Below are 68555 nucleotides of genomic sequence, written 5' to 3'. Positions count from 1 at the left end.
GACTGGCCCCTGCCCTCCCAGCTCCCACCCCAAAGGGGAGCAGCCTTCCCCGGGGAGGCCTGAGAGCCCCTCGCCTCTGCCTCGTGCTGCCTGGTGGGCGGCCGGGCTCAGGAACCCGGCCCTGCGCTTCCCGCCTGCCCTCACGATGTCCGCGGCCACCCTCGGGCCAGCCTGGCACAGGAGGTCCCACAGAGGCTAATCGCCCGCCCCTGCTATCCTGAGGATGGGAGGGCACAGTCGTGCCTCGTGGTGACAGGACATGCTCCCCACCTCATGCTTGGCGCGTCTGCAGGTGGCTGTCGGGTGACCGGAACTCCCAGCTCAGGAGAGGCGCCCATTGAGGGGCACCCTCCCACCCTGCCCACTCCTTACTTTGACCCGGGCCCCGGAGGGCAGCTGTGCGTCCTGACAGAGCCCCTCTTCCTCTGTAAAACGGGCAGGGACACCCCTCGTGAGACGGTCCTGAGAAATACGTGAGGTTGCGGGATCAGGACCCAGGACACACAGAAGTGCTGACTCAGTGGCCAGTCACTTCCTCCTGTCTCTCTGGCTAGAGGATGGCCCTGCGCCCCTCACAGTAACGGGGTGTCTCAGGATCACTTGAGCCATGCTCCTCTCTCTGGAGCAGGCCCAGCACCAGGTCCTCGAAGTGTGAGTCACGGAGCCCAAGGATCTCCCTGGGGCCCCTGGAGCTGGGGAAGGAGGGGGGCTGTTCCTGGAGGGTGGGGTCTGGCTGTTATTTGAAAAGACATTTTTGGTGCCCCAAAATGTTGAAGTCTTTTCTCTATAACCTCTCATGTGTTAGACTGGAAAACACAGGCCCCATCACACAGGACGAGATGCAGACAGGTGGGCCAGGTCAAGGCCTGGGGCAGGTGGCTACTAACACCAGGGGCCGAGCCCAACTGCCCCTCCCGAGGCAGGGGGTAGGGGTACTGGCCTCCCGGGCAGCGTTCGAACTCAGGGCTCGGCTGTCAACACCCGAGGGGCAGAGCATCAGTCCCCAGCTCCCACCTTCCTGGGTCCCGGGGGCCCTGGGTGGGCACCACGCCGGGACAAGGGGAGAGCTCAGAGCCCCAGCAAGTGGATTCAGCCTGGACCCTGTGAGCTCAGTGACGTCACCAAGCCCAGGGGGGTCCGGACACAACCAGGGCACCCAGGGGCCCTTCCACTAGCGAGAGAGAGGGAGAGGCCTTGCGTCCAGGAGGTCAAGTCAGTCGAGCAAAGGCTTGGAACACACAAACTGGCACCTGGCACCAGGTGTGCCGAGGGACACGGGCCCTGCCGGCACGTTACTACCCAGGGAGCTGGGACGCGCTGTATCTTGATTTGTGGACATTTATCAAAGCTCGTCACGACTGAGGTCTGTGCATTTGACTGTATGTAAAACACACGTCAACGGCTCAAAGTCCTCGAGGGGGACAGACCCAGATGGAGGGAAGGGATGGACTGGGGCCCGCAGACAGCCCTGTGCCTTCTGACAAGACAACCCAGGGAGACAGGACAGCACGGGGAGGTGGGTGGGGCCCCTTGTCGGAGCAGGGGCCCGGGAGCCACGATTCTCTGCCCAGAAGCCAGGGCCAGACGTGCCGATCTGCGCGCACACGATGACCAGAATCGGTCCCGCCCAGGCCACGCTCCAGCTCGGAGGCCTCCCCAGGACCTGCACGCCGGGCAGTCCAGGCGAGCACACTCCTGGCCCCTTTTGGTCTTCAGCCCCAGCTGCGGGAGGGCCTGGCGGCAAGGCGGGCAGAATCGTCCCGTGTTACAGGAGCGTTTGTCCGCCTGCAGAGACATCTCCCTGCAGCCCACTGCCTGGCCTCCCTCCTCCGGTGCCCGGGCCCACCACCTGCCGGGCCCTCACGGAGGAGGGCTGGGGAGCACCCAGACGACAGGGTGTGAGCTGCCCGGCGGCGTGGGAAGGCTGGCTGGGAGCCACGACTCCTTGCTTGGGAAGCTGGGAGCAAGCACCGGCAGCTCCCCTGACGCAGGCGGGGGCTGAGCGCTGCCTCCGCCGGGCTCTAGCTGCGGCTGCCACGCCAGCCCCACCCCATGAGCCTCCTCAGGCCTGGGGGCGGGGAAAGGCCTTGCGCGTGCGCAATGCAGTCTTCCCGGGAGTCCGGAGCCCGCACCCTGGGCCTGGCCTCCAGGTGAGGCCGGGCAGCCTCGCCTGGCTCTGGAAGAGGAGGCTCCCGGGGCGGGGCGGGGCGGGGCTGCAGCTCCCCGGGCGAGGCCAGGCCTGGGGGACGGGTGGGTCCGCTAGCTGCAGCATTCAGCAAACGACAAAGGCACACCTCTCTTACCTGGAACAGGTGAGACCTCCTCAGCCCACCTCCCTGGGCCAAGCCCACTTCCCGCCCTCCCTCGCCTCTCCGTAATATGGCCCGACTGGCCCCTGCCCTCTGGTAACAGGAACCAGCCGGCTTCTCCCACTGCAGGGGGCAGGCCAGCACCGTCCCACCGGCGAAGGAACAGAGGGGCCCAGGCAGGGCCCCGCCCCAGGGGCTGATGGGAGCTTGACAGTGCCTGTGATGCTGCAAGGACGTGCCAACACGGACCAACTCCCTAATCATTAAAAACAAAACCAAACCAACTTCTCAGGAAGGAGTTTGAAAACGGTAAGCTCAGCAGAACGGGGTCTCCCTCCCCAGCAAGCTCAGGAGTGGAGGGAGGGACCCGCCTGTCCTCCCGGCCCGCTGCTCCCCCCGCGGCAGCCCTGCCGCCGCCAGTTCTGCCAGCTCCCGCTCTGGCCGGCGCAGGCACACACGTTTATCCCAGCTCTGGGATGGACTGGGCTGTCCTGGCTGGGACTGCTGCAGAGCTGCGGCAGGACAGCGGGTGATGGTGGCACTCAGCTCCCCGAGTCCACTGCCCTGTGGACTGCAGAACTACCCCCAGCCGCCGTCTGAGCAGGGACACAGCTCCAGGGGGAGGGGCAGGGTGGGCTCCCGTCCAGCATCCCCTCCACGGCCGGCCCTGAGCTGGCTGGTTGTCCACGGGCCCACAAGCCTGGAGGAGGGGGTGAGGGGCGGAGGGACAGGCTGGGGGGTCCACACAGAAAGGAGAGCCCCCCGGGGGTTGGCCAGAGGTGGGGTGCAGGCTGGCAGGGCTCCACACTGGCTGTAGGTCTGGGGCTGTGCGGGGCAGGGGAGGACACCCCCCAGGGGAGGCTGGAGTTGGCAGGCTGAAGCCCAAGGTGGACGAGAAGGTCGCTCTGTTGGAAGGCACCCTCCCCATGGCTTCCGGCCAGCGATTTGCAGAGAAGCACCTGTCCCTGCCAGGGCCACCCTCCCAGGGCCTGTGCCCGCACGCTGGCCACATCACAGGCACCTCACCCAGGACACCATGTATCGGGAGGGAGCACACAGAGCTGCCAGGAGCTGAGGCCGCGCCCTGTCTCCCCACCTCCTGCCTGCCCGCCTCCCTGGCCGAGGTGGGCTTGGCTGGACGGAAAGGGCTCCCACAGCCCAGGGAGGGTGTCTCGTCTGAGCCTCCGGCTGGGCCTGGCCGCCGCCCTGTCCACTCGCCCTTGGCCGTGGCCATGCCCTGTTCTTGATGGGCCAGTCTGCAGCCCTGTCCGGGCCGTCTGAGCCAGGCCCTGGGGGGCTCCACTCTGGCCACTCCCTCAGGGAGACACCAGGCTCTGGGCCCAGGAGGAAAGAGGGGGTCTGCGTGTGGGCCTGTCCTCCCGTGTCCTGGAGGGAACGTGCCGAGGACACGTAAGCAGGCCCAGACGGCAGCACGAGAGAGAAGGTGGCGTTGGGCTGGGTCTCGCTGGCCCTGCCCACTGTCCCCAGCCACAGGCCATGCGGGTCACCAAGACCCCCAAGGACCTGCCTCCCGACCTCCCCTCTGAAGCCCCTCTAAGTGATACCCAGGACCCGGGCCCTGACACCAGAAGACCCCAGGCTGAGGACCATGGTGGGGGGAGGGGGAGGGGGAGGGGGAGGAGGGCGCGGGGAGGGGAGGTGGCTGGGGAAGGAGACACCCCCTCCGCCAAGCCAGGGACAGGGCTCCTGGTCCAGCACGGAGTTCTCCCAGAAGGGCCCAGGGGAGATCCGAAGGGGAGGGAGAACCTGCTGGTGGTGGCTGGTGCCGCCCTCCATCCCCCTCCCCTGCCCCACGCAGCCCCCTTTCCTGAAGGACGAGTCCTCACAGCCACGTGTCCGGCCCGGCTGCAAAGCCTGGGGCACCACCTGGTGGTCAGGTCTGGGATGGCAGGCCGCTGGGTCCCAGGACTCAGGAGGGGGCCAGGGCTTCCCCAGTGCCCCACCCACCCCACCCATGCACTCTGGGTTGGGCGGGGCTCCTGGCCCCCACACTGCTGGACTCCACTGCCTGCCTCTCCCACCTGCTCCAGCCATTCCTCACTGGTTTTGGCAAGCTGGCCTCCCTCTGGGTGTGAGCACGGATGGGGGGTCTGGGGGAGGGTCTGTGATCACCTCCATGGCACCAACGAAGGACTGGGCTGAGGGATACTGAGTGACTTTCTCAAGGACACACAAGTGGTAAACGATGGTGCTGGGACAGGACGGCACCTGCGGGACACCCAGAGCTTCTCGGGGTGCGGAGCCCCAGGAGTCTGCAGCCTCAGTCCCAGGACAGGCCCTCCCTGGGGGGAGAGTGGAAAGAACATTAAACTGGGAGTTAGAATTTAAGCCCAGCTCTACCCTAACTCGCTGTGAGGCTCTGAGCAACGTGCCTTCCCTCTCTGGGCCTTGTCTGACCCCAGAGGACGTCACACCCGGACAATCTCCAAGGGCTGGAGGCCGGGCCTCAGGTTCCTGGCTCCCACAGACAGGGGCTGGGCCTCAGGCCGCAGGTGAGTGACCGTGACACCCTCCCTCCCTGCCTGCCTCCACAGGGGAGTAGGTGAGCCAGACCCCTGTCCTCCTCTGTCCTGTGAGCCCCGCTGCTTCCGGGGCCTGCTGCCCTCAGCTGCCACCAGCAGGAGTGAAGGGGGCCCATGGCAGCTGGTAATGACCTGACCTCGGATTAGCAGCGTTCAAACTGCATTCACACTCATGACCCCGGAGGTAGGCAGGACCGCGGTATTGGCCATGTGAGCAAAGTCCAAGACCCAGGATGGTTAGGTGAGGTGCCTGAGGTCCCCCAGCGGGCAGGGGCAGCCTTCAAGTCAGTGCAGTTCGTTTCCACCAGGTATCTGCCACACTTTCGTCCCCCACCCCAGCTCCCTGGCTCCTGTCACTGCAGCTGCAGGGCCTGGGAGAGCCGCCCCTGTGGCCAGGGCCCCTCTGCCTCTGAGGTTCGCTGGACCATGACGCCCAGTCCTCGCTCCAGCCGGCCTTCTGGGCCTCCCACTGTCCCCAGGGGCTGGAGCATCTCCCAGAGGCTGGTGGCCAGGGACCCGACAGGACACTCTAGGTGGGAGCCTGATGCCTGGGCCCGGTCCAGCCGTGGGCAGAGCAGCCTCAGGGGCCCCTCTCCAGGCCGCCTGACCTCTCCCGCAGCACCACGCGCTGGCCCTACGGCCCCTCCCTGGCCCAGAGCAGCTGCGCCAGACTCTCTGCAGAGACCACGGCCAGTACCCGCTTGGTCAGCCCCATGGCTTCTCCGGCCAGTACCACCCAAAGCTGGGTCAGCTCCTGCTCCAGGATGCCCAGGCCACGGCCCTCTAACCCGACGAGTAAGAGGGCCACTTTCCTATTTGAGAAAGTCCCCATCGCTGCTGCCCTCCTGGCTATATATCATTACAACAACCATCCATCACATTATTATCAGTGGTGATATTACTGCTAAGCCCCCAGAGTAATTCTGACTACCCTCACCCAGGACCGGTGACATACTTGCGGGTCCCGTGCAAAATGCAAACGGGAAGCCCCTTGTTTAAAAATTAAGAATTTCAGGATGGCAAGGGCAGAGCCTTAAGCCACGTGAGAATCCTTCCAAGCGGGGTCTCTGGCGGCCACAGCTCACGCTGCCCCCCACTCATTCTGAGCCCCTACGGGTCCCATCTTCCAGCCCCCCCCTCACCCCCACCATTCTCAGCAGGGGGTTCCGAGGACTCACGAAAGGTGGGGTGTCTCCAGTCACATGACGACACCCTTGGTCGTTGCCATTGGTTGGCTGCGGCCGTGTTTTCACAGCCAATGAGGGGAAAGAGAGGGAGGCGTGGGCGTGGCCTGGCGCGGAGGGGCGCTGGAGGGCAGGGCGGAGACCAGCGCACCTGGGCTGCTAGGACCTGTGCCCGCCCGGTATAAGTTACCGTTGTCTTGTCCTCTCTTTCGTTTCCTCTCTCACCACAGTAGACTGTCCCCAACGATCCTATCTTATCTTTTATGACTCAGTGCAGATGTGAGAAGGCCTTTCCTGTGCTTTGGAAATTATGTACGAGTAAAAGGCAATATAATGTGGCTTAAGAGGTAGACACGGGAGACATCTCACCCACCTTAAAATTGGGAACAGAGAACATACAACTCAGTTGAATAAATCTGCAATGTTTGTGACCTAAATTAACGCGTTCAACAGCACTCTTTCGAGTACAATGTTTTACATATAAAGATCAGTAAAGGTGAGTCGGGGGAGGAGAAGGGAGAAATGAGAGGGGTGTGTGTGTGTCCGAGAGAGAGGAATTCTATTCAAATGCTTTGTGCAACAGTTTATTACTTTTACTTATCTTGTTAAATGTACATACCAGGGTGTACAAAAAAGTATTTTTTTTTCTGGTTTAAAGAATGATAAAACATAAACTCCATGTTACCTACCCAAGTTAAGGAATAGATCACCGTGGTTTCCCTGAGGCCTCGCCTTAGCTGAGCTGCAATTTTTCCTTTCTCCTCTCGCCAGCTCTGCCTCCAGGACAGAGCTGTGTGGTGCCGCTGTGTGTGTCCATCCTTACAGGGCAGCATGCTGACTGCCTGGTGTTGACCCGGAGGTAAATGGATGGACACACACTGTGTGTAGCTCATGTCATTTGCTTCTTTCGATCAAACTCTTTTTGAGATACCTCCGTGTTAATGACTAAAGCAGTTGTTACTCGTTTTTGAAACTTTATTTCTTTTTCCTTTTCTATCCATTCTACTGCTGGTGCATATTGCATTGTTTCCAGTTTGTGGCTATTGTAACGGTCACGATGCTGCTATGAAATCTTTCCCCCAAGGCACACGTACAAAAGTTTCTTGTCTAGACTATAGCCTAGGCGTGGAATTGCTGGGTCAAAGCGTATCATTCCTGGGATGGTCAGTTTTCTGTGTCAACTTGGCTGGGATAAGGGAGGCCCAGATGGCTGGTGAAACATGGCTTCTGGGTGTGTCTGTGAGGTTGTTTCCAGAAGAGGTTAGCACTGGAATCTGTAAAGGTGGTCCTCATCAGGGAGGGTGGGCGTCACCTAACCCCCTGAGGGTCTGAATGGAACGGAGAGGCGGAGGCAGGGCGAGTTTGCTTGAGTTGGGACCTCCATCTTCTGCCCTTAGAGAGGGATGACCCTGCTTCTTGGGCCTTCGGATCACACCAGGATGGACACTGTTGACTCCCCGGGTCCCAGTTCCTGGGCCTCAGGTCTGTACTGGAAGTACCTCTGGCTTCCCTGGGCCTCCAGCCTGCAGACTGCAGACTGTGGGATTGACCGGTCTCCACAGCCCCTCAGAGTAAATCTCTTTCTATTCATCCACATGTAACCTATTGGTTCTGTTTCTCCAGAGAACCCTCACTGATGTAATTCCCACACTCCACCTGCTCAGGTAATGGCTTTCTCCCATTCACACCCCTATTAGCCGTTGGCGAGAGTCCACAGTCTCACCAGAATTTGGGCGGACTGTTAATTTTCACTAGTCTGATAAAGTGACCCATTATACAATTATGGTTTAGAGGTTAGGGTTACAAATGAGGCTGAACATTTGTCCATATATTTCTGAGCCAATATTTGTATTACCTGTTCTTGGAAAGGTCTGTTTGCGTCTTTTCCTCATTTTTCTCTTGAGATGTTTATTTTCTCATTGATTTGAAGGGGTCTCTAGAGACACGAATCACGGACAGTGACTGACCTGATCAGGCAGCAGATCCCTCGCCCATTCTGTGGCTTATACTGTCCCGTTCTTTATTGACTTTTGGTAAAACATGTTGAATTTTAATACAGTCAAATGAATCTGTTTTCTTTTATGGCTTTGCTTTTGACATCTTAGGAAATCCTTCCCTACCTCAAAGTAATACAGATGTTTTCCTATTCTAGCATGTTCTAAGATTTATAGCTTTGCCACTTCTATATACATTTTTAATACACCTGGAATTCATTTTCATGTATAGAATAAGGTAAGAATTCAATTTCACTTGCATAACCCATTGTCCCAGAACAACTTATGAAATAGTTCATCCCCTCCTGTTGGTTTATGGTGCCCACTGTGTCATAAGTCAAGTTTCCAAATAGGCCTGGGTTTATTCTTCCTGGTCCCGCGTGTGTTTCCTGATGCATCCAAAGTATGCTGTTTTAGTTATCAATACTGTAGTGATACTGAGCCTTGATATCTGATAGGGCAAATTTCCTCCTCTCTTTTTTATTCTTCTTCAGGAATTCCCTGACATTTTTTTTTGGACTCTTTGTTCACCCACATACATTTTAGAGTCACTTTGTCAATTTATGTGAAAAGCCCTGTTGGAATTTTTTTGGAAAATGTATTGAATCTATAGATGAATTTGGAGCAAACTGATATCTTTGTAGTATTATCTTCCTATCCAGGGATGCAGTCTGTCCATTTACTTATGCCATTTAAAATTTCTTTCAAGGGACTTCCCTGGTGGTCCAGCGGTTAAGAATCCACGTGCCAGTGCAGGCGACATGGGTTCGAGCCCTGGTCCGGGAAGACCCCACATGCAGCAGAGCAACTAAGCCTGTGCACCATAACAACTGAGCCTGTGCCCTAGAGCCCGCGAGCCACAACTACTGAGCCCACGTGCTGCAACTACTGAAGCCCGGGCGCCTAGAGCCCCTGCTCCGCAACAAGAGAAGCCACCACAATGAGAAGCCCGCGCACCGCAACGAACAGCGGCCCCCGCTCACCGCAACCAGAGAAAGCCTGCGCGCAGCAACAAAGACCCAACGCAGCCAAAAATAAATAAATAAAAAATAAATTTATTAAAAAAAAATCCTATGGTTTAAAAATTTTTTTTCTTTAATAAGGTTTTATAATTTCTCCATTATCCATCTTTTATTAGCTCTATTCCTAGGTATTTTACTTGTTGCTATTCTAAATGATATCTTTTTAAAGTTACATTTTCCAGTTGAGTCGAGCTGTTTACGGAAATACAAATGTATTCGGTTATTTTATCCAGAACGCTTGTTGAATTCTTTTATTAATTTGTACATTTTGTAGATTATTCTGCATTTTGTATAGACAATCCTATCATCTGCAAGTAATGCTAGCTTTGTTTCTTTCTTTCCAATTCCTACATAGTTACTTGTTTTTCTTGCACTGGCGAGGAGCCCCAGTACACTATTAGCTATACATGATGACTGTAGGCATTTTGTCTTGCTTCTGATTTTAAAGAGAATGATTTCAACATTTCAACATCAATTACGATGTTTGCTGCAGGTCTTTGTAAATGGCCTTTATGGATGTCTACTTCTTTTCCTAGTTTGTAAGAGTTTTGTTTTTGTTTTTTTTAAATCACTAATGTAATAACAAATGTATTAACACGTGCAAGGATTGTTCTAAATGCTTTACATAGAGACATTATTTTAATCCTCACAACACACCTATGAGGAAAGTGCTATTATTATTATTATTATCTTCATCTCTATAAATAAGGAAACTGAAACCCAGCGAGATTAAAGAAGCTCCTGGAGGCTACAGAGCTCCTTAAGCATTCAAGACCAGGCAGCCTGGCTCCAGAGTCTGTTTGTAACACTCTCAAACTTCTCATTGGATGTTGAATTTTATTAAATCCTTCACGTACATCTATTGAAATGATTGTGTGGTTTTCTCCTTTATTTTATCTATGTGGCGAATTACATGAATCATTTTCCTAATATGACCCCAATATTGCAGCTCTGGCACAAACCTACCTTGGTTGTGACGTACGAACATTACCCTCCTGCTGGATTCAGCTCTCCAACATTTGTTAACGATTCTGCGTCTACGTTAATAAGTTAGACTGGTCTATAATTTTCCACCTTTGTACTGTCCCTGTGGTTCTATCATCAGGTTAGACTAATCTTATTTAATAAGGTGGAGAGTCCCCCTTCTTTTTCGAGTCTCTGGGGAAGTTGGTTAAGATTATAAATGTTGGGCTTCCCTGCTGGCGCAGTGGTTGAGAGTCCGCCTGCCGATGCAGGGGACATGGGTTCGTGCCCCGGTCCGGGAAGATCCCACGTGCCGTGGAGCGGCTGGGCCCGTGAGGCATGGCCGCTGAGTCTGCGCGTCCAGAGCCTGTACTCCACAGCAGGAGAGGCCACGGTGGTGAGAGGCCCGCGTACCGCAAAAAAAAAAAGAAAGAAAAAGAAAAGAAAATATTATAAATGTTCCTGATGCATTTGCAAGAACTTTTCACCTACCAGACTTTGGGCTGTTTTCTTTGTGGGAAAATGCTTAGCGACCAACTGAATGTCTTCAATGATATAGGACTATTCGGGTTTTCTGTCTCTTCTTGAGTCTGTTTCAGTAAATGATTTTTTTTTTTTCTAGGAATTCACACATTCCGTTGAAATGTTCAAATGTCTTAACATCAAGTATTTAATAGTACCTTTTGTCTCTGCCGAATCTGTAATGTGTCCTGTTTTTCATTCTTAATGTTTATTTTTGCCATTTCTTTTTTTCCCTTGATTAATCATAACAGAAGTTTTTCAGTATTATTAGCCGTTTCAAAAAGACAACCTTTGAATTATATGACCCTTTCTACAAATGTGTAATAATTTACACACTACTATAATTTCTGCCTTTCATTGTTGTCTTCTAAGTTCTTTAAAGTTATTCTACTTTGTTTCATTTTGAAGAAGTTATTTGCTTTATTCTTTAAAAGTTATTTCATTTATTAAAACGTTATTTGCTAAATGCCATGACAACCTCTAGATCTCAGTAGCTTAATATGGTTCAGGTTAATTTTCATATCACAGCCCAAGGCGGGCTGGTCTGGAGGACTTGTTCTCCCTGGAAGCATTCAGGAGTGAGGGGTCCTTTGGTCAGTGGCTCCACCGACCTCTAGAGCTACAGGGTCCTACAAGAATGCGTGGCATCAAGCTGGGCATTGAAGGAAGGGAGAGAAGGGATGCCTGCACAGCCAGTCCTAAGGGGGCAGCCCGGGAAGTAGTTCCCACCACTTGGCCCTTGTTCCCTGGGCCATAACTCAGTCTCATGACCTACCTAGCTGGGAGGCTGGGAAACTGTCTCTCACAGATCCTTCTCTTATTGGTTTAGAGCTTTTTTTTTTCTTTTTCAGAGTGAGTGTATAAGCTATAAATTTTCTTCTGCATTTGCTTTTCACTGGATCCTACGGGTTTTGTGTGTAGTTTTCATTTTTTCATTTTATTTATCATTCAGTTCTAAATGTTTTCCTCTTTTCCATTTTTTTTATTTGTTTGAATCATTAATTGTTTAAAGATACATTTTGTTAATTATTCTTGTATATCTGTCCATTTCTGCTTTAGATGTTTGGTGGCTATATTTTTATCTATATTTGGGGGCTCTATTTTTAGGTCCACGCCAGTTCAGAATTGTTATACTTTCCTGGTGATGTAAACATTTTAACCTTTTGCAGTGACTCCGTTTATGTCTAGTAATGGCATTCGCTTTAATATTATTTATGTGCTATATATAATGTAGTTGTATCGGGGGTTTGTTTGTTTTTGTTTTACTTTTTGGCTAGTATTTACTTGAAATATCCTTTTCATTCTTCCTTTCCACCTTTCTGGGTCCTGTGTTTAAGTGTGTCTTAGCAAACAGGATACAGCTAGTTCTTTAAAATCTAGTCTGGTGATTTTTTTAACTGGAGAATCTAACTCGCATTTATTGTGATTACTGATATATTTTCTATTTATTTGTATTTGTCCCAGGAGTTCTGTTTCTCTTCCCCCCTCCTCTCCCCTCCCCCTCCTCTCCCCTCCCCCTCCTCTCCCCTCCCCCTCCTCTCCCCTCCCCCTCCCCTCCCTCCTCTCCCCTCCCCTCCTCTCCCCTCCCCTCCTCTCCCCACCCCTCCTCTCCCCTCCCCTCCCCTCCCCACCCCTCCCCCCTCCTTTGCCCCCCTCCTCCCCCTCCTCTTTTTCCCCTCCTCCTTACTTGCCCTCTTTTTGATTGACTGCAGTTATTTTTCTCATTCCATATTTTGTTTGGAAGCTATACACTCAGAACCTATTCGTTTAGGCTTAACTCCAGTTATTGTTAATGGGTGCAAAAGTTTAAGAATAATAATATTCTAGCATATTTCACCTCTGATCACTCTTCTCCTAAACTGCACCTAATGTTTGTCCAATGTTTTATTCTATCCTAGTAGATATTATTACTATTATTTGCAGCCAGCATTTTTTTGTTTACCCAAATATTTTCAAATATCTTTGCTGACCATTTTTTCTTGCATCTCAGAACTTATCTCTAGAAATCATTTTTCTTCTGTCTGAGGTATAAAGTGGAAATTATGCAGAGTTTATTGGTGGTAAACTCCGTTTCTGTTTTGCGGAAAAAGTCCCTATTTTGCCCTCATAACAATACGTGCAGTGACATGAAATTACTGCGTCATCAAGAGAGTTATACATGTGAAAGCTTTTGATACATATTACTTCCCGGGAGCCCAGGAGGCTCAGGGGCCAGGCCTGGAAGGTGAAGGAGGACCAGAGCTTCTGGTGGAGGTGGTGAGTCGCACAGCATCCCGTCCTGTCTGTGACACGGGGCCCATCGGTGACACGGGGCAGTGGGACTGTGGAGGGGCAAGCTGGGGCCCACAGAGCCTGCGCAGCAGTGTTATTTCCCAGCCCAGACTCCACCCAAGGAAGCCTCTGGCTTTGAGCAGGATTTGGCCAGACAGAGGCATGCAGGAGACACGAGCTCGGGCCGGGGCGGGGCGGGGCGGGGGTGGGGGGTGGGGGGCTGTCTCTCCACCACGCAGACCCTCTGAATGTTCCCAGCTTTCCCACCCTTGGAACTGACTGCACAGCCCCGGGATGCAGAATAGCCCGGTTCTGACCCAGCTCTTCCCTCCAGCCAGAAGCCCACCCCTGGCTGGAGCCTGGCACAGAGGCTCTGCACTGGGAATCTTCCCCCCAGCGTGCAGACCCCAAATTCACTTGCAAATGGTTTGCCAGTGTTAGCCAATGCTTTAATAAAGAAACAACATACAGAGAGCAGCTGTCCCAGCACACACACACACACCTGGCTCCCGCCCAGGTCCTCAGGCCCCCGTGCTCTCCCCTCACTGTGGTCACTCAGGCACAGCCCATCCTGACCTCCCCCCAAGGGATCTGGCCTCCATCCTGCAGACACATCCAGTTCCCTCTGCTCCCCCAGGCAGGAGGCTCGCTGCCATCCTGTTCAGTGACTCAGCTTGGGGCTGGGAGGCTGAATGCTCGCTTCTTCTTTGTCTTCCCCAAAGCCTCCGTGCCCTCCGGGAGGAGCTTCCCCAGGAGCCCACTCACTCCCCTCTCCCCGGGGCTCTGGGCACGGCCAGCATCCTGCATCCTCTGGGACTGCCTCCCCAGGCCAGTGCGGTGTGAGGAGTGAACCTTCGAGGATCTGCCTTCATTCCAAGGCTGTGGGGACGGGCTGGGGCACTCCAGGGTGTGTTGGGGCTCAGAGCTAGATTCTGCAAGACACAGAGGACCAGGATCCCGGCTTGTCGTCCTGAAGGTCAACGTGACACCGCAGGGGGTCAGGCCTCGGGGCTCTGCCACGGGCGTGTGGGTTCAGATCCACAGCCACCACATGCTCCCCAACTTTGGGCAAAGTTCTTCCCTGGCCCCGTGGGGAACCGTAACCTCCCCCAAACGATAGGCGTGCACACGAGCTGGGCACTTTGCAACATTCCTTTCCCGGGTTGAGAGGGCCATTGCTGAACAAAGGTCAATCCCGATTAATTAAAAATGTTTAGGAGTTACTTTTTTTTTTTTTTAACTATTCAAAATATAAGATACTATTGGCGACTAACACAATATTGTACATCAACTATATTCCAATATAAAATAAAAATTAAAAACATAAAAGAAATGTACTCTAACAACAAAAATAAAAAAAGGCTAGTTTTCTTATTAACACACATTATTTACTTTACTGGGGAATACCCATGAGAGAACCAGGGTGGCCTTGGGGCACTAGGTGTCCCTCTCTGGGCGTATTTATGAAGGTGCAACTGAGAAGAAGCCTCTTTCTCTCTCATTCAAAATGGGTCGCGAGGCCATTGTGGGAAGCTTAGGTGGGTGGCACGGAGCCCCTCAGGCCAAGAGCTGCTCACCAGTGATCTCATCCACTGCGATGGGCAAACCAAGGCCCCAGGAGGGCCGAAGGTGGAGGTTAAATAACAGAGCTCATGGAGAGCCAGGCGGAGAACCGCGCTGTCCTGACTCCAGTCCACCCCTCTAGAAGGGGACGGGCCCCTTGAGGACTCCCTGAAGGCAGACGGGAGCTGCGTCTCTGGTTCTCCTCGCCCCGCCCCCACCCGGCCAGCTCGCCCCCCTGTCGGGTAGCGTCTCACCCATGACGATGAGGGTGGCGGTGCTGATGGCCTGGCCCAGTGTGTTCTCGGCCACCGCCTTGTACTTGCCACCGTCCTCGGCCGAGACGCTGGGGATGACCAGGGAGCACACGCCCAGCAGGTCGGTGCTGTACACGGCGGGGTCGCCTGCCAGGCTCTGGTCGTTCTTGAACCAGGTGACGCGGGGCCGCGGCCAGCCCTGCACGGCGCAGGTCATGCAGCACTCAGAACCCAGGGGCAGCAGGTGGGTCCGCAGGCCCACCAGGAAGCGGGGCTTCTGTCTCAGGTCGGGCTCCTGGTAGCTGGGAGCCTTCGCCGTGACCCTGTCTGCGGTGGAAACTGGCAGGCGAGGAGGGTCAGAAAGAGAGAAGGGCTGCGGCGAGTCCCAAGCCCCTGGTGAACTCGGGCGCTGCCTGGACCTTCCTGCCTTGTCTCACCTGCAAACTTGGCCCCAAGGCTGCTCTACTCACTTTTTATCCTTTTCTTAAGATAATTTTTGGACTTCTTTTTTCTGCACTACAAGCTAACACACGCTCCGTGTGGACAAATTGGAACATACAAGAAATCCAAAGGAGAAGGAATAAAAACCAAGCACAGCCAATTACCTACCGATGACCGCAGCTAGCATTTTGGTGTGGAACCTTTCAGACATTTTTCTACTTTAGAAACTCGTGAAAGTGAGAGAACGAGCATCTGATTTCACGGTCTGCTTTTTCTGGCAACTGCTTTGAAGGTTCGCATCTATTTGACTGTAAAAGACTCTGTTTTCGGAGAACCACTGGTCTCTGTCTACCTTTCGCCTGCCACTGACTCGAGAGGCCACCCAAGACCCTCAGACAGCTCCGCTCCTCGCGTTCTCCCCGCGGAAGAAGCGGGACCCACCCTGAATCGCAGACGCGGAGGACCCGGGTGCCGGTGGGCGGGGCGGGAGGTGGGAAGAGCGATGGACCGGCGGCTGTCCCCGCCCTCCCAGCCTCCGGTCCCCGCCGCTGTCCGCGCGGAGCTCACCTGGCGGCTGCCGCGGGACGACCCAGGGCTGGCGCGTGTCCGAGGGCTCGCTGGCGCCCAGCTCGTTCTTGGCCACCACGCGGAAGTGGTACTCGTGGCCCGGGAGGACGCCCACCAGGGTGAAGCGGCAGGTGTGCAGGCGCTCGGCCGCGGGGCGCCAGGGCGCGTGCGGGGAGGAGCGCGTCAGCACCGTGTAGTGCAGCGGGGCGGCCCTCCCGTCGGCCTCGTCCGGGGACGGCACCCACTCGACGATCACTGAGCCCAGCGTGCCCTCCCGCAGGAGGATGGGCCCCGGGGCCCGTGGGCGCGCTGCGGGGACAGAGGGGTCAGGCTGGAGCCGGAAGTGCCCACCTGGCCCTGCCCAGGGCCCTGAGTCTTTCCAGGTCCCCAGGACCTGCCCGTGGTCCCCACTTCTTCCAGGGCCCTGGAGACACGGTCTCGCCAGGCAGGGGGCTGGAGCCAGAGAGAACTGGGCCAGTTCTGCAGTTACTGCTAGAGGGTGGGAAACCTCCAAAAAGACTCATTTTAATTCACTTTGTCTTGTAAGTAAAATGACCCAGGAACAGAATGGGGGCTTCCATAAGACCAAGTTACAGAGCTCTCGCTGTTAGTTGCCCATCATTTCTGTGTTTCAGAAACCCCTCTGGGGCTGGGGCTGGGGGAGACCATCTTTATCCCAGGGGAGGACCACAGACAATTCTTGCCACCGCTCTTTGGAGTGATGTGATGGTGGTGACTGTCTCCGCTCACTGACCCGAAATGAGGGACAACAGAGGTCCGGGGAGGGCTGTGCTTAACTGTCCCCAACCCCCCCCCCCCCGGAGAGAAGGACAGCGATACCCCCCTCCCCGGCCCCTCCTCCTTTCTCCCTTGGGGCGCATAAGAAGGGTCAGGGTGTGGTCACGGGCACACCCAGGCGGGTGGAATCCCGCAGACCTGTGACCAGGCCCTGGGGAGCGGCCCAGCCGTGTCCAGCCGCAGCCCGGGCCTGCCTCACCTGCCACCCTGAGGCGGAAGCTATAGGTGGCCTCCTCCCCCCGCGGACCCCTCAGCACCACAGTGTAGAGGCCGCTGTCAGCGAGGCTGGCCGCGGGGACCAGGAGCTGGGTGAGGCCATCCTTGACGGAGGTCACACTTCTTTTAGGCAAGGGCAAGCCATCCTTTAGCCAGGTCACGTCCGGCATGGAGGCGGCCTGGGACGCAGAGGAAGGAGAGGTGAGAGGGGAGTTTCGTGGAAGCGATGGCTTTGAGCTGGGCTGAAGTGTAAGTGTGAGAAGAGCATCCTGAGAGGAGCATCTGGGTACAGCCACGGGGGGAGCAGGGGTGGGGGGAAAGGGGAGGAGGCTGCAGAGGGGGGTTTGCAAACACGTTAAGGGCCCCGCACATCACACCCATACAGACACCTGCGTCTCATTCTGTGAGCCACGAACCGCTGTTGTAAGGTTTAACCAGGAATTAGATCTGGCTTCACGGGGCTGGGGGAGCGAGGGCGGGCGGAAGTGGGGAGGACTCGTGGGAGGGGAGTGCTGACCACCCTGGTGCCCAGGCTGGGGTGCCAAGGGGGGGTATGACTGGGGGGTCCCTGCAATAGTCCAGGAGGGAGAGTATGGTGGCCTGACCCTGACCAGGGTGGGGGACCAGTCCAGCTGCCTGATGGCTGCACCACCAACTCCCATGAGACCCTCAGCTCTGGGCGTCAGAGGCACCTGGGGATGCTAACAGTGGCCTACCTCACAGGCTTGTCTGGGGACCCAAGAAGCTAACGATACGAACGGGCCCAACACAGAGCAAACACCTGGTGTGTCTTAAATACTTTTGTCATCATTACCATCGTCATGATTATGGTCTAATAGTTAAGAACATGTAATTTAGAGTTAGGTCTGGGTTTGGGTCTGACTCCACCACCTATGAGTTTCCCAGGCAGATGATGGTGATTTTAACAACAACAACAGTAATAATACTGGACACTTGCCATGTGCCCAGCACTATTTATGTCCTTTCAAGTATTAATTCCTTGAATCCTCAGAACAACCCTTTGAGATAAGTTACTATGAATACCCTCTCTTGACATGAGGACGTCGGAACACAGAGAGGTTAAGTTATGTGTCCAAAGTCAAACAGCTAGTGAGCCATGAGGTCAGAATTTGAATCCAGCCACCTGTGCTTCTAACCACACTGGCTGCTGTACTACACGTACAAACGCAGGCTACGTACTCTCACAACAGACATTCTGAAGTCAAGGGGCATCACCCCGCTGCAGGGAACCCTTCCCAGACTAAGGAGGTGGAGAAGTGGGTGGGGGGAGGGGACGGGGCGAGGGTTTAGAGGTGCAGTACCGAAAGCCACCACCAGAGGGAGCCGTGGACAGGAGCAGAGTGGCCACCCAGCTTCCAGGAGAGGACTGTCCCTGCCCGGAGGACCCTCCCCTCCCCTCCCCTCCCCTCTCCTCCCCTCTCCTCCCCTCCCCTCCCCTCTCCTCCCCTCCCCTCTCCTCCCCTCCCCTCCCCTCTCCTCCCCTCCCCTCCCCTCTCCTCCCCTCCCCTCCCCTCTCCTCCCCTCCCCTCCCCTTCTCTTTGCGGCCTGATTTCCAGCACAAGCGCAGGTCTCTGACTAGGGGCCAGAAAGGAGCCGGGAAGAAAGGAGGCCCACAGGGGTGAGACTGCCTGCTGCAGCCCACTAGATGTGCTCACCTCAAAGTGGACAGGCACACGCACTGTGTCCCCAGCTCTGACCGTCAGCGAGTCCTTCGTGCTGGCGTCCATGAGGAACTTGGGACAGACTGGAACACACGGGGTGGCCTGTCACCTCCCTCTGCATTTGGGCCCCAGCCCTGGTCACCAACCAGGCAGGGCTGCAGGGGGACTAGACGCTAGGCCAGCCCAGTGATGCTGAAACCCCCACTGGACATTGGACAGGGGGCCCTGCAGGAACTGGAGAGGGGGCCGGAGGGGAATCCTGGGGGGAGCCGCAGGGCTGGGGAAGGGGGGAGAGGGATGGGGGCTGAGAAAGGGAAGCCGTCAGGGGCAGCCTTAGGGTCGGGCTGGAACGGAGAGGATGGCGAGAAACTAGCCCAGCTCTTGTGTTTTGCAGATGAAACAACTACCCATCTGAGGCAGGAAGTGGCCCCAGAGCCCGGGATTTGGGGCAGAGCCAGGACGGGCTCTGGGTTATGGCCAAAGACTCAGGGTGATTTTCTTTGTGTGTCTCCCTCATCGTCACAAGGACAGCTGGGGTCTGTTGGGATGGCCCAGTGTCAGCTTGGGCCAAAGACAGGTCAGCTGCTCCAGCAGTTAACGCCCCCGGGGAAGACAGTCCACCTTCGGGTAACAGGGACGGGGGCATCTTCTGCCCTGACGTGAACTCGGGAGCTGAGAGGCAGCCGGCCTTCTCAGGCCACGCTGGGGAGGCAGCAAAGAGTTCTGCAGCGAGCCTGGGCTTTGGGGTCAGTCACCTGGCTGGCACCCGGGCTCTGCCGCATACCAGTGGTACGGCCCAGGGCAGTGGACTGCTGACCTCGGTTTCCTTATCTGTAAATTGGGGATAGTATTGACCTTGTAGGATTTTCACGAGTTACAATGAAAATGCGTTTCTGAAAGGGCCTGCCTGGCCCAGTGCCCTGCTCTTACTAGGCGCCCAAGACGTGACACTTCACTAAGCGGGGGCGGGGGTGGGGGTCCCGGCTCAGCTAGCGCATGGGTGCAACTCAGAGGCCCTCCCCAGGAAGGGCTGGAGGAGGGAGGTGGACTCACCACTGACGGGCATGGCTTGCACCACCGTGTCCAGGGCAGTGGGTGGGCCTCGGCCCCCGTCATTCACGGCTGTCACCCGTACGAAGTAGCCCTCCCGAGGCCGCAGCCCCTTGATCGTGTAGGTAGTGCCCGGCACGGTGCCTGCGTGGCACGGACTCCACTGCGGGCTGGCTGAGTCGCCCAGCTCTACCACGTAGCCCAGCGCTTCGTCCCCGTCCTGGGGGTCCGGTTGGGCCCAGCTCAGGGTGATGCTGGCGTGCAACGTGTCCGTGACCTGGAGATCCCTCACGGGCCCGGGGGGTCCTGGCCAGGCACCACGGGGTGTCAGGAGCGGCAACACCTCTCCTGAGGGAGGCTCCTCGGTGGCCACTCACTGGTTTCCCACGGGCGGCTGGGGATTGCTTTCACTTAGGGGTCCGCCTCCAGGCTTTGCTAAAGCACCCGCCTGAACCCAAACCCTTACTCTACCCTGGACTCTTCCTCAGTCTGCACCACCCATCCCAGCTCGCCTCCTCCGGGAAGCCTCCCCCGACTCCTTCCACCCACTCGCCAACCTGCCAACCCCCTTCCCCTAACTGTCCTTCCATAATTCCCCCAATCTGCTGTTTTCAACGATGAGTCCTTAGGTTCCAACATCCCTGAAGACTAGAATTCTCTTTCTGTTGTGAGCATTAAGCTCCTAGTCAAGACTGCCTTGGGTACTTAGTCCATACTTTGTGCTCTTTACCTGTAAAATGGGAATGATAACAGCACAGGCCCACCCACCCACGAGGGTTTCAGAACAAAGGTGTGAGGTATGTAAAGGGCTCTGTAGGCTGCACGGCGGTCCAGGGCTCTGGCCTTCAAACCTGGGGAGCCACCTGGGGGCAATCCCTGGGCACCCAGCCCCCCAGACTTCCTGTGTCTCTCCAGGCCCCACGGCCACTTCCCCAGGCCCCGGCTGACACGGAAGGACACCCCTGGCACATCCACAGGGCCAGGAATGCGCTGCTCCCCCAGGGCTTGTCACCAGCGGGCTCATGAGGGTAAGAGCTCAGGAGAGGCGCAAAGAGCAGCTGTAGGCCGCAGAGGTGCTTTGACAGGTGTTTCGTGGAATAGGTATTCTCTGCTTGAATTTGGGAAATTTGGATCAAACAAAGCAGGGCAGGTTTCTCTTCTGTAGGGCTTGGAAATGTCCTAGGCTGCCTGTCGTGGACACGTGGACCACAGGTCATGCTGCTCTAGACCAGAAGTGTCCCAAGGATGCAGCTGGTTCCTGACCCAATGCCAGCCCCCAGCAGTGACGATGAGCAGATGCTCACTGGATGGAGAATTGATGGCGAGGCTCCCCATGACCACCCCCTCCCTGTAGGGACGATGTCCCCTCACTGGGGGATGCTTACAGGATGGGACCAAGTGAGCGGGCTGACCCGGGGAAGCACTCTTCCAGTCCCCATTTCTGGCTCCTGGGCCTGTCTGGTCTCAGTGTAGGGCCGTAAGACTCCAGGGGCCCCTAAGGTTTGCCTCGCCCGCAGGGCCTTTCGACCTTTATCCCCCAGCCATCCTGATGTCTCCTTCGGGACTGCCCCGGCCTGCTCATGCCACAGCCACCACCCTCTCCCGGGTTGGCACTCCGCTTACTCATGGGGTCCTGAGCAAAGACGGCATCCGATGGGGGCCCAGGCTCCCCGGGGCCAGAGGGGGCCACGGCTGTGACCCGGAACTCGTACTGACAGCCCTGCCTCAGGTCCAGCACTGTCCACTTCTTCTCTGTGGGAAGCCCACCCACATTAGTCCCGCCTGATGGGGCCAGGCGGTGCCTGGACGAGACCAGCCTGGCCCTACACCTCCCTGCCCCCCAGCCCCCAGCCGGCTCTGACTCGTCCTCTCCAAGGGGAGAAGCGTGCGCTCGGGGTCTCAGGGTCCGAATCCCTGTCTGGTTCTGCCGCTAATGTGCTGGGAAGTCTCGGGCAAATGCCTTCATGGCTCTGGTTCCCTCTGCCTTAGAGCTGCTGTCCTATTTCAATAAAACGGAACCACTCAGCAGTGTAGGTACAGAAGGTGTCCTCAGTCCATGGCCCTCTTTCCAGAGACGGGAGGCCGAGGCTCCGGGGGGCACAGCCTGGCACCCAGCACAGCCTGCCTGGAGCGCTGAACCCCTCTTTCTCCTACTAGCCTGGGCTCGGGCTTTTCTGAGTTTGTTCTGGGCTCAGAAAGCAGTTTCTTGGAATCTACTCAGGGGGCCGGGACATTTCTCCCCGTCATCATACGGATGAGAAAGCTCACGTTAGAGAGAAACGCGGCATGAGACTTCCGCTAAACCAGGCTTTGGGCCAGACAGTTCTTTGTTTGGGGAAGGGGCGGGGTGGCGGGGGGAGAGCACTGCCCTGTGTGTCGAAGGACATGCCGCAGCATCTCAGTCCCTTCACACGAGAGGCCACCCCCATCTTCCCCCTTCAGTGTGACGACCCCAAATTGCTGGATGTTGCCAAACGCCCCGGGAGGTAAACCACCACCGGTGAGACCGTCATACTAAAGTGATCTGGCTAGATGCTGCTACAGCACCTCGGGCCGGGGGTCCAGGGAGGCTCTGGAGGCCAGGACGATGCAGACCACCGCCAGGCTGCTCACCAGGTACCGGCTGCTGGTTCACTGCCACCCAGGTGTTCCTCCCCTTCTTGCGCTTCTCGATCAGGTAGCCCAGGATGTGGGCACTGCCCGGGCCCCGAGGTGCCGTCCATGACAGAGTGACGCCTTGGCTGGAGGCCGACAGGATGGCTGGCGGGGGAGGGGGCCCGGGCAGAACTGGGGGCAGAGAGGGTGCTGGTCAGTCCGGGGCTGGGAGACGCGCCGGCTCCCGGGGGGTCCTTGTGGAGGAGCGGGCATCTGGGGCCAGCCACATGCTATCCCTTCTTTGGGGTGTCAGGGGTCTGAGCCAGCCCGAAGTTTGGGGGCAAGAGTGGTGGAAACAGAGAAGCACTGTGGCCTGGGGGCTAGACCAGCCCTGAGGCCCTCAGCCCTGAGGCCCTGGGAGATGCTGCAGATGGAGGACGATGCCGGTCCATCCCAGGGGCCTGGGACAGCGGCTCTGCTGGTCCGCCCCCGTCCCGCAGAGCCACAGCTGGAGAAGACCCCGCACATCCTGCTTTGCTGATCTGGCCGCCAGGCCCCACAGGAGCTGGGGTGAGGCTCTCACAGAGCTCTCGAAGGGCCTCGAGACCCCCAGGATGTCGGCTGGTGGCCCCCGGTCTCTGGGCACAGTGGGGAGCCTGGCACGTCCCCTCCCTGGCCCCGGGCTGTCCTCTCACCCTTGGGAGCCACCAGCACCTCGTCGGACTCCAGGGCCTCCCCAGGCCCCTCCGCGGTCACAGCCCGCACGCGGAAGCTGTACTTCTTGCCCTGCTCCGCCTCGGCGTCTGTGAAGGTGGTGCTGTCCGCAGGGGGCTCGCCCACCTTCAGCCAAGTGCCGAGGCCGGCCTGCCGCCTCTCCACCACGTAGTGCTGCAGGGCCTGGCCCCCGTCGTCCGTCGGGGGCCGCCAGCAGAGGCAGACGCCAGCCCCGTGGCCGTCCTGCACCTCCAGGGGGCCCTGTGGGGGCTGAGGCTTGTCTGGGGAGGCCCGAGAGGAGAAGGGGGGGTCAGAGGGGCCACAGGGGCGGGGCGCTGGGCTCCTCTATCAGCAGACGAGCCTGCCCGGGGCTGGAGGTCCTGGGGGGGCATCACCTCGCAGCGTCCCTGGTCTCCACCCCCGACATGCACGCCCCCGGAAGGTGACACAGAATGCACCAGCCCCGAGCCCAGATGGGCACGGCCTTCTGCCCACAGGCAGTCCCACCTCACTGGCACGACTCAGCGACACCCCTAGGGCCTGGTGTGTCAGCTGCGGAGACACATGGCCCGGCTCCCCCCAGTCTGAGGAGGGGCGAGGACAGCTAGGGGTAGCTTTGGGTCTTAACTAGCATGCACGTGAGGGTTAATACCAGGGACACCCCCCCCAGGGCCCGCCCCGCTGCCAGGGAGGGCTCAGCGGGGCCGGGGACAGGGCTGGGGCCAGGCTGGCACCTAGGACTTGCAGGGTGAGCTCGGCCCGCAGGGAGCCGCCCTTGCTGCTCAGAGCCACGCTGTACCGGCCGCAGTCCTTCCTGCTGGCGCTGGGGAGACACAGCCGCGTGGAGCTGTCCCCCACTGCCACCTGGGCCCCTCCGCCGTCGCCGCCGGCCACCTTGGCCCCGTCCTTGTTCCAGGTGGCCTGGACCGGGAGGCAGCTCTGGAAGGCGACCTTCATGGTCACTGGCTCCCCCGCCTTGACCACCAGCGGCTCCCTCAGCTTCGCCATCATGTCGGGAGCGATGACCGGGGGCTCTGGGGAGAGGACAGGGCACAAGGAGTCAAAGACGGTGGGCACCGGGCACCTGGGGGCGGGGAAGGAAGGGCCCAGAGACACAGCCCCCTCCCCGTCTCGTGAGAACGGGCAGGAGGGCCCCAGGGGCTTCATCTGCAGCAGGACGGACGGGGCCGGACCTCTCTGAGGACATGCTGACAGGAATGGGGAGCATGTGGTTGCTTTTTAAAACCATCCCCTCGACCGAGGGTGAGATCGCCGCGGGCTGCAGGCTGGCGACACGTCCAGACGTTCAGCAGTGGCGTGTGTCGCCAGCCAAGAGCCCGCCTGGCAGGAAAGGGCAGGGCCGGGCCTCACCGAGGACGGTCAGCGTGGCCTCGCTCTGCTGGTCGCCGGCTCCAAAGCTGTACCTCCCAGCCTGGGCCCCCTCCGCGTGGGCAATGAGGAGCCTGTGCTCCAGCCCGTCTTGCTCGAAGGCGACTCCGTCCTGGGCGCTGAGCTGGGAACGAGGCCACAGAGGACCGTCACCCACCCCGTCCAGCCCCTCCCACCGCGGGCCAGGGCCTTTTCTAAGGCAACTGCGGGAATGAACTGAACGCTCATCGTGTGCTCAGCTGGAGCCAGTCACCCCCTTCAGTGTCTCATCAACCGTCCACGACCTGTGAAGTGGGCACCGCTGTTAGCCCATTTTACAGGTGCGGAAGCCAGAGGCCACAGCCGCGGTCAGTGGCCACACTGGGGTCAGCCCGGTCCAGTGGACGCCAAGGCCCTGCTCCAGAGCCCTTGACTACCCCCTGCTGAGATGACAGCTAAAGGGTCGAGGGCTGTTCAGGGAGCCGAGAGCCCGTCCGGCTGGGCCGAGGAGGCGGCCTCCGTACCGGCCTTGAAGGACAGGCAGACTTCCAGAGGTGCCGGGTCAGGACAGCAGTTTGGATGTGGAGGGAGGGCCAGGGGCGTGTACAGGGAGTGGTGAGTGGGAGACACGCCCACTTAAAAAATCCGGTTTATTCCAAGCCGGCGCGTTGGTATAAGGAAGAGTGAAAAATCTCTCTACGCCTCTCTGCTTCACTCATCCCTCCCCGCAAACCGGCCGGTAAGGGGGGGGGGGTACCTTGACTCCATCCTTAAACCAGGCTCCGGGTCCCAGGTCGCTGGTGAGGGTGCAGGAGAGCACAGCAGCCTCCCCGCGCTGCACCTCCAAGTCAGCCAGGCCCTGGGAGAAGTGGCCTGTAGGGCCTGGAGAGACACAGGGGAGGGTGGAGGACGGGCGCCCAGGGATCCCCCTGCCGCCCAGCCTCCCACCATACCCCGGGAGGCCACACGTCTTGCCAGCGAGGCCAGACCATCCGGTTTTCTCTGCAGAGCCCAGGCTGGTGCAGGGGATCTGGGGGGCCAGGGAGATGAGGGGCCCTTAAGTCACACAGGGCGACGTCTGGGGGACCCACAGCGAGTTAGTTCAACAAGTGCAGTGCTTTGGACACGGGGCGTCAAGACAGGTACCAGGAGGGCTCCGAGCCCCATGCAGCCCGCATCCCCCCCGCACAAGGAGGAAGAGGTGGCCTCCTGAACTGGGAAGAGATCCCTGGAAATGGGGGTCGCTGATAGCAACAAACTCCTGGGTCTGGGAACGGCCCAGGCACCCCAGTGTCCAGGGAGCCCCCCTTGGCTACCGCCTGGAGCCAGGGCAGCCGAGAGGCACTTACCCCGCGCCTCCCGGGAGAAACCGCCGGCGCCAGGCTTGTGTCTGGATCCGGGACTCCGGGTGGCGTCCGTCCTCTGGCCGTGGACGTCTGACCCGCCCTCTCTGCCGGCTTTCCTGCTGCCGGGATGGCTGGGGGCCTTCCCTGGGCATCCCCCGTCCTCTGCACCAGGCGGTTCCCCCGGGTCTCTGGCCTTATGTGTTCCCCACCTCTTTGCTGCTCCAACCTCGACCCTGGACCACGTCTGAGTCCTGCTCCTGAATGGACCGAGCCTCCTTTCTGACCTGCCTGTCTCCTTGGCTGCCCGGCCCTCGTGCTCCTTTAGGGACCCTGGACGTCGGGCCTCCAGGGACCCCTGCTCCCTCAGGAAGCCCCTTCCTCCCCTCTGTCCTGTGCCCAGCTGAGAGCCGGGCCTCTGGGTCCCCTGTGACCCGTCTCCAGAGCCTTTTCTGCCGGAGCGACCATCTGGGCCCTCCCAGGCTCCCTGGCGTCCCGAATCCCCAGGCCTTTGGGCGGAGCCATTCTCCCTCCCAGCAGAAGTCCCCTTACCCGGGACACCTGAGTCCCCTGGGCCGCTAGCCCTGCTTCTTCCAAGACCTGAAGTTTTGCCATCTGGGAACCCTGGGCTTTGCCCCCCACCAGCCTCCTCTCTGCCTGGAGCCCCCTCCCAGCCCCAGGAGGCTTGTGGCCCTTCATGGGTCCCCCCAAAAGTGGCATCTTCCTCCTGCAGGGAGCTTGAAGCCCTGGAGCCTGGGGGCCGGTCCCTGGCACCTGTGCTGTCTTGGCCAGACCCCTGGTCTTCCCAGCCTGGGCCCCAAGCGTGGCTTTCTCCACGCCCACCGGCGGACCCTGACATGGATCTGCCCCTTTCCCCGGGCATCCGGCTGCTGTCCAGACCCTGGCCTGTACCTGCTGAGCCCCCCAACCCTGCCCCCATCCTCCCGCCACCCAGCTGCGCAGCCCCGGAGCCCTGAGGTGCCAACGCCCCCTGCCCAGCCGCTGGACCCCTGTCTGCAGCCTTAGTGCCTGATCCCATCTCCCCAGAACCACCTGAGCCGCCCCTATAACCAGCCTTAGCGCCTGACCCCACCTCCCCAGAACCCCCTGACTTGCCCCTATAACCAGCCTCACCCCCTGACCCCATTGCTCCAAGGCCTCCTGAACCGCCTCTAAAGCCTGCCGCACCCCTTGGCTCCATGGCGCCAGGCTCGAGACCCCGCGACACCCCTCCGTTGGCTGACATGCTTCCGGCGGGCGGAGGCCCTGCAGCTCGTGATCCATGCCCAGGGCCCAGCGCCTCACCAGACTCATCAGCGCCCCGGCTCTCAGAGGCCGGCCCCGCGCGAGGAACTCGTGCCGGGGGGCCCCGGGTAGCACCCCCAGAGCTGGCTCCGTCTCCAGAGTCCCCGGCACCAAGGCCCCTGGCTCCGTCCGCATCTCGCACTTTGCCCGCTGCCCTCAGAGGCCCTGAAGCCCCAGAGCCATCTTCATGGCCTCCTTCTCCAGAAGCCCCCAGAGCCCCCGGGGCTCTGAAGCCCCCGTAATCCCCAGTCTGACCCCAAGGCCCTATTCTCCCCGAGCCCCGTGGTCCTGCCCCTGTGGCAGAGGCCCCGAGGCCACCTCGCCCCACGCCATCCCCGCGGCCCATCTCACCTCCGGGTCCTTTCTCCCTGGAGCTCCGTGGCCCATCCCAGAAATCCGGCTCAGACCCCATGGCCCCTGCACCTCTGAACCCATCCGTGTCTCCCAGTGTCCCCCCAGGGCCCGAAGGACCTCTAAGCCTGTGGCTTCTGGCTTCCACTCCCCGACCAGAACCCATCAGCCCAGCCACCTGGGTGCCCCCCTCACCCCCTTGCCCCCCACCAGACCCCAGCACTCCAGGCCCACAGTGGGCCCCAGATTTGCTGGGGCTGGACCGTGTGTCATCCCAAGGGCCTGGGCCCTCAGACCCTCTTCTGCCCGCTTCTCCTGTTCCCCTCTGCCCGGCTGTCCAGGCTCGGGGATCCTGGGGGCTGCTGGAGCCATCCTCTGCCTCACCGAAGGTCCCCGCCGTCTCCGGGACCTCCCTTCCCCTGAGCGCCTGTGGGCCCCTTTCCCAGCCCCCGGGACCCCCTGGGCCTCCAGGGCTGGTTGTGTAGCCCCTTCCCCCATCCCCAGACCCCCGTGGTCCCCCATCACCTGCCTCCTGCAGTGAAGACCCAGCTTTGGCTTCGGGACCCCCGGGCCCCACGGGGATGCTCCCGCCACCAGATATCGGTGGCCCCTGGAAGTCCTTGCATTCAGAGGTCTGTCCTGGAGACTCCCCTGACCCCAAAGGGCACCCCCGGTCCCCACGGTCAGCTTCACTACCTTTCCGAGAGCCCCAGGACTCAGGGCCCCTGCCTGCCATGGAGCTAGAACCTCTTCCTCTGGAAGGCTCCAGGGCCCCAAGAGCTCCCACCCTGCGGCGGCCCCTGGTGTCCCCCAGGTCAGTCCCGCTGCCCTGCACTGCCCCGCCCGCTCCTCTCCCCCTTTCCCCACTCAGGCCATCCTCTCCCCCCACCTCATCCGGGCTCTGCCCCTGCAGAATCTCCATCCCCTCCCCTTCTGACCGAGACCCCACATGACCAGCCTGGAATCCCTGCGGGGCCCGCTCTCTGGTCCCAGGTCCCAGCTGAGCGTCCCAGGGCTGTTCCTGACTGAGCCTGGGCAGCCAACTCCTGGGATCCTCGCCATGCCCCTTCCCTCCCCCACTGCACCCCAGCCCTCCAGCCTGAGGACGCTGGGACCCAGCCTTCCTGCCTCCTGCCGTCCCAGAGCATCTGTCCCCCTCGCTGTCGCTGCTACGACCTCGCGGTTGGTCCCCTGCGAGGCCCAGCCCTGATTCTAGGCCCTCCCCTGAGCCCCCTGGAAGGCTCCTGTCCCTGCGTCCCTCTCCATGGAGCTGATTTTCACCAAGAGGACTGGCTCTGCCCCCTTCTTCCAGAAAGTCCTTTCTTGCCAGTCCAGGGCCCCAGGCTGAGTCGGCTGCCTCCTTGTCCCCCATCAAAGTGTAGCTGCGCCCACCCAGGCCACCTCTGTCTGGGCCGGCTGTGAGCCCAGAAGCCAGCCCGGACCCCTGGAGGGAGCTCCCTGTGGGGTCCTGCTCTCTGGGTCTCCCCCGCTGGCCACGGATGCTTCTGGAATTTTCTGGGCTCTGCGCTCCTTGTACCTGCTGCTGGTGGTCGGTGCTCGCGGTCAGAAGGCTTTTATCCTTCCCAGCTTTGGTGAGAGGTCACGCCCCCAGAGAAAGACAGGAGAAAAGACCTGTGAACTCAGGCCGAGCCACGTCTCGGACCCCAGCGGCTTTGCCTGATCCTCAGTTTCCCCAGCAGGGAAACAAGCCGACCGTCTCCAGAGGAAGCCAGAATGTGGCAGCTCGTTGGTGGATAAATCCCATCATCACTTCCCCCAGTCCTGTATCCGAGGCCACCCCAGTTTGCTAGGTGGTTCAGGAGGAGTTTTAGAGAAAATACAGAAGCCAAAAGCCATTTGCCATGAGCAGGTGGCTGGTTTATAAAAACATCTACTTGCCCTACTGCCTGCCTCACAAATGTCCAATTTACAGTTTCCTAAGATCACCTTGAACCCAGAACCCTAGGGGAGTTTAAGGGTGTCCTTTGGCCCAACCCAGGGGCTCCTCATCCGTAGTGGACCTGGGCCACTGTCCCAAGCCCTGTCCACGACCTTAGGGCCATCCTGGATCTGTGCCCAGTGGAGCAGATGCCACTGCGGAGCGCTGGGCTGGCCGTGAAGGGCCTGCACTTGCAGGTGTCAGGAATAGATCTAGGGGGCCTTCCTCATTCTCTGCGGGGAGGAGGAATCTCCAAAGCAGGGGACTGGCAACAGAAGCCCCGCCCCACCTTCCTCCCGCCCTCCTGGGCCCTGAGGTCTCGACACCGAGGCAGAGGCGGAGAAAGACCGGGCGTGGCCCACTCACCTTCAACCACCAGCCAGGCGCCGCAGGCGTGGAGGTTGGTGCCGAGGGAGTAGCGGCCCACGTCTGAGAAACAGGCCCTTCTCGCCAGAAGCCGGTGGGTCAGCCCATCACTGGACACGAACACCTCGTATCTGTCACTCAGCTGGAGCGGCCGGTGCTGGCGATGCCAGGTGGCGCTGGGGCAGGGGCCAGAGAGAGTGGCCTCGAGGACCACTTCGCCCTGCTCCCCGCAGTGGGCACAGGCCAGCGGGACCACCACCTGGGGCAGGACGGCTGCCGGGGAGCAGGACACAGTGTGACCCGACGCAGGGCGCTGGGAGCTCAGCTTAGCCACAGCTCCCTGTCACCTTGGACAGGCCACTCCTTGCCCCAGGTATCAGTTTCCCCACATAAAGTGAGGAGTTATAATTAGGTTGTGAACAGTCAGACTCGGGCTCTGGGATTCTAAATCGGACCGTTCTATCTGGGGGCAGGTAGGTACAGAAGGGAAGCCAACAGGCTGAGCACAGTGCTTTACGCCGGCCGTCTGATTAATCCTCACAACCACCTCCAGGGCAGGTGTTATTATTTCCCTTTTACAGGTGAGAACATTGAGGCTCTACGAGTTATATGGCTTGCCCAGCTAAGACATGGTCCAGATGGAACTCACAGCCTGGTCTGGCTGCCCCCAGAGCCCTGCCCGCTTCCGCGTCCACCACGCCAGGCCAGCTGGAGGTCTACCCGCTCCTTCTTCAACCTTGACTTAGCCCGACTCTATGATCTCCCTGCCCGCCCCAAGCCTCTCCTCCCTCCAGCGTCCCTTGAGCTGTCAGGCGCTGGGGCAGGGGTTGGGGGAGTGGCAGTGGGAAGGGACAGAGCTTGATGAGGGGGGAAGGGACAGTCCCGGTGGGGTGTGGGCATGGGAGGCAGGGAGGGGAGGGGTCTGCACAGGGCAGGAGCGGGCCGACCTGGTGGAGATTCTCGCTGGGGGGTCGTGGGAGGGGAGGACCCACATCCGAGAGGAGGCCGTGGAATTAGGCAGATCTGATCTGAGAGTGAGTGGAGGCTATGGACAGCCTGTGAGCCAGGCGAGAGCCAGGTACCCCATGTCTGAGACCCTCAGCGGAGCCCAGCCCAGCACCAGAAGAACACAGACCTCGGACCAAGAGTTTGAAAAGGCATCGTCATAATTTAACCATTTGGGTACCCGTTCCTCTCCCCAGCTGCGAGGGGGGCCATGTCACGTTCACCTACCCCCCGCAAGGGAACCGAAATGGGCGCCCCCCACTCAGACTTCGGCAGGGCCGACCGCTCACCGCTGGCCTCCAGCTCCGTGCGGGAGACGCCGGCATCCGGCACCCTGACCCGGTAAAGGGCAGCGTCCCCTGGCCGCAGGTCTCGGGTCTGGAGCTGGTAGTGTTTCCCCAGATGCTGCAGGCAGTGCTTGGTCTGGTTGTCAAAGCCATAGGGGGCCGTCTCGCCATCCTGAGGCCAGGAGAGGAAGAGGGGGCTCCAGGGCCTCAGTGGGTCCACAGCACCTCCTGCCCCCATCCTGCTTGCTGACGACCGGCCCGGGGAACCAAACAACACCAACACCGCTGGATGATAAAGGGGTGGGGCGGAGAGGGGCGGGGTGGAGCCCCAGAGCACGTGGTGGAGGGAAAGAAATGCTCTAGGAATATCCATGGCTCTTACCACGCTGTAAATGATCTGCTGAGTTTATGCAAGAGACACCCGAGATTGCTGAGCCGGCACTGCGGCAGGTGGAGCAGAGCTCCTACCCGAGCAGGGGCGAGCAGGGGCCGGGAGAGAGCGGGTGTGGCCGGGCCCCCAGGCGTTCATTCACGAGGAAGCAGAGTACTACCAGCGACTGATGCACACACCCACCTTAGCCACGCCCTGGAACGACTGGCTACTTGCTGAAAAACAGATGGTCCCTGCTCTACAAGGGCTCGGCTCGTGATTTTTTTTTGTCTCTACAATGGCGCGAAGGCGATGCACATTGAGTAGAAACCGTGCCTGGAATTTTGCCTTTTGATCTTTCCAGGCTACTGCTGGGCAGCGCAGCCCCAGCTCCCGGGCAGCCCGCCATCACGAGGGTGAACCCCCGACACACCGAGAACCATTCTGCACCAGGCAGCCATCTGCTTTTCGCTCTCGGTACAGTATTCAGTCAATTACAGGAGATACTCAACACTTAATGACAAAGTGGGCTTTCTGTTGGATAATTTTGCCCAACTCTAGGCTGATACGAGTCTTCTGAGCATGTTTAAGGAGGGCTGGGTTGACCTATGTATGGTGTTCAGTAGGTTAGGTGTATTCAATGTGTCTTCTTTTTTTTATTTTATTTATTTATTTATTTTATTTATTTATTTTATTTTTGGCTGCATTGGGTCTTCGTTGCTGCGTGCGGGCTTTCTCTAGTTGCGGCGAGCGGGGGCTACTCTTCATTGCGGTGCGCAGGCTTCTCATTGCGGTGGCTTCTCTTGTGGATCACAGGCTCTGGGTGCACAGGCTCAGTAGTTGTGGCGCACGGGCTTAGTTGCTCCACGGCACGTGGGATCTTCCCGGACCGGGGCACGAACCCATGTCCCCTGCATTGGCAGGTGGACTCTCAACCACTGCGCCACCAGGGAAGCCCAGCTTTTGCCTTCTTGATAAAAGGGCCAGATATACCCAGGGCCACTTCTTCCCCCTCTTCCTGCCTGAATGGGGGTTGAGTTTGGGTCTGCAGCAGACAGCCTACGAGGGTGGGTGGTAACCCTACCCCTAAGGGTGGCAGAGCCGTGGGACGGGAAGAGTCTGGCTCTCCAGCGACAGCCCCGAGCTGTGGTTGGAGCCCTGGACGCCACCCAGGACTTGTCATCGTGGACATAAGGAAGTGGCTTTGTTTCTTGGGCCGCTTGGAGGAGGGTTTTCTGTTATTTGTGGGCAAAAGCATAACCAATTCAGAGAAGAGATCTGCTTTCCAACAGATTAATTAAAGTTTAAAGTTAATTAATTTAAAGTTTCAGAAACACTGAGCAAACCGAAACAGAGCATGTCTGAGGAAGGATTTGGCCTTTGTGTTACCTGTTTGTCCCCCCCATGCAGATTTCTACAAAACAGCCTGAGGCCAAGAGAAGAAAACAAAGCCCCCTGAGTGAGTTAGCAGAAGACCAGGACTGGAAACCCACTTTCAGGGCCTGACCTCGGTCCCCAGGGCCAAGAGAATATCACCCAGCCCAGCTGCAGGGGGCACCCGCGCGCGTGAGCCTCCCCAGCACCCGCAGAGGCAGCGCACGTGCAGCGGAAGAAGCCCAGGGCTCTGCACCCGGCGGGGCTGCGGCCTCCGTGGTCTCCCCACCCAGCATCGGGGCCTGATTCCCCTCAGGGCTCTCCCACGCCCTGAGCATCAAGGGCTGGGCTGGGGGGTGGGGGGGAAGCCCGCCTTCCGTGACCGTGAGCCTGCCGAGCACGCGGCCTCCCCGTTCGTGTTCACTACTGTGCAGCGGTGCAGGTCTGTGCCTGGCTGGTCAGCTTGTGATCTGCAGAGAGGCCAAGGGCAGGGGAACAGGGGAGGGGAGCTAGCCTTCCCCTCCCTGCGTTCACTGGACGTGATGACGCTATAAAGACGCACAAGACACACTCCAGGTTCTCACGAGCTCCAAGGGTTCATCAGGGAAGCGGACCCCAAGACAAAAACCTGGGTCAGGACAGCGGCGGATGGACCAACTCTGCCATCAGAGGCACGTGGTGTGGCAGAGAGAGCTGGCTTTCCTGAGTCCGACGGATCCAGGACTAAATGCCGTCTCTGGCGTGTGCTATGGGCAGGTTACCTAACCTCTCTGGACCTTAGTTTCTTTACTTATGAAATGAGGTTAATAATACCCCCAAAGCAGTGAATGGTCAGGATTAAAATATATAATCTAAGTCAAACGATGAGCCCAGGGCCAGCACATCGTAGGTGTTCTGTGATGGGGAGCTATAAATATTACCGATACTGCCCAATAGCGACTGAGGGCCAGCTGCAGGTCGGGCACCGGCTGGGCACTTTACGTAAACCTTTAATGCTCATAAAAACCCCATGAAGGGGGCTTCCCTGGTGGCGCAGTGGTTGGGAGTCCACCTGCCGATGCAGGGGACGCGGGTTCGTGCCCCGGTCCAGGAGGATCCCACGTGCTGTGGAGCGGCTGGGCCCGTGAGCCATGACCGCTGAGCCTGCGCGTCCGGAGCCTGTGCTCCGCAACGGGAGAGGCCACAGCAGTGAGAGGCCCGCGTACCGCAAAAAAAAAAAAAAAAAAAAAACCATGAAGGAGGTACTATTATCACCCCAATTTACAGAGGAAGAAACAGAGATTTAGAGAAGTAACGGACTTCCTAAGGCCGAGATGCTGGGCCTGGGATTGTAACCCAGGCATCCTCCCTCCAGAGCTTGAGGTAAGCTCCAGGTAACCTATCAGCAGAGGTCCCTGTGAGCCTGCTGGGTCCACACCTGGTTCTGGGAATATCTCCTACTCGTCTGGGGACTGGAGACCTTCTAGGGTATGGGAAGAGAAGGGCAGACCCCTGTCAGGGGAAGAGCCGCGGTTCTTAACTGCAGCACGTACTCCTTGCTGCCTTGGCTGTCCGAGATCTGGTACTTGCCGGAATTACTGAGGTCACCTTTGGAGCAATGCCAGTGCACCTGGGGTCCAGGCTCCCCACAGACCACAGCCCGAAAGATGGCATGTTTCCCTGTGGCAGGAAGAGGCAGGCGGGTAGTTTGATGAGGTGGGAACGATGGACAGGATCCTTTACTGAGATTTTAACTTACGTTCTGTCCACCTCTCTGGGCACTTGAACTGCCCGTTCCAAGAAGGGTGTCTGGCCTTGGTCCCCGTGACCCGAGGACCCCCGCGGTGCTAGGCAGGAACACAGCCTCAGGCACCACAGGTACGGCCCTCGCCCCGCCGGAGGAGCAGCGAGTGGCCACGGGGAGGGAGGCCAGCAAGGCTGGGGCCGCGGGTGGGAGGCGGGGTGGGGACAGGTAGGGAGCCGGAAGGACTCTCCCTGGACTGGGAAGGGGATGAGTCTCTTGTGGGTCCCGGGTCCACTCTCTAGGGGAGATGGCGACCTCGGAAAGGCCTTGCTGTGATGCCCAGAGGGCCCGGTCCTGAGACACAGGGCTCCAGCCTCGGGAGGGAGCCACAGCTCCATCCTAACCTCGAAGCCTGGGGCCTCCCGCCCCCAAGGACCCCCAGGCCCTTGCCAGGAGCATCTCAGTAGAGAACAGCTTGGAGTAAAGAGAGAAGGGCAACCGCCCCGCCATGATGAGAGACACAGCTGCCTGTGACCGTGCTGAGCGGACACATAGGGTTAGATTTCGAAAAATAAAGGGCCATTATTTTTCTGAGGCCAGAGTGCGGTAAACTGGAATCCGTTGCAGGGACCTGTGTTGAAGAAAGAGCACCAATTCGCAGCCTCCCCCACGTCCTATTCCCACCGCTTCCCAGGCACCTCTCTTGGTGGCCTGTGAGCGCCAGGGCGGCCAGCGTTGGGAGCCCCATTTCACTCAGTTTTGAGGGTGTCTCCGCAGCAGTTGCTTGTGGGCAGGGAGAGGGAGGGGCCCAGAGCCACCCTACAGCCCCAGCTGCTCCCCAGTTCAGCACGCAGGAGGTTCGCATGCAGGAACTGCAGGTTCCAGTTCGCAGACAGGAAGCACCTCACCAGCCACACACGACCTCGGGAGCGTTGGCTTGGGGTTTTCTTCCAAGCGCATCAGTCCAGCAGCACATGAGGGTGTCAGCCAACGATAAGGCTGGGGGCCTCCTCCCTTAGGGCAAAGGCTGTCTGCCCGGGTCATGAGGACTCATTCCAGCGGTCAGCGCCTTGGGGCCCCATTCCGGGATGCTTCTATGACAGCAGCCCCGACCCTGGTCAGTGCTCCCCAAGGGCCTCTGTCCACTCAGGTCAGTGCTCCCCAAAGGCCTCTGTCCACTCAGGCTCTCTGCGGGGTGGGTGAGGCCGGTGCCCCAGCTGTGCAGGGTGTGCCCCAGCCAGAGTGCCCCACTCAGGCCACTCCCCTAAACTGCTGTCTATCACAGGGTTGGCAACTCTGGCCCCCAGGGCAAACCTGGGGCAGTCTGGTGTTTTAGTTTTTTAAAAATATTTTATTTACTTGTTTGGCTGTGCCGGGTCTTAGTTGCCACGTGCGGGATCTTTTAGTTGTAGCGTGTGGGCTCTTAGTTGCGGCGTGCAGGATCTAGTTTCCTGACCAGGGATCGAACCTGGGTCCCCTGCACTGGGAGCGCGGAGCCTTACCCACTGGACCACCAGGGAAGTCCCTGATTTTGTAAATAAGGTTTTATCAGAAACAGTCTCGCCCAGTCACTTACATATCTTCTAAGGCTGTTTTTGTGTTACAACGGCAGAATCGCATGGTGGCAAGGGAACTTGTGTGGCCTGATAAAACAGTCACTCTCTGGCCCTCTGCAGACCCCTGCGCTACATGAATGGGATACTTTAAGTCTCTGTATGTATCCCCAACAAATTCCTGGAAACCTCCCCCCTGAGGGAACGGGGCGGGGGAACAGGGGACCCCCTCGGATGGGTATTTTTAAGAAGAGCTTTCGGTGGGCAGGGAGGAGGGGGTGTCCTCCAGAGGAGAGGTGGGGGGCTTCTTAGCCCTCTGGCCCTCAGTGCGGGGTGACACTGGAGGACCGAGGGATAGCTCAGAGGCTCTGACCAGGAAGTATGAAAACCGCAGCTGTGAGGGGAGGGTCGGATGGAGGGAAACAAGATGGGCTGGGTCGCAGGGAGGCCAGGGCGGCTGCAGGAGCTGGGAGAGGGCTCCAGGCTCGGCCCTCGTGACAGTGAAATAGAGATGTCTGTCAAGTGATCCTGTGCCCTGGCGGCTGCAAGGCCTGTCGTCACCCCTAATCTCACAGGGGCTTGCACACTCTTTGCTGGGCCCACAGCTGACGGCCATCAGGAGGCTGGGACTAGCCTGGACGGTGCAGAAAGAAAAGCAGGTGAGGTCGGAGAGCCAGGAATCCTCCAGGGAGAGTGTGAGGACGGTCTATCCGAAGGGTCCCCCCCGAGAGGTTGCCCGCACCTCCCCTCTCCAGGGAGGGCTACCCATGCCCGGCTGGAGGGGGGACCTCTGGGAGAGGTCAGAGTCTGACAACCACCTGCTGGAAGCTTCTCTCCAGGCCCATCCTCTCTGGGTGGTTGGAACATGGCCCCTGGAGCCGGACAGCCCAGGCGTGAAAGCGAGCTCTGCCACTTCCTGCTCTGGGACTTTGATCAGATAATTTAGCCCCTCTCCAGCTTCGTTTCTGCACTTGCAAAATGAGGATTAAATAACACCTGCTTTGCAGGGTTGTTGGGAATTGTGAGATGGTATTTGAATAATATGTAGCAGAGTGTGGCCTGGGCTAAGTCCATACACGCGGGGGCTGGAGAGTCAGTCCAGTTAGTCAATCCTTTCCCCTAATTTATGTTCATTTGCTCTTATTCTAGGCTTGAGCGTTAAAATAAATAGTTGGCAAAAAAAATAGCAGATACTTCCCCTGATTTAGAACTTAAGGGGCCCTGATGGCTCAGTGTTTGGTGTAGGGCACAATGTAACTGGAGTAGAACATTCTGGAACAGGATGGCTGGCCTTCCTAGTCCCTCTGCACTGAACTATCCAGGACTCTGTTGGGAGGCCTGGAAGGCTGGTCCACCTGAGCCCTGGTCTTGACCCTTATATATCCAAGAGGCGTTACAGATGTCCAGGACCCAGAGCCACGCAGGCCCCCGGCGCCGTGGAAAGAGAAGCAGGCTCTGAACCGTGAAGCTCACATCTTGAGCCCACTGACCTGGCCGGGGCCCCCACCCCACTGTCCCCTTGCAGGGAAGGATCTGCCTTGCGCTAAGTGGACGCCTCTCCGGCCACGGGGAATCTGCCGTCTAGTCGGTGGCTGAAACCCCCAGAAGCTCTCCCTCCCTCTCCCATGACGTTTGGGCCCAAAGCCGCCCAAATACCAGACTCCTTTCTAAAGTATTCAGTAAGCGCCTAATGTGTGCCAGCCGCCGTGTCAGGCATTCGACTCAGGTCGGGGCATTTGGGGAGCCCACCGCCAAGAGGGAGACCCCAGCTGTGTGTGCCTGTGTCATCACGTCGGGAGCACATGTTCCAGCTTCCTTCCTGGGATGGGTTTTTGGGCCCTGGGGTGACCGAAGGAGAAGGTGGCCTCTGTTCTAGGGCCCAGCCGGCAGGCCAGCTGCACTTGGCCGTGATTGATGGCCTCTATTCACAGCAGGCTGTAAACGGATCGGGTGCGCCGTGCCACGCGGCTCTCCCCCTGCCGAATCCCACACCAGGGAACGCTTTTCAGCTGCCCAGCCTGCTGCCCCCGGCGTGAGGACAGTGTCAGAGAACGGCTCTGCCAGGCTCGAAACCTCTTTGGAAGCAGGAAGCCACTCCATTAGCCCTTGGGGAGAAAAGCCCAAATCCTGGAAGCCGACTTCTCCTGGGTTGTGGGGGGGAGGAAAGCCAGTTAGGGAGGACATTCCAGAGCAACTCTGCGGTCAGGTGTGTCCCCTGGGCAGGCCCCACACCCTGCCTGGGCCTCAGTTTCCTGCCAGGAGCCTCCTCCTCCAGTTGGACTCGCCCAGGGCTCTGATCACAGGGACCTTTATGAAGTCACCCTCCTCCCCTTACTTCATTCCTGAGAGAATCCCTGCAAATAAGAAGCCTTTTCCCACCAAGTCGCGCCCCCGACACACACACACACCTCCTACTCTCCTCTGACCAAGCAGGTAGGTTGGTCTCCTTCAAGTCAATTCCAGGCTTTTTGAAAAATAAAATTAGCAAGCATGCCAGAGAGGGGTGTGACATTCACAAGCAGCAGAACCTCTCCACTCCTGAGGGGCTCTAACTTTCCAACACTCGGTGGGGTCTCTCCTTTATCCCTAAAAGGCAGTGAGATGCCTCAGGTTTGGTTCCACCCATTGGACGGGTGAGAAAACTGAGTCCACAGAGAGGCTGTGATCTGGAGCGGGGGCAGCTCCGAGGTTGGGGTCGGGGCCTCTGACCCCTCCCGGAGTCTCTGTCTCACGGCCCCTGAGGACGTGAGCGGAAATCCTCTGAAACCGCCGGTCCCTGCAGCTATGACAGCAATTGGAGGTGCTTAAGGAAGAGTAAGTACTACCCCGTGTAGAAGCCGCCGATTAGTGTCTCCGTGCTGCCGTGTCCCCTGGCGTCAGCGGGGCCTGCAGGAGCGGTGACCTCCGGGCTCAGTAAATCGGGCGGCACCAGAGCCCGCGGCCAGCGCCCCCCACTGCGCCCGGCTCGCTTCGCAACCCGAGTGTCTGCTTCCAGCCGCCGTCTGGATGGGCAGGGGCCAGGGCTGGAGCCCAGGACGCCCACGGGACCGTGCAAGCGTCCCCATGGCTCCGGGAAAAGGAGGAGACTCGCGCCCCGCAGCGTTCTCCCCCAGCCTGTGGGGCCCTGTCGGGAAGGCCTAGGGATGAGAGGCCACCGCAGCCCAGGCCCGGGGATTTGTCACATTTTTCCCCGGGTTAATTACCACCGCAGGGAATCCCAGCTGCGCCCGTCTGGGCACAACGAGCCTCTTTGCTGTTGCCGGGTGGGGAATCTCAGTCTTTCTCAGGTGACCGCTGCTGGCCCGGGACAAGAACTGTCCTTATTCTGGGGGCGCAGCCTCCCCAGAGGACCCCAGCTGTCCAGTCATGGGCGGAGCCTCACTGGTGGGGGACGGGGATTGGACAGTCAGGGTGTGAGGAGACCCATGGGTAGGGCGGGGGCCACGCTGGGGGCGCAGGCGTCCTCCTGGGCCAACCCACCCGACTCGCCCCCACACGCTGCACTTGCCCCTGCATCCACAAGGGGCAAATAGGTAACCTTTCCATTTTTGCACCGGCTTAAATAGTCTCGGTGTCGATCACAGCCCTGGACGCTCAGCGGGCGCCTGACACCCGCTGTGGATGGCGGGTCCACCAGCGCCTCTGTCTCCTGCGGGAGTCGTGTTCCCAGCTCACTGGCACCTCCCGCTCAGTGAGGACGCATCCCATGTGCTGTCCGTGAAAACTCAGGCATCCCGATGGACGCCTTCTTCACTTCTGAAGAGAAGCTAGAACAGAATGAAGATTATTCCTGATGAAATCCATCACATACTCGCTCCCTTGAGCTCTGAGGTGCTACCCTGAGCCGGAGAGAAGAGGGAGGTATACGTGGGGGACCCTTGACTGTCCCTTCCTTGGTACAGGCCTCCGGTTTCAGTCTGGGGGCTGACCTTTCTTGTCAAGGGGCAGATGTGAGACCTGGCTAGTCCAGGTCTGAGGGACTCTGACTGAGTCCCTCCCTGGACTTTGAGTACCGAGTTGTGGTCCAAGGACGAGGGGAAACCCGTCTGCTGCCGGTTTGCCCCTGCGGCGTGCCACGCGGGCGCTGTGGCGTTGTCCTCTCCACACCTCGCCTTTCAGCCACTTCTTAGGTTATATGGATCTCCCACTTCTCTCCAACAAACTCCCTTTTCCCTTTGGTTAGCAATCGGTTTCTGTTGCTTACAGCCAAACACCCTGACCGCCCGAGTCGCAGCCAGTGATTGGGAGCACGCGTCACTCATCATCGGGGCTCCCTTGGGAAGCAGCTCAGTGAATGTGTCTGGTGTTGAAGAATTCTTAATCCAGCCTCAGTTTTGTAGACGCAGAGCTGAGGTTCCAAGAAGTCCAAGGTTACACAGTCAGACTCACAGACGCTCAGAGTCAAAAGGGAGCTTAGCGTCATTCTTCCAACTTTTCATCAGACTCGTAAATTCCCCCGAATTAGCTTCAGCAAGTGACTGTAGAAAGATGTGCGAACACCTCAGTGACAGCAAAACCGTCTCTCCAGGCAGCTCCTCCCATCTTCAGATGCCCTCGTTAGACACCTCCTGTGATGCTCCCCTGAGAGTTTTCTCTGGTGTGTCCACCATTGGGGTCCTGCACTACAAATTCCATTCCTCTCCCCCCGACAGCCCTCAGAGGGCCGCAGACAGCCACCCGCCCCAAGATGTCTCTGTTCCAGGACGGTGTCCCACGTCCTACAGCTCTTACTCGTGTGGCAGGCCTTCCCCACCTGGCCACTGTGCCATCCGTGTATCCTGTCCTCACGGCAAGTCCATGAAGTGGAACAGAACCCCCAGCCGTGGGTCTGTGAGGCAGCATGGAGCCCGTCACCACCTCCCTTGGTCTGGACCAAATGACCTCTTGGGTCCTAACTCCTGCCGAATCAGCCTGTCTGTCCCGTTTCGTTGTGTTATTCATCAGCGTATCCTCAGTTCCTTACTCAGGTCTCTGAGCCTGTATTTGTATAAGTGCGAAGCTTAGATTCAGCCTTCATTTCAGTTGGCACAAGGTCACGTGGATGCTGGCTCCATCCTCCAAAATAGCCCTTGTCCTGCACCCACCTCTCCCGCCCACCTCTGCCCTTGCACACAGCTTTGCGGTCTGCTGGGCATATGTTCTCTCTCCAAGTTCTTTAGCCAAATGTGTTCCCCCCCTAAAACTCTCCCTTAGAATTATGTTTACCGGGACACTGAAAAGCGCCCTGTTAGTCAGAAAGTCCCTACAAGAATCTGAAAAAGGTTTTGATCGTCTCTCTTCCTCCCCTGGCAGATGCACGTCCATATTTTCATGCAAGGTTATGTGACAGCAGGGGGCAGGGGTGCGGGTCACCTGGAAGTCTCATGTCCTGATGGAGCGGAAATCGGCACATCTGGTTTGGCAATCTGGTAGTCGTTACGGAAGAGAAATGTGTGAGGACTCCGCGGCCCAGCAATTCCCCTCCCAGGGGTGTGCCCAGGACAGATGAGAGCACAGGTCCTCCAAAGACACCGCAGTCACCGTAGCTCTGGTCCCAGCAGCCTCAAACTGGAAACAACCCCGATGTCCACCTGCAGCAGAATGGACAACTGCGGTATAGTCATACGACGGAACGCTATTTGGCAATGCAAATGCATGAACTACTGCTCTGTGCAACAACACAGGTAATTCTCCCAAACAGACGATGGGCGCAAACAGCCAGACGCAGATGAAGAGTAGATGCGCTATGGTTTCATTACAGGGTGTTCAAAGGCGGGCAGGAACAGGTGGTGTTGACAGAACTCACAACACTGGGTTCCTTGGGAGGGAGGGGATGCCTGCTGACCGGGACGGGGACGTAGCTTTCTAGGGACCTGGAGATGGCTTATACCTGTAGTTACACAAGTATACACCTGCATCAACTAAGATGTGTACACTTTAGGGACTTCCCTGGCAGTCCAGTGGTTAAGACTCCACGCTTCCACTGCGGGGGGCGAGGGTTTGATCCCTGGTTGGGGAACTAAGATCCTGCATGCCACACAGCACAGCCTAAATAAATAAACCATTAAAAAACAAAAGGTGTGTACACTTTATTGTATGTGAATTACAACTCACGCGAAAGTTTAAAAAATAAAAAACTACGTATCTATCCAAGTAAAAAATGTTCTCCCATCCACATGCACGCAGAATCATCTCACTTCACACACACGCGCCACACTTGGTGAAATAACAATCTAGTTTGGTGCTCTTGCCTTATGTTTGGGGAAAGTGAAATTCAGAGGGGACACACGCCCTGCTCAAGGTCGTACAGAGACCTTTTACAAACGTAAAAATGCGTCGAGCTAGACACTTGGGGTTTATACACTTTACTATAGATTTGTTATACCTCCATTAAAAAAAGTTAAATAAAAAACAGTGTGTGGCAGGACTGGGTTTCTTCTCTCCCTTTTGGCTGCTGGTGGAAAGAGGGTCCTTACTCAGACAGTAAGTCCGAGTCATTATGCAGACAATAACCTAAAAGTTATCATTCTTCCGACAACACAAATTGTACTTTTACAAGTCATGTTATTATCCTCCAGATGTCTAAACAGCCAAGTAAGCCCCTGGTATGCTGGTCGTAAGTAGGAAATCTATCACGCCTCGGGAGCAGACCTCTGTCGGGCTATTTCACAGGACTTCCTTTACAGCAGCTCCGTTAGGGGTCACGGCAACGAACACCCCAAGGCGAAGCTCAGAAACGTAAAGTTAGCTGACTTGAATCCAGTCAGGAAAAATGCCGAGTATTAGGTGGACACAGGGAAACTCGTGAAGCCCAGACGTGTGATTTGGGGGAGACTGGCCGAGAGCAACCTGCTACGACCACTGAACCCACCCTGGGCTGCCGTCCTAGCTGATCGAGCTCCCCCCCGCCCCCCCCAACACGAAGTGAAAAGAATTCCCTTTGGCAGAAATTACAGACATAAAACGTTGTCTGAAGGCTTGCTCTCCTTCTGTGTCCGCCCTGAGCATTACACAGTTGGCCCCAGGCAGCAGGCCTACCCCTTCCTCCATCTCTAAGGTACAAATTTAACTTTATGAAAGAGGCCTGCTGAGTATTCTGAGAATTGGTGGGCGACCTCAGCTCAACTAGGACTTTCTTGAATATCACCCTGGTAGTAATGAACATATATATATTTTCTCTCAAAAAAGTGATATAAACGTGACCCACGCTCATTAAAGAAAAAATTCTAAACAAGAAAAATTACTTTTCAAGTACAATCAGTTGTTCACTGTTCTTGCCTTACCCACCCCTATGAAAAACAAGCAATGAACAGAAACATTTGTACGAATGTGATTTCTTTTTCTATCTTAGATCTACCTACCCACCTATCATCTGTCTATCATCTACCATCCATCCATCCAACCCTCATTTAGATAGGAGAGCAGACATCTGTCATTTTGCCTGCTCTGCGTCCTATTGGTCCTGATAGGAGTTAATCACAGGGTCTCACCCTCCCCAGGGAGGTTGGCACACAAACCAGGCTGGCCAATCAGAGTTATTCACCATGCTGGCCACAGTGATTGGCTGATGGATCGACTTGTGACTCAAGCAGAGCCAGTTAGGGTCTTCCCTGAGATTTGCCACATCTGTGCTCTGATAGATCACTTTTTCTTTGGTGTCCACAAACCATGATGCTGTAGGCCTGAGGTTATTAGCAACATCTTTCCAACTGTGTGAAATGATCCAGGTCACAGAGGAAGGCATGACCAGAGATAGACATAGGGACAGAGCCCTGAGGGTACCAGTTGATCTACTGGACCCAACCATGCCTGAATCCTGCTCTACATGTAAACTTCCCAGGTATGTGAGCTAATACAGTCCTCTTGTTTTAGGTTGAATCATATGAAACTGTCATTCATCAAATATATATAAACATTACTGCTAATATAACTGCTAATATTCTTTCTATTTAATTTGCGGGAAAATGCAACATATCTAGAGGCCAAAATTTTAGGAATCCGAGGTTCTCTGAGTCCTAGAAATGACTACCAAAAAGTCTCTACATTTAAAGAACCAACAAGGGTGCATGTAGAATTTAATTTACAGAAAAATGGATTCCAAATGGTAGGATCCGACCTGCCAATACTCAGGAAAAGTATTCGGGAGTTACTGGGGCAGCATTTCCCAAAGTATATCCCTCGGTACGTGAGTCTTTCAAGATGCTTCTCAAAAAAAGAGTTTATTGTCAAAATGATGGAGAAATATTACACGCAATTGTATTGTTTTCAGGGATTCACAATGTGTATTACCATACTGAAGCATCTAAAAAGTCCCGCAGTAAAATACATCAATGTAATTTGTTTTAAGCTAAGGCTTCCCAAACTAATTTATTCACAGAAACCACATTTCTCCCCAACACAGTAGCATCCCAGGAATTATTCCCAGAAGCGTATTTTGAAAAACACTATCACAGAGTATTGTCAGCAAGTGCACAGAATGTTAGGAGACAGGGTTTTGTAAACCAGCAGTGCTCAAAGTGTGGCCTGAGGACCCAGTGGATTTGTAAGGCTGTTTCGGGGAGATCAAGAGATGAAACTATTTTCCTAGCAATTCTAAGATGTGATTTGGCTTTTCACTCTCATTCCACTGCAAACATACAGTGGCGTTTCCCAGAGGGTAGGTGACATGTGATCTCACAAGGGGCTGAGTGGAGAAGCAGATGTGAGAACCCAGCTGTCTCTTATTAAACTAGACGTTAAGGAGATTTACCAAAAAATGTAAAACGATGCCACTCTTCTCATTCAATGTTTTCTTTTTTTAAAAAAATGGTTCTAATGTAATAGAGGCTTGAAGGAAGACACAATATTTATTTATTTTTATTTATTTATGGCTGTGTTGGGTCTTCGTTTCTGTGCGAGGGCTTTCTCTAGTTGCGGCAAGCGGGGGCCACTCTTCATCGTGGTGCGCGGGCCTCTCACTGTCGCGGCCTCTGTTGTTGCGGAACACAGGCTCCAGACGTGCAGGCTCAGTAATTGTGGATCACGGGCCCAGTTGCTCCACGGCATGTGGGATCTTCCCAAACCAAGGCTCGAGCCCGTGTCCCCTGCACTGGCAGGCGCATTCTCAACCACTGCGTCACCAGGGAAGCCCTCATTCAATGTTTTCTTTTGGAAAATGTAGTGGGGTGGTTTTTTTTTCCATCAAAAGATGTGTATGTCTGCCATGGGTTTATTATTGTTATTTTAAAACAAGTAAATGAATGTGAAATTTCTGTTATAATTTTAATGCTGTAAATATTGATGGACATGACGACATAAACAAAGCTCTTTGAGAGTCCTCAATAATTTTTAAGAGTGTAAAGGGGTTGTGAAAATGGGGAAAACACTTTTTTTTTTTTTTGCGGTACGCGGGCCTCTCTCCGCTGTGGCTTCTCCCATTGCGGAGCACAGGCTCCAGACGCGCAGGCTCAGTGGCCATGGCTCACTGGCCCAGCCGCTCCGTGGCATGTGGGATCCTCCCGGACCGGGGCATGAACCCGCGTCCCTTGCCTCGGCAGGCGGACTCTCAACCACTGTGCCACCAGGGAAGCCCAGGAAAATACTCTTGTTTCCCTTACTGTACTCAGAAGTGTGCAGCAACACTTCTGACACCAGATGTCAGGGTTTCCACAAACCAAGCAATTCTTCGATGCCTGCTGACTGTCTGACACTAACTGCAATTAGCGCAGACTCATGGGTTCAGGACTTATTCCCATAAGGCTGACCCCTCTCCCCCCACTTCAGGTCCAGTGACAAGTCCTGCTTGTCACCTGTGCTTCTGACTGATGGGTGCAGATCAGGGTTCCTGCACCCTGTCCTCGGGCTCAATGATTTGCTAGTATTGATCACAGAGCTCAGGGAACTGCTTTCCTTACTAGATCACCAGCTCATTATGCAGGGATACAGCTCGGGAACAGCCGTGGAAGAGACAGTAGGACAGTCCCCAGGGGAGGCGCCGGGGACTCCAAGCCCCTCCAGGCGCGTCATGCTCACAGCACCTCCACGTGTCAGGAACTCAGGAGCTCTCTGGACCCCGTGCTTCGCGGGTTTTTACGGAGGCTTCCTCACGTAGGCACGATCGATTATTAACTCTCCGGAGAACAGACGGTGGGGCTGAAAGTTCCAAGCTTCTAATCATGGTTTGGTGTTCTTAGGGAGCAGCCTGCACCCAGGAGGCCACCAGGAGTTGGCTCGTTAGAACAAGAGATGCTCCCATCACCCTGGAAATTCCACGGGTTTGGGAGCTCGATGTCAGACCATCCGATCATTCGGGAAATTAAAGATTTTAGGAGACCTGTGTCAGGAACTGGGGCAGAGACCTATATATATATACATTTTTTTCTTATTATTTCATAGGACATGAAACCCAAAAGTTTTAAAACTGCTATTCTAAATAAATCCCTTCAGGGGAAAATGAAGCCCCAAGGGGCTGGGGCTTGGACAGGAGAGCATCATTCAAACTGAACCCAGATCTTATGATTTCTGGTCCCGAGTCTTACTATAACCCCACGCTGCCTAACACACCACTGAGCATGGAACACCACCGAGCCAGACCCAAGATATGTGACGTGGAGAAGAAAATGGAAACCCAGGAGAGAACTGTTATCCTATGCTCCACAGCACCTCCTGCTTGAGCCCAGAAAGCATCGCAGGGGTGCGGGCTGAGCCCAGACAGGGCAACAGAGGGAGGGGGTGCAGGGCAAGGTCATGCACATGACGAGCCTGGAGAGTAATCGCGGGTAGAACGTCCGGCAGCAAGTGGGTCCACAGTTTACATTTACGTATGTGTGAGCGTGTGTGTGTTATTACACACGTACGTGTGTGTATGTATATATATTAGACTGGACAGAATCGATGTCCCGTATTAAACTTTAGATAGAATAACACTTTGATTCAAAGTTTTGCTCAGTTGTCAATCAATATAGTTATTCTTTGAGCAGGCATTGCCTTAGTTAGTGTTGGGAGAGCCGCCCATCTGTGAGGAGGTGAGCTTGGAGGGCCGGGTCCAGGCCAGCGCCCAGCTGGGGGCGTGTGTTTGTCAGCAGGGCCCCCTCTGCCCCTCTCGCCCTGATGCTGGGGAGTCTGGCCGTGGGCAGAGGGGAGACCTCCTCAGGGAACCTCATGCCATCGCAGGGCCTCCAGGGACCCTGACCTGCCATCTGCGAGGGGTGTGTCAGGGCTCCTCTGTGATCCAGACCGCACACAGTGCCTGGGCTTTGTTCTCTGTTCCGGTCGGATGACCCCTTGGGGCGGCTGTCCCCTGGGAAGGCCGAGTCGTGGCTGCTAATGGGACAATCAGGAACTTAGTCATCTCATAGGAGCCTGAGGCCACGAGACACGGGACAGACAGGCCTTGCGGGGTTCTAGAGGGAGACAAGGGCCGTGCCATGGATGCCAGGAGGGTGGGCACAGTCTGGGGACGATGACTCCCAGTCCAGGAGTGCCCAGAACGGGTACAGAGAGTGGGGAGGAAACTAGACCCTCAGCTCTGGCTCAGATGCCTTTAAGGCCAAACTGACCCAGAGCTGTTCGGGTAAAAGCAGGTGCAGGAGAGGGAAACCAGGGCCTGCGTTCTGCCCCGAGCCCTAGGGCTCCAAACGCGGGCAGGATGAAGAGTGACAGTCCCGCAAGGAAGCAGCAGGACTGGCCTCCTCTGCTGGACAGAGCCTGCACCTGAGGTTGCCTGGCCTCAATCCAGTCCCAGAACCCGAGCCGCAGCCCCGCTCACTCCCCAGCTCCCCCAGGCCCTGCTGGCATGAAGGTCTGGCCCCAGCTCGTCTCTCTGCCCTCCCTTCCCATCACATGCCCTGGGCTTGAGCCAAATGGAACCCCATGCCCCTCCGCTACGGGCCTCCTCCCAGCCCATCTCTGCTCCGCTACCCCCGCTCCACTCGGGACACCATCCCCTCACCACCCTGCTCCTGTGTTCTGGGCCAAACCTGGCCCACCCTTCCTGGTTGGATTAACTTTCTAAATTTGTTAATTACCGTGAATTTAGTGGCTTAAAACAGCACGGACTTGGGACTTCCCTGGTGGTCCAGTGGTTAAGACTCTGCGCTTCCCCTGCAGGAGGCATGGGTTCGATCCCTCGTCGGGGAACTAAGATCCTGCATGCCATGCGGCACGGCCAAAAAAACCCGGAAAACACGCTTATGACGTCCCATTTCTGTAGGTCAGAAGTCCTACCCAGGTGTCACCGAACTCAAGTCAGGGTGTCAGCAGGGCCTCCAGAGGAGAGTCTGCTTCCCGGTCTTTTCCAGCTTCTAGAGGACACCACATTCCTTGGCTCGTGGCCCCTTCCTCCACCTTCAGTGTCTTTGACCCCGCTGTTGTCCTCACACCTCACATCTTTCTCTGACCACAACCAGAAAAGCTTCTCCTCTTTTAAAGACTCACCTGATTAGACTGGGCGCACCTTGATAATCCAGGGTCCTCTCGCCATCCCAAGGGCTTTCACCTAATCACATCTGCAAAGTCCTTTTTGCCACGTAAGGTGACATATTCACAGGATCCAGAATTAGGATATGAACATCTGGGGCGGGCATTATTCTGCCCCGCACTGGCCCAGCTCCGGTAGCCCCCGTGACCTTCAAAGCATCCTCTCCACCTTCCGGGCTGACTTGGCCCATGGGCCTCTGTAGATCTTCCTCTCCACAGCTTCCAGCACCCTGGATTGTAACGGCTTGTTGATTTGCCATTTTCCTGCAATAAGTGTCAAGTACCATGACAGCAGGGACAGGGTCTCTCTTGTCCACTGATATATCCTAGCAACTAGCACAGAGCTGGGCGCGTAGTGTTCCAAAAACACTTTAGTGCAGAAACTCTTCTACAGAATTTAACTATATTAAATTACCTTCTGGTTCCATGCCTTCTCTACAAGACACATCTTGAAAGCAGGGTTCACATGTGGCTTGTCTGTTGTGTCCCCTGGGACGTCTGGACAGTATTCGGCACACGCTTGTGGAATTGGATTGAAGAAAGAGGTTCAGCCTCCTCTCAATGGCCTAGCTCTTAAACGCAGGGCCCACGGAGGATGTGTGGGAACGAGGCGCACTGGGTCAGGTAGGGCTACCTGGGAAAAGGTTCTGGAAGAGAAGCGCTTGGGGCAGAGGTCTGAAAGAGATGCAGGCTGAGGGGGTGATGACATCCTGCCAAGAGGACTCATATGAGCAAAGCCAAGTGTGGGAGACAGCTGGTGCGGGTAACCAGAGCTGAGATGGGAGGGCCAGGGCTCGGACACCAGGTGGAGGGGTCTCGAGTTGATGCGATAGGGTGCTCGCAGGGATTACAGAGCAGTGAGCAAGGTGCTGAAAACAGGATTGGATGGAAGACAGGATGGAAGCAGGAGGACAGAGTGCAGTATGCCAGCAGGGCAATGATGGCTGTCCCTTAGGGTCACTGGCATAGACTCGAGGTGGAGCCAGGAGAGAACAGAGTCAAAGATCATTTGATGCACACATCCTTGCATTCCTGAGAAGTGCAGGATGATGGCGCACGGAGGAAGCTGGGAGGCCTCGCTTCCATTTTGTGGTGAAGGTGGTGAGACCAGGGCTTCCCTGGTGGCGTAGTGGTTGAGAGTCCGCCTGCCAATGCAGGGGACACGGGTCCGTGCCCCGGTCTGGGAGGATCCCACATGCCGCGGAGCGGCTGGGCCCGTGAGCCATGGCCGCTGAGCCTGCGCGTCCGGAGCCTGTGCTCCGCAACGGGAGAGGCCACAACAGTGAGAGGCCCGCGTACCGCAAAAAAAAAAAAAAAAAAGATGGTGAGACCAGCACTGGGTACCTTTAGTGTCAGGTGTCAGAGGACCATGAGCTGAAGGTGACCGACTCGGCCCTCTGCTTTTGTCTCCAAGAAGGTCTCCACTGCCACATAGGAGGTGTATGGGGGGGAGGGAGGGTGCCTTTCCAGTGCCTGAACTGTCCCTTCTGCCCCCACGGGACAGGCATCCTCTCTCTGTCCCAGCCTGTTCCCCAAAGCAGCCACTCTGACCTCCAGAATGAGCTACGGTCTCCATTGACAGAGCCCCCACTGTTCCAGGTGCTTTGCACATATAGATTCGTTATATCCTGAAAGTAGGTCATATTATCCCCATTTTATGGATGTGGAAACCGAGGCTCTCTAAAGGATAAGCCAACCACCCCAATTCTCAAAACTAGTACGAGAGGAACCAGGATTGGTGCCCTGGTTGGCCTAGGGCCAAAGCCCACAAGCTCTGTGTGCCACTGTGGTACCTCCTGTGGGTCCTCCAGCTGGCGGATTTTAAATCTACCCAATTCAGCAAGCAGGGACTCTGCAGGCGGAGGGGGTACAGGGAGGGACACATATCAGTAGGAGGGACCCAACGATCCCCACAGGAAGTGCCCACCACAATCCACGGTACCCCCCCCCCCACAACGGAATCCCAAAATATCGACTGAAGGGTCTTTGCATGCAACCAACTCCCTTCACACAAGGAAGCAGAGGCGGGAGAGGGGAGATGTCTTCCAGGTAACACCACTGCTTAGTGGCAGAGCGGGACCAAAGCCCAGGTGTCTTCACCAGGGTCGGTGCCCTAGACTCGGACGACTCCTCTCTCTTTCCTTTGCAGCTGGACCGAGCTCACCCCTGCCCCTCAGCGGCCCGGACCTCCCCCGCCCCCCGCACATCCCGCCCCCATCTGCCGGGTCCAGAACCAGCACCAGGGGACCAGGCTGGGAGCTGCGGGGCGCATCCTTCACGGGCCCAGCCCGCCCCTCGCCGCCCCGGTTCCTCCTCCTGCCGGGGAGGGGGAGGAGAGGTGGGGCCGCCCTCTGCAGCAAAGATGCGACTCAGATAACATCTCCAAATTGTGGATCTGCTTTTAGCGTTATTGTTGTTACTAGCTTATTGTTTATCAAGTGCTTTCTCTATAAAACGGCAAGACTGAACAGCTTAGGCCCGCTCCGAAACCCTGGATTTTGAATACAGGGAGGAGGGAGCTCGGCGGTGGAATTCTGCGGCCGCAAGGAGGCCACATCTTCCCAGCTTTTCGTTCGCTTGCAGACGCTCCCTTTTCCTGTATGGTAGGGTTGAGAAATGCCTCCCTCTCCCTTGCGCGGAGCCTCGGCGCCCATGCGGAGGCGGGCCTTGTTGCCTTGGCGACATCCCCAGCAGCCAATAGAAGCTGGAGGGGCGGGTCCGGCCAGGTCCTGTGCTGCCAAGGCGGGGTTCGCAGGTTAGCAGGCGTGCGTTGGGGGAGGGCTGCGGGGGTCGCGGGGGTCGCGAGGGCCTTGGGGTACGGGGCCCGCGGCCTGGCTGTGGGGTTGGGGCTCCCAGAATTCGCGCCCCAGATTCTCTCTCGGCCGGAGCGGGAGGAGCTGCAGGCGGTGATGAGGGAGGGCGGAGGAACGCGAGATGGGGGTCGCTGGCCGGCCTTGTCCGGCGGACCCGAGGCCCGTGGCCCCGCCCAGGAGGCCCCGCGGCCCGGCGCGCCAGGTGGGCTGTGGAAGTCGAGGCCTGGGGGAGAGGGAAGCGCCTTCGCGGACCAGGCTTGGAACGCCCAGGACCCCGGGCCCAGCTCCCACCCGGTTACCATGCCCGAGCAGGGCGGTTCGCTCCGGGGCCGAGGGTGCTGCGTGGCCGCCCGCCCCTTCTCCGCCTCAGTATTTCTCTTCCAGGTGGGCGGTCTTGCCGGCCCTGGAAGTCTGAGAAGCATGAAGCTCCTGTGTTTGGTGGCCGTGGTCGCAAGTCTGCTGGTGCTCCCAGCCCAAGCCAACAAGGTGCAGCTCCCATGCGCGACCACCCTGCCTGCGCCCCGGCGGGGGGCTGCTGCTCCAGCCCGGCCCCTCACTCCCCTTCGGGCCGTGCCGGTGCATGTTCTCTCGGCCCTAGGCTGCAGGCCTCCAGGAGAGGGGGCGTCTGCGGGGCACGCGTCTCGATCTGGCACGCCGGAGGTGGAATTCCGGTCAGGGTTCTGTGTTTGGGGAAGTTGTCTAAGTTCTCAGTACCTTCTTGCTTTGCTCTTGGGTGCCTACTGCCCTAGTCGGAGCTTCCAGTAGCCCAAGGAGTGGGCGTAATGTGAGGAGTGTGAAGTCTGCACAGATTGCAGGTTTCTGGGTGGAGGGGACCCACCCCCGAGCTGGGACTCGAGGTAACTTCCATTCCTTAGGGGTAATGGCCCGGAGCTGGGTTTGGGTAGGTCTCTGGAATTCGAGATTATGAAGGTCACTGAGGCTTTGAATCGGACTGAGTCTCGGTTTGTTTCCACTTCCTCCTGGGAATGCTAATTCGAATGCAAATTTTGTGTTGTTGTCTCTGACCCATTCCAGGGAGGGAGAACTTCCAGAGGGGTTGCTTGAGTGTTTCCATGGAAGCGTCCACTTTTTCTGGTTCACCCCAGCCTTCTCCTTCCCTGATCCTAACCTAGGAAGTTGGAGGTGGGGTTGGGGGAAGAGGCCAGCCGCCAAGACTTCTGGACCCGGGTACACACACAGGTGTGAGGCCCAGAGCAGAGGACTGCCACCTTGCTTGCTCCTCCCCCAAGCCCCCTACCTGGGAGCGGCAGCCCTGGGTGTGGCAGCCCTGGGTAGCCTGTGAGTATCATTCGTGCCCCCAGACAGTTTCTCGAGGACCCTGTGATGTAGCATCCTTCCTGCAGAAGTCGTTCCTGCTGAACTTGGGCATGGGGGCAGGTCAGGAGCGTTCATATGGTCACCTTGTGGAACAGGGAACTGAAAGTGCAGAGTCTTGCTAGAACTTGAACCCAGGGGCCCTGCCCACCTGATATGTGCTTTCTCTCGCAGAGTTCTGAAGATATCCGGTGCAAATGCATCTGTCCACCATATAGAAACATCAGTGGACACATTTACAACCAGAATGTGTCACAGAAGGACTGGTAAGGCATTGCCCAGGCTGGCCCTTGAGGTTGTGGGTGTTGAGTGGGGTTCACGGACCCCTGGAGGATAAGCTTGCTCTCCCATTTCTATGGAGAACCTTACAAAGGAATGTTTTGTCCCTGGTCACACAACCGATTAGAAATAGGGTCCGCGTGTCTTTAATTCCAGCTGAGGGGTTCCTGGTCAGAGGAGTGGATTTTGATTTGCTTTTTTTTGGTACGCGGGACTCACTGTTGTGGCCTCTCCCGTTGCGGAGCACAGGCTCCGGACGTGCAGGCTCAGCGGCCATGGCTCACGGGCCCAGCCGCTTCGCGGCATGTGGGATCTTCCCACACCGGGGCACGAACCCGTGTCCCCTGCATCGGCAGGCAGACTCTCAACCACTGCTCCACCAGGGAAGCTCTTTGATTTGCTTTGATGTGGGTGTTTGTTCATATCTGCAAAATGGTAACAGAGAAGGCGGGAGAGGTAGACATTAGAGCCACATACCGGGGGATCTTTCGCCTACTTGCGTGCGCTTGGCGAAGCTCTGTTACATGCGTCATTTGATGCCAGTGTCTAACCACCTTGTAAGGCAGTGGGATGGGTTGTGTCCCCATTTTATAGCTGCAGAGATTGAGGCCCAAAGAGAATTTACATTATACTCCTGGAGTCTTGAATTCTGGATGCCTCACTTCAAGAAAGAGAGAAGTAATCAAAAAATCATTCAGAGAAAGGACATCAGCTTGTTGAAGGCACGTTTCAACATGCTCTCCTGGAAAGAAGGGTTTAAGGAATAATAGTCTGAGAAGGAGAGGACTTGGGGACACACGCAGCTGAGAGGGCAGGAGAGGGACTGGCGTGCTCTGAGGCGCACCGTGTGGTTTGGGTGTAGGACTGGGGCCAGCGAGGAGAGCTCCAGGGAACCAGATTGAAGTGAGTTGAGGGGGCGTTTCCTGTGCAGGCCGTTTGAGGAGCAGGGGCGCCTCATCCCGGAGGGCTCTGAGCGCAGGTGCGGTGATACCTGCATCTGGTCCCTGTGGAGCGGTTACGCCACACGGGGGAGCCCAGGTCAGCGTTGCCTCTACTTGGTCAGGTGTCAGGATCACCAGGTGGGCTTTGAGAAAATACAGAGTCCCAGCACCCCGTCCGCCATGATTTTTGGGTTCTTTTCTGTTGTTGTTTTTCCCAGCTTTATTGCGATGAATCAGACATGTGGCGTTGTATAAGGTTACGTGATTTGATACATGTATCTATTGTGGAACAAGGTTAGACACCACCTCCATCGCCTCACAGGGTAACCATGCAGGTGTGGGTGTGGTAGAACATTTAAGATCTACTCTCTTAGCAGCTTCAAGTGTACATAATTGTTAACACGTATTGTTAACGATAGTCACCATGCTGTATGTTAGACACCACCCCCCACCCCCCGCCCAAGATCTTGATTCAGTGAGTATGGGGGTTGGGGCATGGCAGAAGCTCTTTCTTAAATAAGTGATTGTTAAATAAGTGATTGTGAAGCAGTTGGTCCAGAGCAGCATTTGGGGGTTTTGAACCTGTCCAGCTCCGAGTATGTGATTTTTCTGAGAACCCGTCTGGTTAGATGCGGACTCTGGATCGACCCTGCCTGCCTTTCAGTCTAGCTTTGCTCCTTGTTCATTGTGAAACAAGTTACTTAATCCCCAGTGTATTCAGCTTCTTCATCTGTAAAGCGGTGGCAGTATTTTGAGTATTAAATAAGAGAGTGTGTGTGTGTGTGTGTGTGTGTGTGTGGGCTCGCGCACACTTGTGCAATGCATGTACAAGTAAGTATAGCACTTAGAACAGTTCCCAGCACATGGTGAGGCCGTATGAATGTCGGCTGATAGTATTAGTAATGTATATTGTTATGCCTTCCTAGAGGCCACGAAGAGGCCGACTTACGCCACAGCCCAAGAGGGAAGCCCCAGTTTCCTTCTGTCTTTGCCCGTCCTGATGGAGTTACAAAGCCCCAGGACCTGGAGCCCTGGGGAAGCCCCTGTGACCTCCTTGTATCTTGTGGTTACAGTTCAAATAGCGTCAGGAATAAACGACTAGATTGTCTCAGCCCGACACCAGCTACATCCCTCAGGCACCCCCACATTGTACCAGCACTGTCTCTGCACTGGGGCCAGAGTAAGGCCCCAAGCCAAGCGTGGATGCCACGGAGGATGGAGTCCTACCTGGACCTCTCAGGCTGTGGCTTATCTCCTTCCCCTGGGAAGGCAGCATTGGGGGGCTGCCTGAGGAACAGTTCCACGAAGGCTGGTGGGTGGAACCTGAGGCTGGGATATACACCCCAGGGTTCTGGGACCCAGTGACCCTGGCCTGTCAGGGAGGGGAGGCATCGCAGGCTACCTGGAGCCCTGCAGGGGAGGGGTGGGGCCTGACCCTGTGATCCTAGACCTCAGGCCAGGGCCAGAGGAGACCAGGTGTGTCCTCAGGCCGCTTCCGCATGGTCCCTCCACTGCGAGGAGGACACCTGGGCCCTCCCCTGGTGGAGGGGTGTGAAGCCAGGGTGTCTGAGCGGCACAGGCCACGTTCCCGTGTTGCAGGCGCTCTGCTGTCTCATGCTGGGGGTCCTCGTGCCTGTGAGGGGCAGAAACCCCGACACCTTCTCCCTGATGGTGGAGCTCCCGAGGAGTGCACTAGAGAGACAGTCCCAGAGCTGGCTAGTGCGGTGTCTCTCACACTTCTAAAAATACAGGCTTCAAACAAATCTGTTTTGGAAACACATTGTGTAGAAGTCAGGACGGCCCCCGCTGAGCAGAGCGACTGTGGCCCCTCCCTCCCACCCTCCGCACAGAGGGCCCTGGGGTGCCCCAGGGAGCGCATTTTGAAGGACACTGATAAACACACACATGTCCTCACGTGTCCATGACGACACCGAGGCCCAGAGAAGTTACACACATCACCTGCAGAAGGCGGAGACTTAACCAGCTTGCCCTCCGGTAACCCTCTCCCCTACGGCGCTATCACTGATCCCCAAAAAGGGACACGTCACGGTTTCACTGATTCTCTGGGGAGAGAACACATCCCTGTGGGGAACCCACACGTCCCACTGGTGCACCAGAGTGACCTTCCAGACCCAGGGAGAAATCTGGCCCCCAGAGGCTGGTAGAGGCCCCCGGAGAGGGGAGGCCCCAGGAGTGATGCCCCAGTGCTGGGTGTGGACCTGGCCCTGTCCGGCGGCCCCTCCCCGGGCAGGGGCTGAGTTACAGCAGGGAGCCATGTGCCCAGCGCTGGAAGTGGGGTCATCAGAGGTTCAGGTCAAATCACACCCTCCACATACGGACTTTTAGGGGGAGCAGAGGCTTGTGGAGGACATGCCAGCCCACGCTGTTGGCGCCTCTGCCAGAAACCCCGCCTGAGCCTCAGGGCCCCTGGGACAGCCCGGGCCAGAGCTGGAAGGGCCTGGAGGGTCATCCGGCGCCACCCCTGCAGCTCCCAGAGGTGCAGCTCCCAGAGGAGCTCGGGCCCAGGGCACCAGGCTCCTGGTGGGAGGGCCCGGCTGAGAGACAGCAGTGGGAGGGGATAGGGAAGTGGGGTTCAGAGATGTTGAAGACGGCAGTCACTGGCTTGTGGTGGATCCGTGGGTCAGAGGAGGCCTGGCGGAGGCGCTGCCTGCCACGGGGACAGACCCTGGACCCGAGGGACTGGGGTGGGGTGGGGGTGGAGTCTGTGCCGCTGGGACACTCACCCAGTGAGTCGCGGAGGGCCAGGGCCTCGAGAGGCTGTGGGTTGGGAAAGGGGTTCCGCCAGCCTGACCCCTCAGAGACCCTCCCCTCCCTGGGGAGCCCCCCGGCTGCCCCCACAGCCCTCTGTCTGTTGCAGCAACTGCCTGCACGTGGTGGAGCCCATGCCGGTGCCCGGCCACGACGTGGAGGCCTACTGCCTGCTGTGCGAGTGCAAGTACGAGGAGCGCAGCACCACCACCATCAAGGTGCCCGGCGGCCGCCCCGCCCCGCCCCGCCCCGCCCCTGCGCGGCCCCGCCCCGCCCCTGCGCGGCCCCGCCCCACCCCCTCTTCCTGGGGGGCCTGCGTGGCCCCGCCCCGCCCTCCGTCCTGTCCTGTTTGCTTCTGCAGCGTTGCTCGGGGCTGGGGGGCTGGCTCGAGGCTGGCCTGGTCGCAACCCAGGGACCTCTTTCCCACCCCGCTTGGGGCCGCTCTCCCCTCTGACGCCATCACACTCGCGGGGGTACCTGGGAGGGGGGCTGAGACCCCTTCCCCCACGCTTCCCGTCTTCCTCTCCCTTCTCGCCTTCCGTTTGTTCAGTAGACATTTCCGGGGCTCCTGCTGTGTCCCGGGCACCGTAAGGGATGATGGAGCGGAGGTAGCCCGCCCTCCGGAGCCTGCAGTCTAGTTAAGCTTCCAGAGCTGCGGGCCTGGCAGGATGGCCATCAGACGCCCCCATTGCTTCCCCTGAACCCCATTCTCATGGGCATCAGTGAATTCAGGGGAGGTGGTGGAGTGGCCACCAACACACAGTGAGGACATGGAGAGGCCTGGTCCCTGGTCCCCTCCAGGCAGACGAGCCTCCAGCACCACCACACCCCAACCAGGGCGAGCCTGGCCGTGCTTGCGGATTTCCAACAGAAGCCTCTCCTGGTCCAGCTCTTAAGCTTATTTCTGCGTGTCTGGTGAAGGGTCTGGAAATAGCATCAGGAAAGAACCCGCAGGAATTTGGCAGCAGCCCTGAGCCTGCCCTCGGGCTTCCCTTTCAAGGTTCTTTTGAAGGGGAAGTGGTCCTCACCGCTGCCCTCCCTGCCTGGCCCATGGTGCCCATCCTGTCCCCTCTGACGTGGAGACGGTTGCCTGTCCACCCTCCCTATCATCACCCCTTCCCCTCTGAGCTTATCCACTGGCCCCACGCTTGGGGGACCAGGTCCCCAAGACCTTAGATTGGAAGGGACTTCCTGACGTGGGGACCTCATCAGATACATCTTAATCCCCCAGTTTCCCTGTAGTCCTTGCTAAGAGACCAGAGAGAACCCCCTCCAGCTTCAGCCCCCCCCACTTCCTGGGGTACAGGCAAGAGTTCTGATCCTTCACCCTGGCTGAACATGCCCTAGTCAGGGAGGCGTGTGGTCCAGCTGGACTTGGCTGTGGACTAAGCTCGGCTCCCGTCACAGCGTAGACACGGGGCTAGGGTCGCCAGCGACAGATGGCAGTTGGGGAGCAGAAGAGGCTTAGGAGTTGCGGTCACGGCAAATCTGGGTTCCAGGCACATCCACCACTTGGTATTCTTGGGACTGAGGGTGATGGCGTGGCCTGGGGGGCTCTGCATCAGGTGAGTGTCAGCCCCTGGGGGACATTTGGAGATGGACTGTGGCCCCAGTAACCGTGGTGTGTTACTGACCGTGGAGGGCAGTGTCCTGGGGAGTCCTGCCTAAGGTGCCCGGAGTACCCACACTGGGAAACATCTCATTAGCTTCCTTGACTCTGTTTTTCCTGTAAAACAAAAATGACTGCAGCTTGGGAGGCTCTCCAGGCCTGTAATTCTGCCCCAGCCTCACCTCCTGCTGTGACTGACGGTGGGGGGGGGGTGTCTGTGGCTGCGGCCTGTCCCCTCTGTCCCCTGAAGGTGACTTGCCCTCTTGGGACTGAAGCTCCCACCCCGTCACCCTGTGCTGCCCTCAGCAGGGCTCGGTTCTCCCCGCTCTGACGGGCGCTCCCCCTGCCCCCGTCTGGCCGGGCAGATTCCCCTCCCCGCTCTCCACTCCTGGGGGCGCCTCATCTGTCATCTTTGTGCTGCCAGAGAACTGGTGGCTCTTGTGGGGTCCCGACCACCGAGGGCACAGTCAGCAAAGGTGGGGTGGGTCGTTCTCCGCGCCCGCGGTCTCCTGGCCTGTCTGCAGGCAGCACTCGGGGCCACACTGCCCGGCGAAGACAGACTGCAAGGGAGGGGAGCGGCATCCCGCAGGGCAAGCTGGGTCCCTTCCGCTCGCAGGTCATCATCGTCATCTACCTGTCGGTGGTGGGCGCCCTCCTGCTCTACATGGCCTTCCTGATGCTGGTGGACCCTCTGATTCGAAAGCCGGACGCCTACACTGAGCGGCTGCACAACGAGGAGGAGAACGAGGTAGCGGCCCCTCCGCCCACGCGGCGTCCCTGGGGCCTCGGCGGGCGGTCTTCCCCTCCCCCAGCGCTCCAGTGGCTCCTCTCCCGTGTGGTGTCCTGTGCGTCACCCGGACCGCAGTGTCTCCTCAGCGGGGGCAGCCTTGAGTTTTCCCTGATTGGCATCAGCAGCTTCAGTGCACGGGTCGGGGAGCCTCCTTGTCGCCCTGCATTCCTAGCAGAGGGCCAGTGAGCCCGCCAGGCAGCCCCATGTGGGTGCTCAGAGCTTGGTGTCAGGCTGACGGTGGACTTGGAGAGTGTACCCGGAGAGTCAGGGGAGCCCGGGGTGGGACACAGGAGGCGCAGGCAGCTCTGTGGGAGTGAAAGGTGGTGTGTGTCGTGCAGAGCTGTGACGGTGTCAGGGGCTCCTGGCCTGTGCCCCTCGAGCTCGCCCCCTCGGGCCTACACAGCCGCCACGTGTGCCCGAGACAGCAGTGAGGGAGGAGGGGTGCCCCAGAGGGTGGCATCTGCGGGCAGGTGGGGCTCAGGACGCTTCCTGCCCTGGGGACCAGCTGCGCGCAGGTGCGGAGAGCTCGGCCTCACCCTGGTTTACGTAAAGCCGGGGTGGAAGGACCACAGCCGGGAGGTTAACACGTGTAAGAGGGACTCTTCCTGCAGGGACACAGGTGAGCGAGGTGAAGGGGTGAGTGGTCACTAGAGCGCCAGGCTTAGGCTGCAGCGCCGGCCGGCTGTCGCCCTTGAGAGCATCTCACGTAGCGGGTGGAGCTGGGAAGGGCAGGTTCCCGCCAAGAAGAGGGGCTGGGGCTCAGACCTCAGCGTGAAGCTGCCCGGCCGGCCGCATGGGGCAGGCGTGCACACGGCCAGGGAGGGAGGGGGCCTGGCCCGTCCCTGGACCCCATGGCCCCTCGGGGGTGGGTGCCCCCAGCCTCCTGCTGACACGCGCCCGGCCAGTGGCACTGGGGCTGGGAGGCGGGCATGGGGGGGCCGGCAGTTGGGTGGTCTCTCTGCCCAGGAGGAAATCTCGCACGCCTACCTGGTTATTAACGCGCGGTAACAGCGGCTCTGCTGGGGGCAGAGCGGCGCGGGTGAGTACCCCGTGATTAGGGGATGCGTGCGGTAATTGCAGCCCTGGCTGGGGAGCGGCTGAGAGATGGGCCATGATTACACGGCTCCGCGGCCTCCCCGGAATGCGTGCCACCTGGCTGCAGAGCCCGAAGGGAGGGCAAGCCGCACGGCTCTTTATGGACCCCGCCCTGGGCACCCCGGCTCTCCCCTTCCCTGTTTCTCTTCCTCCTGACGTACTCAGGTCCTGCAGGTGCCCGTGTAGACAGATGCACAGACCTCGGGCCCGCCCTCAGGGGGACAGCCCCCGGTCAGGGATACGGGATAGAAGGCTGTCGGGAGGGGCGGGGGAAGCTGGGGCTGACTTTTCCTGGGTGTTAGTGTGGGAAGGCTTCCTGGCAGCGGGGCTCTTCGTGGTGGGGCGGGGCCGCTTAAGTGCTGGGGCCGCTGGAGCTGAGTGGAGCGGAGACCGCGGTGGCGCCTGGGCCTGGGGCCGGCAAGGGGAGGAGGCCCTGCCTGGCTGAGCTGAATCTCTGGAAATGCTCTGAAGAGCATTTCCCTTCAGAGGGATGGGGCCCCCCCGGGGCGGGGGACTTAGCTTTCACCCCAAGCGGAAGAAAGTCAGGCTCTAGGCCTGTGCAACCCAGTGACCTTGAGAAGGCTCCCCTCCACACCCCGGGAGTCGGGGGGTCGATCGCATCCCAGCATGGGGGCCCTTTGGGTTGTCCCCCCATTCCTGTAGCCGGGAGCTCCTGCCCTGGGGCTCGAGGACAGAGAGGAAGGGGGCCTTGCCCACCGCGCTGAGGAGATGAAAGCCCTGCTCCCTCTGAAGGTGCCAGCCGGCCCGGTGGGCCCCTGGTGCGGGGCGCTGCCTTTCCTGATTCCAGCAGCATCAGGACTAATCCCCCGGCTCAGACGCCCTTTGAAAGGAGGAAGCCAGCCTTTCTGCCGGGGCAGAAACGGCAAACAGAGCTGTGCTAGATGTGTAGGTTTGGCCCCTTTTGAAGAGAGAGAAGGAAAGGGTCCTACAAGGCTGTGGCTGTCTGTGGGCCTCAGCTCTGCAGGGTCCTCCGAGACCACAGCCCACTGGGTGGGAGTGCGGGAGAGAGGGGTGTGCAGGAGTGATGGCAGCCGGGGACCCTCCCTTCCCAGGGCGGTGAGGAGCCCAAGAGGGACAGGGCCCTCGTCCCCCTGAGCCCAGAGCAGGAAGGGGGACGAGGAAGGGCAGGGCTGGCGGACGTCTCTAGAACGGCCGTCAGGACCTCGTGGCCCAGCCGTTAGCAGCGTGGCATTGGGATTGTGATCCTGGGCCGGAGTCCCAGCTCTGCACTCGCTGTCCTGGTGTTTAACCCTTTGGTTAGTTTTCCAAGTCTGAGCTCCTGTCTCAGCGTGGTTGCTGTGATGCCGTGGGGCCCTGACCTGAAGGGCCGCCCTCGCTGCAGGCAGGAAGGCTGAGGGATGGCGGGGCCAGAGGCCGGGGGCAGGGAGGCCAGGCCAGAGGGCTTGAATGTGGGGCTCGGGAGACACGGGTCCCAATCCTGTGTGACCTTGGGCGGCAGAGCCGCAGGTGAGAGTCCCGTGGCCCATGAGCCGGTCTCGTGAGCCTGGGGATAATCCAGGTGCAGCACAGAGAGCGCCTGGCGCCCAGGGCCGCTCATCCTCAGGCCCGTCCAGCCCCGGTGGCAGGCGCCTCCCTCCTGGTCGGCAGGGCTCCCCCTCCTGCCCTCACTGCCCAGAGGCCCAGCTCGGGGGGTAAGAGGGTTGGAAGTGGTAGCATCTCTCCTGTGGCAGAGCGGGTGAGGACCAGGCCCCGCTCTGAGCGTTTCTAGGACAGGCGTGGCGTCTCTAATACCCGTTAATCAGACTATTAGCGGTGGAAGCGCAGAGCCTCTCAGCCGCAGCTTTCCCGGTTTAGGACCTGTTTGCCAAGACTTTACATGAAGGAAAAACAAGTGGTCCTGTGGAAATGCGGTGAATTCCAGCTGTTCTTTCACGCGCTGCTCTAGGCTCCCTCTGCTTTCCCTCCAGACACTCTCCCGATGGGACAGGAGAGGCGCTTTTCCGCCCCGCCAGGCCTGCCCCCAGGCTCCCAGGAGGACGAGAGTGTGGGCAGGCCGGCGGGGAGAGAAGCCCCGTAGCCCCGGAGCCGGGAGAGCTCGGTCCTGGGGGGCCGACAGCCTCCCACGGGGGTCTCCAGTGCCCCCTCACCTAGACGGCCACGCAGAGGCTGGTCCTGAACCGGGAAGGGACGATCTGAAAAGTAGCGACACCGGTGACCTTTCAAGGGCAGGTCCCCCCTCCTGCCTGGGGGCTCCGGGAGTGGGTCTCACACTGACAGTTGCTGTGAATTGAGCGCCTGTGATCTGCCAGGCACCGCTGAACGCTGTGCGCCCACCGTCCCCGAGAAGACGCTCCTGCAGGCTCCATCCGTGGGTGGGAAGCAGGTTCAGAGGACAGGGCGTCAGCCAGGGTCGTGCTCCAGGTCAGAGCCCAGGTGCAGAGCCGGGTGTGATGCCACAGTCATCTTCCCACCGTGAACTGCTGGGGAGGAAGGAAACTGAGCACCCCGCGGGCTCCAGCTTGACAGCAGTGTGCTGAGGACGTTACACGTGTTACTGTATGTAACCTTGCCGTACCCCGCTCCTGGGCATAAACCGTGTGTCAGGGTGTGGGGCGCCACCCACGAGGTCCTGAGTCATGACCAGCACTGGAAACTGAGATGGAGCAGGGTAGAGGGCGTCAGGGGGCGTCATGCTGAGTGTTGTGTGTGCGCGTGTGTGTGTCTGTGTGTGTGTTTAGAAAAGCCTGAGAAGACCGGGTTTACGAAGTTGAAGCTTGGGGAAGTCAAGTGGCTTGTCGGGGCCACACAGCCGCTAAGTGGCCGAGGCCGGGAGAAGGGGGCAGCTGTAGAGCCCGGGGTCCTGGCTTCGACTCTGCTGCGCCGGCACCTGCCCCTGAGGTGCTGCCGTGGTCCTCGTCCAGCCTGGCAGAGCGGGCTCCCTCGGGGTCCCGGGCCGAGGGCTCCCGGGCCGAGGGCTCCCTGGGGGCAGCGTCCGTCTCTCACTCACCCTGGGCAGAGCTCTGGGCGGCAGTGACGACCTGCCAGCCTCACCGCCCGCCGCCCCCATCCCCCGCCCCTACCTCCCCAGCCTGGCAGCTGCATGGCGACAGAAGCTGTGCCATCTCGGGGCATTGGAAGCAGAGTTGCAGTTGCTGGGCGGCCCTGGGCTTAGAGAGGTGTGCTAATCCCTTAAGAGGTGTGTGGCACGAGATGAGAGGCAAGGGAGAGCTGGGGAGGAAATCCCCCGGGCTGTGGGCCTGGCCCTTGGCTCCAGTTCCCCCCAGAGATCAGGTTCAGGTCCTGCAGGAAATGCATGGGCTCTGGAGCTTCAGAGGCAGAAAAGTGGTAATTAGGGGGAGATGCTGCCTTTGACGACAGCGGCAGTTCTGAGGGCGGGCAGGGGCGGGGGCGGGGGGATGGGGCAGAGCGGGGAGGGCGGCCGGAGCGGCTCTGGCTCTGGAATGGGCACGAAGGGCGAGCTCCCAGCTCCACCCTGCAGACACTGTCCTTTGGGGAGTGAGCTGGGGTCCCAGGCCCGGCCCAGCAGGTCCTGGGGGTCTCCCCGCTGTCCTGGCCGTGGCCGGCAGGGCCAAGGGGTTCTGCAGTCCGCTACCAGCCGTGGGGGCACGTGGTGCCTCTCCTCGAACGACAGCGGCATCGCGTCCTCTCTGCTGACCCTCCGCGTTCCTCTCGAGGGTCAGGAGTGAGTCTGGGGCGCGGCCGGGCCTAACCAGAGCCCCCGCTTCCCAGCCCCTGCCCATCCTGCAGCCGCGGGCGCCCTGTGCTGGATAGGCCCTCGGGGAGGCCTTTGGGGTTGCTCTCCTGGCACTGTTTTCCATGTCAGGCGTTTGAGACCGCCCGGCTCGCGGTGCCAAGCCTCTTCTTCTTCCCGCAACAGGACGCGCGCTCTGTGGCGGCTGCCACCTTCTCCGGGCCCCGGGCGAACACAGTCCTGGAGCGCGTGGAGGGAGCGCAGCAGCGGTGGAAGCTGCAGGTGCAAGAACAGCGGAAGACAGTCTTCGATCGGCACAAGATGCTCAGCTAGGCAGCGGTGCCGCCGGGCCACGGTCAGGGCAGGGCCGGAGGCCACACGGAGCTGGCCACTCTCCCCACTCAGTGCTGCCCTCCGGGTCTCCCCCTTAAAGCCCGGGGCGTTTTTCCTTCTCTCTCTGTTTTGACATGTGCTCAGCTGCATAATCTAGGGAGAGCACTGGGCCCATGGTCTCGGTTTGCCTGCACAGGTGGTCTTCGGGGGGGAGGGCTGGGGGCCTCGGGACTGGAGCGACCCTGTCACCTTGCTCCCTCCTCGCCACCCTCCCGGCTCCAGACCTTGGGAGCTTGGTCATCAGGAGCTGAGTGTGGGACAGGAAGGCACGGCCGGCTTCCTCCCGGCCCGACTCCTCGGCCCTGGCCCGGCCTCACTCCAGCCCTCGGGACGGCTCTGCTGGGAAGGCTGATGCCACAGCGCAGCCGTCGTCCTCAGGGCACACCTGGACGCTGTTCCGGCTTCTCTCCCCCTTCCTCTTCTCCCATCAATGCAGGGAGAACCAAGGACCCTGCTCGCTCTGCCTCCTGGCCCCCGCTCCCACTTCGGAAGCCAGGCAGTGCCCCCCCCACCTCCCGCCCCGGTCTGCAATTGCTGAGCCGTTGGTGGGACCACAGGACCCCGAGGCCGAGTGGTGGCTCTGAGCACCTGGGCTCCTATCCACAGATTGACACTTGTCCCTGAATTTCATTGTACCAGTGCATGGAGAGGAATGTCATCCTTCTGTTACCTGTAAATCAAGGAAGCCTCCTGAAATTGTCTTGTCTCACTTTGTGGATCTCAAGAGACTTCAAGGACTACGAGTGTTTCACAAGTGGACCCAGAGAGGGGACAGGAGCATTGTCCTTGAGGGGTCCAGGCAGAGAGGCAGGGCCCGCACAGTCCAGGTGGCTGTGGCGGACGGAGCCCACGGGGGGCCTGGGCGGGGTCGCTGCTCCTTTCAGGCTCCATTCCCTGCAGGGGGCAGTGGGTGAACTGGCCCTTAGGAACTACCCTGAGTTTGTGTTCCACCTTTGTGGGAGAGCCCCCTGAGACTCTGAACAGTGTCTGGTGGCAGTATCTTACAGATACAGTACGTGGTGCTCACTGAAAAGCCCGTATGTTTCCCCAAATGAAAACCAGCAGGTACTCAGGGGTGGGGGCAGCCAGGGGAAGGGTGCTGCCAGGAGAAGCTTCCAGGGGCCGCCAGGGCTGAGTCACATCCATCCGTCCGTCCCGGAAGTGTGGCAGGGGTGCGTCCGGGACCCAGGCAGAAACGGGCTTGGCGGCCCAGCTGCGTCTGATGGAATTTCTTCCTGCAGGGTTTGTCCAAGTCAACGTGTCGAGAAGGCTCCTTGTGGAGCCCTGAGCCAGGGTCTTGGTGGGGTGGGCATTTCAGTTTGCAAAGATGTGCCCAAGTTCAGAGCCATATACAGATACTGAAGGGCACGGGCGGGGCTCCAGAGGAGCAGAGACTTGGGGTTGGCATTGGAAGTGAGCGAGGGACACAGTGGAGGGGCGAGGTTGACGGGTCCTGGGCCAGCGTGAGGCTTGCGGCGGGTTAGCGGGAGGTACGTGGGCCGCAGGTGGCCGCGCAGAGGACACGGTGCCGGCTGCGCCTCCGCCCTCGTTTGCCCGGCGTACGCTTGGTGCCGGGCAGGCCGCCCGCTGCTTCAGAGGCCTCGGTGGGCCGCGAGTTCTTCCACGATGGGGATGCTTTCCAACAGTGGGTAGATGGGTGTGTCGGCTTATCAATCACCAGTCCAGGACTTGGTGTCTCAGATTGCCAGGTACTCCTCTAAGCCACCCTGCCCAGGGGAGACCTCGAGTGCTGTTGTTTCTCTGCGTGTTGGTTGAGTCCTGCAGGTGATCTGACCCGTCGGGTAGTCTTAAGGATCTGGTCTGTAGCAGGTAGCTGTTGTTATCTGTAAATAAGCCCAGTATGTGAAAATAAATTAACGTAAAAGGTTAGGAATGATTCTTCAGTGTCTTAAGGACTCAGCCAGTAACTAGCCTCTCGATGTGCTTTGACTTCGCACACACGCTGGTTTCGGACAACTACTCCCGGTGTGCCTCGGTGACCTCGGAGCAGGGTCCCTGCGGCCAGCGCAGCAGAGGCCAGAGGAGCTGTTCCCCGCCTCACCTGAGAAAGAAGTGCTTGTGTTGTGTTCAGAAGTCCTGTTTGTCTCCCATCAAACAGCCACACTGTTCTGCAAGGGTCTGTTCCCACCTGGGAAGAACTTGTTGGGTTTGGCCCTGGGGACCGAGCCTTGGAATTGGTCAAGCGACACGTGCGGGGAACGGGGAGCGAGGGGCCGTCCCGCTCCTGAGCTCCCCCCTCCACCCCTAACCCGGACCAGCTCTTTCATTCTCTGGCTTCCTTGCGTCATTCTTAACCCTGCGAATCCCCAACCACGGGTCTCCAGCCCAGCCTGTCCCGTTCCCAGCGCCCTCCCGCTGCCCCCGCCGCTGCATTTGGCATTGACCCTAGGCAAGCTTCCTGTGTTTCTGTCCCCTTCTCCCTAACGTGGGAAATCTTGCCTCACTGCTTGGGGAAAAGCAAGGCCGTCAGGGGTGATCTCACAATTTCCTCACCCCACCTGCAATTTTCCTTCCTATTGATCTTGACTGCTTTGACCTTGGAGGTTGCTTCCTGTTCCAGGCCAACCCACCCGTCCCTTCTCCCTGGGACCGCCATCACCTCCAAGCTCGTCCTGTTGCCCGGTGCCGTCCAGCCTATCAACACACTCAAGTCTCCCGTCCTGAAAGGGCCATCTGTGGGCTCCATGCTCAGCTCTGGCTATGGGGGTCCCTTCCCTGTCCCCACTCAGTCCCTCCCCCGAGCCCTCCACAGGTGGAGGTGCTGGTGAGTGTAACTGCTGGACCCAGAGCGCGTCCTCGGCTCGCGCCCTCCCAGCCCTTAACGCTGCGCCGACACTGGATCCTGCTCCCCAGATATGCGGCTTCCCGGGCCTCCCTGCTCAGACCGCTCAGCTCAATGTACAATTTAACGTGGCAGTTTTCTCCGAGGCTTTTCTCTCGGGTGGTTTCCTGACGTTAATTCTAGAATCTCCGACTCTAGCCCAGACCTGACCCCCAGCTCCAGATCTACCTGGCTCTCAGCCGGACCCTCCCCGCTGGGGCCCACAGAGCCTGTCAAAAGCAGCACGTCCAAAAATAAACGCATCCTTGCCTGGAAATCGGCTGCTTTTAGTTCCTTTATCTGCGTCAGTGGTGCCACCAGTCGCCAAGGTGCTCAAGCCGGAAACCAGGGGCTCGTTGGAGACTTGAGTCTCCTGGGCTGCAGGCCCCACTTCCGGTCACTCACGAAGTCCTGGCAGCTGGGGCACCTGTTTCCTCCCCTCTGCCCGACAACCACCGCCCAGTTCATTATTTCTCCTGGGGTTCTCGTGGGGAGCACTGGGGAGCTCGCATTACTCCGATCACGTCACTTCACTCCTTCAAGACCCTCCAGGGCTCCCCGCGGCCTGTGGCCGGAGGGGTTATTTTGTTTGTTTTTGGCCACGCCTCGCGGCTGGTGGGATCTCAGTTCACCAACCAGGGATTGAACCCGGGCCACGGCAGCGAAAGCCCAGAATCCTAACCACTGGGCCACCAGGGAGCTCCCCTAGGGCCTGAGTGCTTTACTGAGGCCATCGTCCACCAGCCCCTCTGATCATCAACCCCAGACAAATTGGCGGGAGTTACTGGTGGGGACTCTGAGACCCTTGGAGGGGCGTTGACGGCCCCCCAGACGCACGCTTACCTGGAGTGGAGGGGGCGCCAGCCATAGGTGCCCAGGAGGCTCTGCGTCCCTCCGCTCCCAAGCCCTGCCCTGGGCATGCTGAAGCAGGGGCAGAGCTTGAAGAGGTGACTGAGGGCCGGAAGAGGGATGCCCGGACCCGGCTTCTCTGTCCATCCCTGGGCACCTGCATTCCGTGCCACGCAACTCCCACGGGCCAGGAGTGCCCGGGGGATGCCCGGGCCTGGAAGCGGGACGGACCTGGCTTCCTGAGCCTGCTCGGCCCTTCCAATCCCTCCTGTCCGAGGCAGTCTCCTTTTCCGTAATGATACTGCGGCCCGGGGCCTGGCCTGTAGTAAGTGCTCGTGAGACGAGGGGCAGGGACCAAAGCCCCAGAAGGCTGGTCCTCCATCCAGTAAAGCGGGTGGGGCGTTAAGAGCGTGAGCTCTGGGCCAGCAGCCGGGTGCAGACCCCAGCTCTGCCTCTCACTCCAGGGCCGCAGGCACCTCATGGGGGGTGTAAGGAAGACGTCGTTACTGTGTCTAAGGCGCTTAGGACAGCCCTGCGGGGTGCTGGGTCTTCTGACTCACATCATCACTGTGACAGCATAACCCCCAGCCGCCAGCCAGGGTCTGTAGATGCCGGGGGGACTTCCTGCGCTGTGACATCAGAAACCCGGAGCCCTCAGGCAGATCCCACCTTGTAGAAGTTCTGCCCCGAACTTCCCAGGGGGCGATGAGTCCCGTGGCCCCCTGGCCCCGGGTGTGGGTCAAGCAGCCGGAGGCCGGCTGACCCGAGGCCCCTGGCCTCTTCGGCCTCCTGCATCAGGGCGGACATGCAGGGTAAGGCTCCACCGGGCGTCCGGAGCCTGGCCCTGCCCCGGCCCTGCTGTCCGTCGCCGTGCGACCGGGCGCAGACGATCTGTCCGAGCGTCAGCTTCTCCAGATGGAGAGGGAAGACCTGAAGCCAGCCCGTGGTTCCCCAAGGGCGGCCCACGTGTGCAAGGCGACTTCGGGTGGTGCCCAGAAGAGCGCTTTTTCTTCTAGTAGTCATGTGATTATCTTACTGT

The 68555-nt window shown here is 58.6% G+C and overlaps 2 protein-coding genes and 1 long non-coding RNA gene across 4 annotated transcripts; 2 read left to right on the top strand and 1 right to left on the bottom strand.

Moving 5' to 3' along the window:
• The first annotated feature begins 1763 nt into the window (after positions 1–1763).
• Positions 1764–9920, top strand: LOC132425043 (uncharacterized). Its single transcript, XR_009519325.1, has 3 exons — positions 1764–2312; positions 2413–2618; positions 8740–9920. It is a non-coding gene; the product is annotated as an uncharacterized lncRNA (long non-coding RNA).
• Positions 9921–14365: 4445 nt separating this feature from the next.
• On the bottom strand, positions 14366–26839 carry IGFN1 (immunoglobulin like and fibronectin type III domain containing 1). The gene is made up of 13 exons (XM_069541068.1): positions 26644–26839; positions 24814–24938; positions 24060–24201; positions 23423–23722; positions 22670–22969; positions 21993–22166; positions 21003–21131; positions 19383–19685; positions 18324–18412; positions 16631–16826; positions 15634–15942; positions 14626–14964; positions 14366–14400 (listed from the first exon to the last, which is right to left on the bottom strand). The coding sequence occupies exons 1-13, from the start codon at positions 26837–26839 to the stop codon at positions 14366–14368; spliced, it is 2637 nt and encodes an 878-aa protein (XP_069397169.1).
• A 23891-nt stretch (positions 26840–50730) lies between these two features.
• TMEM9 (transmembrane protein 9) lies at positions 50731–66936 on the top strand. Of its 2 annotated transcripts, none has more exons than XM_059998816.1 (6): positions 50731–50862; positions 51305–51406; positions 52430–52521; positions 56354–56462; positions 58470–58601; positions 63619–66936. In XM_059998816.1, the coding sequence occupies exons 2-6, from the start codon at positions 51341–51343 to the stop codon at positions 63763–63765; spliced, it is 546 nt and encodes a 181-aa protein (XP_059854799.1). In that variant the 5' UTR covers positions 50731–50862; positions 51305–51340; the 3' UTR covers positions 63766–66936. The 2 variants fall into 2 exon arrangements, with proteins under 2 accessions (XP_059854799.1, XP_059854791.1); XM_059998808.1 differs by lacking the exon at positions 50731–50862 and adding an exon at positions 50946–51122.
• The last annotated feature ends 1619 nt before the right edge of the window (positions 66937–68555 follow it).

The sequence above is a fragment of the Delphinus delphis genome, chromosome 1, assembly GCF_949987515.2.
Source record: "Delphinus delphis chromosome 1, mDelDel1.2, whole genome shotgun sequence".
Classification (NCBI taxonomy): Eukaryota; Metazoa; Chordata; class Mammalia; order Artiodactyla; family Delphinidae; genus Delphinus; species Delphinus delphis.
The sequence above is the reverse complement of the archived record's forward strand: the minus strand, read 5'-3'. Positions and strand labels throughout refer to the sequence as shown.

Coding starts and splice junctions, on each gene's coding strand:
- IGFN1 (XM_069541068.1), bottom strand. CDS start 26,839: ATGCGGACGGAGCCAGGGGCCTTGGTGCCGGGGACTCTGGAGACGGAG. Junction 24,939..26,643: donor CCTCCGCCCGCCGGAAGCAT/GTCAGCCAACGG, acceptor GTGTCTCTCCAG/GCCCTACAGGCCACTTCTCC. Junction 19,686..21,002: donor CTTTGCTCAGGACCCCATGA/GTAAGCGGAGTG, acceptor GTGCCTGGCCAG/GACCCCCCGGGCCCGTGAGG.
- TMEM9 (XM_059998808.1), top strand. CDS start 51,042: ATGGGGGTCGCTGGCCGGCCTTGTCCGGCGGACCCGAGGCCCGTGGCC. Junction 51,123..51,304: donor CCCGCGGCCCGGCGCGCCAG/GTGGGCTGTGGA, acceptor TTTCTCTTCCAG/GTGGGCGGTCTTGCCGGCCC. Junction 58,602..63,618: donor ACAACGAGGAGGAGAACGAG/GTAGCGGCCCCT, acceptor TTCCCGCAACAG/GACGCGCGCTCTGTGGCGGC.